The sequence below is a fragment of the Rhinopithecus roxellana genome, chromosome 5 (assembly GCF_007565055.1).
Source record: "Rhinopithecus roxellana isolate Shanxi Qingling chromosome 5, ASM756505v1, whole genome shotgun sequence".
Classification (NCBI taxonomy): domain Eukaryota; kingdom Metazoa; phylum Chordata; class Mammalia; order Primates; family Cercopithecidae; genus Rhinopithecus; species Rhinopithecus roxellana.
Genome location: NC_044553.1, coordinates 107,064,811 through 107,136,899, shown reverse-complemented (window position 1 = coordinate 107,136,899; position 72,089 = coordinate 107,064,811). Strand labels below are relative to the sequence as shown.

The window sequence follows — 72,089 nt, the reverse complement described above, 5'->3', positions numbered from 1 at the left end:
CCCTGTGATAAGCACTTTGTTGAGGTTTCAGTGCAGTAAGAGAATTACTTACTAATAACGGGTGGGGATGAGCTGGGAGGAAAATGTGACAGGACTCGTTCAGCCTTGTCCAGGCCACACCCAGTTTAGTCAACGACTTCTGAACCCTAAAGACATTAAAGGAACACAGTGGAGGTTGTACTTGGGACAAGTGGCAGGTAGTCAAGCGAGAGACTTAAAAATAAAAATATCACCCTGCTCCTGCAGAGGAATAAATGCAATCCTCTTTACCCAGTAAGAAACACCCCATGCTGCTGCAAAGATGGTCTGGAAAACAGAGCCATCCTGAAGAACAGTTGATGGTTTTGCTTAAAGAATAAGCAGCTGACCTGATCTACTTCCTTTCCTTTAAATGGAAGAATTTGTACAATAGCTTCAACAAGAGCCATGTCACAATAATCACTTCATCTTTTGCCAAGATGAAATTCAAACCTTCATAGGCATGTGCTGTGGTAGCATTCAAAAATATATTTTCTAGGTATCTGAAAAGAAATGTAAAAGCATGTAAAATAAGTACACAAAAGCCAATTAACAATAGCATCTGGGGGAAAGAGAATGGAATGTAGGGGAAATCCTTGGGAAGCACACAGCTGATAGCTTCAGCAGCACTTCCTGAGCTTTGGCTTTGACCTATTCTGAGAACCTTCCGGGGCCTCTCAGGCAATATTACCACAGACAGGGTTTGCAAACCAATGGCTCATGGGCCAAATCCAGCTCACAGCTGTGTTTCATTTGGCTGGAATAGTGAATTCATTTTTTTAAAAAAATGTTTTTAATTGATATATAATTGTTTTACATATTTTGGGGGTACATGTAGTGAATTCATTTTTTAAGTTGAAAATCTTTAAATAAGACATGTGCTTTCCAGTTTACCACAGTCTTCCCTGCTCCCAACTGTCTGACACTAACTCATTCACATGACCTGCCAGACCTCTGTGGGCATCTAGGACTGTGACCCCTCCATGCCCTAGACTCTGGTTCTCAAACTTGACTGCCCACTGGAATCATCCACAGGAGCTGTGGGAAATGCCCATGTTTGGGTCCCAACCCTGAGATCCTGATACAACTCACAAGGAGTACAGCCTGGGCAGTAGGAATTTTAAAAGCTCCCCAGGTGATTCTAATGTGCAGCAAAATATAAGAATCACGGCCCTTGAGAAATGAAACTAGCTGAAAATCTATGACCCCAGGTTGTGTTCCACAAGGCACACTTTTCTCCAAATCAGCTGTTTCCCTTTACCTGACACTAGGCCACATGGACACCTACCTCACGCAGATCCTTACATTCAACCTACCCTGATGAGCTCCAGGCCAAACTCCCCAAACTATCCCTGGTGATTTGGGAGATAATGATCCCTTTTGAAATGATGGGTTAGGGCGATTTTCTAGAGCTTTCGATAGTTGACAGGTGATTTGGCCACAAGCACAGAGTCAATCATCTTGTATTAGGCACGAAGTGCCTTTTCATTTGATTCATATTAGATTTATAATAATATCATGAAGAAGGTATTACTCTCCCATTTTATAGATGGGAAAATGGTGACACTTAGCTCTGGGGGCGATAAAAGCTTTCTTGTACACTCAGTAAGTCAGGCTATGGTTGAACTTACTTCAGTAAACATTTGGTGGCTGTTACGAAGCCTGTGGAGAGCTATATCCCAGAACAGCCCTGACAATTGTTTACAGCCAGCATGTGCTCTGACTGGTCAGTTCCTGTGTCACATTGGACAGTAAATACTTGAATTTGGAGTCATTGGACTTGTATTAGGCACCAGATAGTTTCTTCATATCATGTCTTTGACAACTAAAGTGATAAGATGTGGTCCCAGTGCTTCAAGGCTTAAGCATCGAAGGGGAAATAGACACTGAAAACCTTGCAATAGGATGTAATGCATCATAGAAAAAGATGGAAACTGATTGGGCACAGTGGCTTACGCCTGTAATCCCAGCACTTTGGGAGGCCAAGGCAGGCGGATCACCTGAGGTCAGAAGTTCTAGACCAGTCTGACCATCATGGAGAAACCTCGTCTCTACTAAAAATACAAAAAAAAGTAGCCAGGTGTGGTGGCGCATGCCTGTAATCCCAGCTACTGGGGAGGCTGAGGCAGGAGAATTGCTTGAATCCAGGAGGCAGAGGTTGTGGTGAGCCAAGATCGTGCCATTGCACTCCAGCCTGGGCAACAAGAGCGAAATTCCATCATAGAAAAAGAAGAAAGAGAAGAGAAGAGAAGAGAAGAGAAGAGAAGAGAAGAGAAGAGAAGAGAAGAGAAGAGATGTAAACTGAGTGTTATGAGAGCATCAAGCATCTATCTCTACCTCTGCAACACCAGAAGGCTCCACAGAGCAAGAGATATTTAGATCTACATCTTGAAGGATGAGTAGGAGTTTCTCAGGCAGAGAAGTGGGTAGGTGGGTGAAGGTACTTGCTGAGCAAAGGCATGGAGGTACACCAATGCATAGCATGTTAGGAAAACTTGGCTTGGAGTCAGGAAAAGAATTGGAGATTCCCTTGAAGGTTAGTTTATCCTGCTTATCTATAAACCTAATGGTTCTGAATGGCCTTAATTATTTTTTCAGTATTTGGACCGTCAGGTCTGTTGTAGATGAGTTTCCCAGCTGCAGAGACAGAACTCACTATTGTGGCAACATCCCTGGTCTTTTACAGAGCACTTTTCCCCTTTCAAATAGCATTCCAGAAACCTGAAGTGTCCCTTATCTCTAACAGAAAGTAATCTCTTTTTCTCTCCCACTACAGTCAAGAGTACAATGGCATTGCCAATTATCTTATATTAGCTGATGCCAATGGCAGCATTATTTTTTTAAAAAATCATAGGAAGAGATGGAAATCTCAGAAAAGGAACACACAATGTAACACTAATACTTTGGATATTTCTTTCTTTTTTTTTTTTTTGAGATGGAGTCTTGCTCTTTCACCCACTGGAATGCAGTGGCGCTATCTCGGCTCACTGCAAGCTCTGCGTCCCAGGTTCACGCCATTCTCCTGCCTGGGACTACAGGCGCCTGCCACCACACCTGGCTAATTTTTTTTGTATTCTTAGTAGAGATGGGGTTTCACCGTGTTAGCCAGGATGGTCTCGATCTCCTGATCTTGTGATCCACCCGCCTCAGCCTCCCAAAGTGCTGGGATTACAGGCGTGAGCCACCGCACCCGGCCTGGATATTTCTTTAAAATTGTCTTGAGATGACTACAATCTGTCATTCCACTAACATAGACACATTAGTGTCTGTAATTCCTCTTAGCATGTCTTTTAAACCCATCCTTTGTCCCTTACTGTGGACATCTTTTTTAATGCTATGGAATATAGAAATTGTGGATTTTTAATATTCAGACTTAGTGAGTTATCTAAGTGAGCTCACAAAAGGCTTTCATTTGATCTAATTATGGTTACACCTTCCAAAGTGAATGCATCATCAGAAGTAGCATTGTCCAAGATCAGCCAAGACGTCTGTGCATGAGCCTGCTCTCCCCTTTTCACGTGCATGTGTTTTAGCCTGGAGCGATGTACATGACTTTGATATTCTTCAATATTTTCAAGCGGGAAGGTCTGTACAAGATTAATTACAAACTTAGGGCCTAGTGTAACCCAGTCTCTCATTATCATTAATGACCTTTTCTTCTGTACTAAGAAGAGACCTCTAATTGGGTTTATTTCTTAGAGTAGATATAAAGGTATCCCTCAGAAGTTTACTGTGATGACCCATTATGTGAAGTCAACCTGCTAATCTATGCAAACTGGAGGATCCACTGAGAATAATAATTTTTTGTGACATTAGTCTGTTGGGGGAAGCCACAATGAAAATCTACTGCATCATAATATATACTTGGTTCATTAATCTGTAAGTAGAAGTTGGCCTTAAATTATTCATGATAATAGCCCTTAATATACTAGTTTACTGTGGCATATTTTGTATCAGTAATGGAGATCTCCATCCTTTAAGAATATATTACAATTCTCCACTATTAAATCTTCCCTGAGAGGTGGGGTAAGAGCCTGACCAGGACTTTCATGGGAATGTCATGTTTGCAGCATAATAATCAAGCTTTACTGTTCTGAAGAGACTTTCATCCTAAGGATCTCAAAGCACTTTATGAGGCTTCATTAGTGCCAGGAATACCCTGAAGGCACCAGGGTTTTACTATCTTCATTTTATAGGTGAAGAAACAAGACCGGCTGATGAAGTGACTTGCCCAAGGTCACATAACCTATCAAAAGGACATCTTGGAGGGCACAGGTAGGTTTAAGTGGTGGCTGTTTTTCTTCAGCCTTACAAGACACTATTCATGTGTCTTTTGAGCTAGAGAACCACGGCCATGACTTTCAATGTTTAGGTGACCTTCATCCATCCTCAATCCCCTTAATAGGCCCTCAGTGCCTGGTGAAGGGAGGAATAAACCATAGTCTTACTGGTGCTTCTGAGTCAAAAAAACTCCTTATTAGTTACTCAAACTCTTTTATTTGCAATTTCTCTCCCACTATGTATGGCTTGTGGAAGACTCTTGTGAAGTATGCTAAATACGCCACTGCTATCACTTTCACATTTGCACTCTCTAAGAAGAATGGAGTGTTTTGGAATGCTTATTCTTAAGAAAAGCGATTTCCATCTCCCATATTATTATAGGATTGTAATAAAGGACTTTTGCTTAACTTATATTCTGCTATTGTATTGGAAAGTTCCAAATAATTAAGTGGTAGTTTTCTCCTTATAAATCTGGCTCTTCTTTCTAAACCCTCAAGCTTCAAGAAAACTGAGGAGCTTTTTAAAAATTACTTTTTATTGCTGGTGACATCTATAATATGGGTCCTGCTTTGAGGTAGGGGAGGGGATCTTTTTTATTTGTTTTGCTTTAAATGTGTGTATTTGATCCCAGTTCAGCTTTACATTTAAACATTTTAAAAGTGCATGCACTCCCAATTGTGTGGAATGCCAGGAAACGAGTTCATTCTGCGAGGAATGAGCTTTCAGCTCTGTCCTTTGTGACAGATTCCAGAGCGTCTCTACCTTAAGGCAGGCGGGTCACCGGGCCGCTTCAGTGACCCCCCCCCCAACCTGTACCAGGCTGCCGGCAAGCACTCCTGTCAGCTCTGTTTACTCTGGCAAGACTGATGGCATCCAGGTGGATTTCCCAACCCCCGTGCCTCCTCATTCTCCACCCCCACTTCTTCTCTCCAGCCCACGACCACGGCTGCATTTGCCAATGGAATAGTTAGGCAGTGAGTTGCTGTGCAAAACTCCCATCTGTGAAAGCGGCTTTTCTCCTCAGTTAAATCACTTGCTTTGCATCTAATGTGTGTAGGGCCTCCACCTGATCCCCTCCTATCCCCATCCCCACACTGAAGTGTCCTCTGAGCTTTAGAAAAATGTGCCCTGGTGCTTGCTACTGCTCCTGCATTTCCCTAGATGAAGTCACTCGCCTGGGAGGGCTGTGCTGTTAGGCAGATAATCCTGTTAAGCATCTGGAGGGCCTGGTCAGGAGATGTTCAGCTCAAGAATGTCAGAAGTAGATAGAATGGTGCTGGAGGTGGGCTCCAGGGGCAGTGCTGAGGGTAAACAGGCTGCTTCCCTGCTGGACATCAGCCTCCGGTCTGCCAGCTCCCCACCGCCAGTGATAAGCTGCTGACCATAAGGAATCGTGATTAGTGGATGACTGTTACATGTTAAGCTAGCCCCTCGGATGTGGCACTAAGCCCTAGAGACTCAGACATGAGTAAGACACGGTACCCAGGTAATGTGTGTGGAGGTAGGGGAGGAGGTGGTGAAGTGAAAGGGCAAGGTAGCAAATGGGAAATGATGTGTTGCAGAATCCAGAAAGGGGATGATCCCGGAGGAGTGGAGGGGCTAACTGAAGGAACAAAAGTGACCAAGGCCTGGGGAGATTGGGGGTGTTCCTGACAGGAGAAATTACATAAGCAAAGGTGCTGAGGCTGGAACTAATATGCTGTGTTCAGGGAACAACGGAGGATATGGCTGGTGCAAGAGTTCACACGGGAGTAATGGAAGAGTAACTCTGGAGCCAGGGTAGGGCCAAGTGAAAGGGCCTCAAGTGCCAGGCAGAGAGGTTATTCAGCAAGGAAAAAAAAAAGGTTCTAGAAGAACTAGCCAGGAAGGTAGGGGGGTGACATGATCCAGGTGGTGTTCTAGAAAAATTAATCTTGCATTAGGTAGAGACTGAAAGCAGGAAGCTGACTGTGGTAACCCACATAGGACTTGATATGGGCTGGGCAGTGGCTGCTTAACTTATTCGTGGTCTGCCTTGCTGTCTAGCGTGTCCTTCAGCCCCTACCCTCTATACTCTTCTGTGGCTAACTTCATTCATCCCTTAGGTCTTGGCTGAAATGCCACTTCCTCAGGGGAGCCCTCTCTAACTGACCCCAGATATATTCCTACAGAAGCCCACTTGCTTTCTTATAATACCCATTGTACTGTTTTGTGTTTTAATTGTTTAAAAAATTCATAATCTAAAATTTACCATCTTAAACATTTCTAAGTGTAGTTCAGTAGTGTTAACTGTATTCACATTTTTGTGCAACCAATCTCCAGACCTCCTTCATCTACACCCATTAAAGCACAACTCCTCATTTCCCCCTCCCTCTAAGCCTCTGGCAGCCATCATTCTACTTTCTCTCCCTATGAATCTGATTACTCTAGGGACTCATATATTATTTGGTTTTTTCTGGGTGACTTATTTCACATAGTTCAATGTCCTCAAGGTTCATTCATCTTTAGCATATGACAGGATTTCCTTCCTTTTTAAGGCTGAATAATATTTCACAGTATATATATACCACATTTTGTTTATCCATTCATCTGTCAATGGACATTTACAGACTTTTTTTTTTTTTTTTTTGACAAAACAAACTGCTAGGATAGGACACAACAGAATTAAAATATCAGAGTACCTTCCTGTAATAGGGATAAATACTGAGAGGGAGAGTCACTTGTCAGAACTCCAATATAATAAGATTAGCAAAACAGGGAACAAATTTTATTTCATATATCCAGAATTTAGAGACACAAACCAATTCCTTTTTCTATCCTGTATATAGTGCAAGTGTCAAGGCAGGTATGGATGAACTTATACATCTAACTCTTCTTGCCTTAAACTGCCATAGTAGAAAATGAAAGTGAATTGAGGAGTGCAAAGTACTATTTCTCCCGGCCACATTTTCCCAGGCATTTTTCATTCTGTGATGGTTGCAGGCTGGCTAGGTAGGCCTAGTCCTCTTAACTGCACGACTCTAGAGGCTCTCTGAACCAGAATGCAGTTCTCTGTTACTCAGCTTCATTGAGCACTGAAGTCTGGGCTTAATTTCTTTTTTTTTTTTTTTTTTTTGAGATGAGTCTCGCTCTGTCCCCCAGGCTGGAGTGCAGTGGCAAGATCTCAGCCCACTGCAAGCTCTGCCTCCCAGGTTCATGCCATTCTCCTACCTCAGCCTCCTGAGTACTGGGACTACAGGCGCCTGCCACCATGCCCAGCTAATTTTTTGTATTTTTAGTAGAGACAGGGTTTCACCATGTTAGCCAGGATGGTCTTGATCTCCTGACCTCGTGATCCACCCATCTTGCCCACCCAAAGTGCTGGGATTACAGGCGTGAGCCACCGAGCCCGGCCTGGGCTTAATTTCTAATATGAGCCCCAAAGTTCTTTCTCTCCCAATGCCCTTCTGATCTGTGCCCCCAGCACCTTATGTTAAACCTCGGACTGGCATCCTCCCATTAGAGGAAGGGGTCTAAGACAACTCTCTGAAAAGTTTTTACCTTGCAGCTACAAGTATTTAATACATAAGCATGAGGGAGGACACACACATTCATACACACACACATAGAGGCAGACATGCATACAGCCTGGGGCCTGTGAAGCAAAGAGGAGACGTTGCAACTATTCCTTGGTGACTGTGGGAGGGAAAAGAGAAGATATGGGTGACCATCACCTCAAATGTTTCTTCTAGTCATCAGCAGAGACATCATTCTTCCCCATCCCACTCCTATACTACCACCTTGTTCTGGCTGTTACACAGATGTTATAGTGGACACAGAATAACACAAATGTGCATTGAGATCCAGAGCCTTTCTGGGTGCAGAGAAAGCCTCTGCTAACCTATTTCTAGCACATTTGAGTGGCCCTAGGCCCTGGTACTGCACTGGTCCAGGAGCAAAGTCATCAATAAACATCTCTGCCTGAGAGACTCAACCAAATCTGTATAAACAAGAAGAACCGTGAGCTTGAAATAACTTACACTGGTAGTTGTTTAATATAATGGTCACATCCCTGGACATACAGCCACAGTTCAAAGATTCATAAGGCATTTAAGTTTATATCTAAGCAGTGGTTGGGAGGATAATGTGTAATACGATTATGCTAATTTTCAATGCAGATAACAGGAAAGTCAAAATTAAAGAATTATATCTAATGCTTATTGTAAGTGAATGCTCAAATTGTTATTGGAAATCAGAATATCTGATTAAAAAGTAGAGACTGCAGATATGAAATTGATACTGAAATTTTAATACAAATTATGCATTTGGAAGCAGGCGTTAGTCAAAGCTGAGTTAAGTTTCTACTCTGAGCCCCTCTCCAACTCTAAACACATGACAGTGATAGATAAAATGTAAAAATAGAATACTAAAAATGTATAGCCATGCTCAAAAGGAAAATAAGCACCTCCATGAACTAGAAACTTATGAGAAATGTAAGCTTATAAGTGGTAAGCAGAGTTGGTAGGTTGAAAATTACTGCATGAGAGATGGAGAACTGAAGCCAGGATTATTGCAGAACTGCACAGATCCACACACTGAGCAATGAGATGACTTTTCTCAGGTCCTGGATATAAGGTGAACTTTTCCCCATCTCCGTAGGTATGTTACTTTTTAAGAAACCATAGGTTCCGGTGGCACACTTAGTATTTTTTTTTTCAGGCTTAATTAGTAAGAATGTCCCACCTTAATCTCAGTTTTATGTGGTGATCTTAGGTCTGGTCCCCACTCTTGCATGAAGTTCTAAATCAATAATCAGTAGATGAATTCATTCCAGTGAAATGACAATAATACAGCTCTCTAAAAATGACATTAAAATACCATTTTAAGGACTTCAAAAAAATAAGTGAAGAAATAACATTCATAAAAGGATAAAAAGTTATGAAACAAAACAGGCAGAAATTATATAACAGAAATATGAAAAACAATTTATAATAAATCTTAGAAGTAAAAAAATATTCCTTGATGTAAAAAACAATCAGATCTAATGGACATAAAAAGAAAAGTAGCAGATTGGGAGATAGTGCCAGAAATTTTTCCAGAATTGAGCAGAGAAAGATAAAAGATAAAAAATAACCAAGAGCAGGCCAGACACGGTGGCTCACGCCTGTAATCCCAGCACTTTGGGAGGCCGAGGCAGGCAGATCACGAGGTCAGGAGATTGAGACCATCCTGGCTAACATGGTGAAACCCTGTCTCTACTAAAAATACAAAAAAATTAGCCAGGCATGGTGGCGGGCGCCTGTAGTCCCAGCTACTTGGGAGGCTGAGGCAGGAGAATGGCGTGAACCTGGGAGGCAGAGCTTGCAGTGAGCCCAGATGGCACCACTGCACTTCAGCCTGGGCAAGACTCCTTCTCAAATAAATAAATAAATAAATAACCAGGAGCAGTTCAGAAACCCCTGTGATGGGTAGAGAAGTTCCAGTATATGTCAAGAATAGTCTGGAGTAAGAGGGTAGAGATAATAAGGGAGAGTAATAGTTAAAGAAGTTTTGGCTGAGGATTTTTCCTAATATCGTATAAGCACACCAAATGCCAATCAGAATAACTCAAAATAAACCATTCCTAAACATATCATTATAAAACTGCAGAAACCAAAGATATAGAGAAAAACAATAAACCTATGGAAGAAGCAAGACAGACTACTAGCAACAGAACAATGGTTAGACCAAGAGCAGAGCACTCATCAACAATATCAGACACTGGAAGAATTTTTTTTTTTTTTTTTTTGAGACAGAGTCTTACTCTGTCACCCAGGCTAGGGTGCAATGGCATGGTCTTGGCTCACCGTAACATCCACCTCCCAGGTTCAAGTGATTCTCCCACCTCAGCCTCCCAAGTAGCTGGGACTACAGGCATGTACCACCACGCCCGGCTAATTTTTGTATTTTTAGTAGAGATGGGGTTTCACCATGTTGGCCAGGGTGGTCTCGAACTCCTGACCTCATGACCCACCCACCTCAGCCTCCCAAATTGCTGGGATTACAGGCATAATCTACATCCAGCCTGGAAGAATTTTAATGGAAGAATTGTCTCCATCAGTGTGCTGAAGAAAAAACACCATCAGCCGGGTACGGTGGCTCACTCTTGTAATCCTAGCACTTTGGGAGGCCGAGGTGGGTGGATCATGAGGTCAGGAGATCAAGACCAGCCTGGCCAACACAGTGACACCCTGTCTCTACTAAAAATACAAAAGTTAGCCAGGCCTGGTGGCCTGCGCCTGTAGTCCCAGCTACTCGGGAGGCTGAGGCGGGAGAATTGCTTGAACCCAGGAAGTGGAGGTTGTGGTGAGCCAAGATCGTGCCACTGCATTCCAGCCTAGGCAACAGAGCAAGACTCTGTCTCAAAAAAAAAAAAGAAAAGAAAAAAGAAAGAAAGAAAAAACACCATCAGTTCAGAATTCTTCACACAGCTAAACTATCATTCATATGTGAGAACAAAATGAAAATCTACTCAAATTTATAAAGTTGAAGGGCATTTGTCATTCACAGATCCTCACTGAAAAGACTACTAAAGGATTTACTTCAGGAAGAAGAAAAGTAAGCCCAGGGCAATGGAATAGGATGCAAGGAAAGACAGGAAGCCCCAAATAAGAAAAAATATATTGATAGATTAACTATTGACTGTACATTTGGACTTAAAGTTACCTGAAGAACCATAAGATAAAAAGTTGAAACATGAGCCAAAACAAAGAAATAATTCATCAGCATTATTAAGAAAGAACTTGGTATGCTCTAGATTCTCTTTGATCAGCCACGCGGCAGAGAGATGAGTGACCTGCATCTATTGATTGATATACTCCAGTCTTATTCCCAGAAAGATTTAGGTTAGCTAACCTGCAACTATTCCTGGTCTATCCTTCATTTTCAGAACCAATTGCTTCCTAGGGGAGTCATTGGCAGCTTTTGATTGAACCTTTGGCACTAGTCCCAGGGAGAACTCTCCATGTTCAAATGAATCATGGGATGTGGGTTCATTTTTTTTTAAACAGTCCAGTCCCTCAAGTCTTCCAGACAAATACAGTAAAGACTTTTAGAAGAAAAAAAAAATATGCAAAGGAAAAGGGAGCATGGGATATATGAAAAAAATTTGCAGCATTAAAGAATATGTAAGACTTCCCCAAAGGAAAATTTTCCTCCTAAAGTAGGTTAACCTGAAGATAAACCTGCTTTATATTTCAGTGAGATACAGGAATTCATCACATCAATCAATGAACAGGTCAGCATAAAAGGAGAATGCAACAAAATTATATTCATAATAGCTGAAATTGGGTCTCCCTAAAAAGCAGAATGAAAACTACAGAAAATCTTTTCATCCAAATAAATGATAGTGTCAAGAATGTTATACCAAACACAAAATAAATCAATAAAATAGTTTAAAGGGAACAAAAGAAGACAGTAGATACGAAGAACAGGACACTGACCTGATAGCCAACCTGTGGATAAAACATTCCTGATAAAGAGAAAACAAATGGTTAAGACTTAATTATCAAAGTTTTCAGAATTAGGGGTCTGGAGGGGAAACCCTGATATTAGAAATCAAGAGGACTTACTTTATCCGAGATAAGAGCAATAAAAAGGGAACAATTTTTTTTTTTTTTTTTTTTTTTTTTTTTTTTTTTTTTTTTTTTTTGAGACGGAGTCTCACTGTCGCCCAGGCTGGAGTGCAGTGGCATGATTTCGGCTCACTGCAAGCTCCGCCTCCCGGGTTCACACCATTCTCCTGCCTCAGCCTCCTGAGTAGCTGGGACTACAGGCACATGCTGCCACGCCCGGCTAATCTTTTGTATTTTTAATAGAGATGAGGTTTCACCTTATTAGCCAGGATGGTCTCGATCTCCTGACCTTGTGATCCACCCGCCTCAGCCTCCCAAAGAGCTGGGATTACAGGAGTGAGCCACTATGCCTGGCCAAACAGGGAACAATATTAATATAAATTCTGGTGAATTATTAAACCCAAGAGATAAAAATACACCTGTAAGTTGATAAGAGTTTGGAGAGGGTGAACAAGGATTTAAGATCAGTCTTGCTGCCTTATATATCTCTTCTGAAACTGTCAATGTTAAACTATTAGTTGGGAAGTTATGATTGAAAAGAAATAGTGATTGTCACTGATATTAAGTTTCGGAAATAAGTATAAAATGCTACATAATGTTTTTACAAGTAACAGGGAAAGAGTATAATTGGTATCTAAAATAATACAGATATTGGAATAAAAGGAAAAAGACTTTGAAAGAATAGAGACAGGAAGTTTTTTACTGTTGTATACGGCATCTGAGATGGCTCCCAATGATTCCTTCCTCCTGATGTTCACCCTTTGTGAAATCTCCCCTGCAGGGTGGGCTGGACCTACACTCTCTTCTAACAAATAAAATACAGCAAAAGTGATGGGATGTCACTTCTGAGATGTGGTTACAAAAATATTCTGGTTTCCATCTTGCTCACCATCTCTTGCACTCTCTTGATTGCACTCTCACATGCTCTCTCTTTTTCCATCTCTTCCTGCTTTCTCTCTTGCTTGCTCTAAGCACTGCCATGTTGTGAGCTCCCCCATGGATAGACCCATGTAGCAAGAAGCTGATACCTCTGGCAAACAGCCAGCCAGAACCTGATGCCTTCCTGCCAATAGCCATGTGAGTGTGCTTGGAAGTGGATCTTCTGACGTTGCCAACAGCCATATGAGTGAGCTTGGAAGCAAATCCTTTTCTCATTGAGCCTTGAGATGACTGCAGCCCCCGCCAACACCTTGATTGCAGACTTACTAGCAACCCTGGACCAGAGGACCCAGCAAAGTCACATCCCAAGAGATAATAAATGTTTGTTGTTTTAAGCCACTCAGTTTTAGGATAATTTGTTACACAGCAACATACAACTAAAATACCTATTATCTGATTATATTTTAAATTTTAGAAAAATCTTAGTAAATCCCTCTAGCCATTGAGTGCAGGAGTTCAAATCCAGCCTGGGCAACTTAGCAAGACTCCATCTCTAAACAAACAAAAATGAATGTTGTTAAAAAAAATAAAATTCAGGAATTAATAAAGGTTGAAGGGGGTGGAGTGTTCTAAGCCAATTCTCAATGACTGCAGTGAATGATGGAAAGTAACCAGGAGTGACAGTGCTGCTGAAGGGCTGCTCATGAGTACAAGGACCGGGTCTGTCGTATCCTCAGGTGCAAGTACAGTGCACATAGAAGATGCTCAATATTAGGCCAGGAGAGGTGGCTCACGCCTGTAATCCCAGCACTTTGGGAGGCTGAGGTGGACGAATCTCTTGAGGTCAGGAGTTCGAGACCAGCCTAGCCAACATGGTGAAACCCCTTCTCTACTAAAAAATACAAAGAAATTAGCGTGGCATGGTGGAGCACACCTGTAGTTCCAGCTACACAAGAGGCTGAGGCAGGAGAATCGCTTGAACCCGGGAGGCAGAGGTTGCAGTGAGCCGAGATCGTGCCACCGCACTCCAGCCTGGGCGACAGAGGGAGACTGCATCTAAAAAAAATAAAAATAATAAAAATAAAAATACAAAAATTAACTGCCATGGTGGTGCGCACCTGTACTCCCTGCTTCTCGGGAGGCTGAGGCACGAGGATCACTTGAATCTGGGAGGTGGAGGCTACAGTGAGCCAAGACTACATCATTGCACTCCACCCAGGACAACAGAGGAAGACTACGTTTAAAAAAAAAAGGCCAGGCGCAGTGGCTCACGCCTGTAATCCCAGCACTCTGGGAGGCCAAGACTGGTGGATCACGAGGTCAGGAGATCGAGACCATCCTGGCTAACACAGTGAAACCCTGTCTCTACTAAAAATACAAAAAACTAGCCGGGCGCGGTGGCGGGCGCCTGTAGTCCCAGCTGCTCGGGAGGCTGAGGCAGGAGAACGGCGTAAACCTGGGAGGCGGAGCTTGCAGTGAGCTGAGATCCGGCCACTGCACTCCAGCCTGGGCAACAGAGCCAGACTCCATCTCAAAAAAAAAAAAAAAGTCCAGGAGTGGTGGCTCACGCCTGTTAATCCCAGTGCTTTGGGAGGCTGAGGCAAGTGGATCATAAGGTCAGGAGGGCGAGACCATCCTGGCTAACACAGTGAAACCCTATCTCTACTAAAAATACAAAAATTAACTGGGTGTGGTGGCGGGCACCTGTAGTCCCAGCTACTCGGGAGGCTGAGGCAGGAGAATGTTGTGAACCTGGTAGGTGGAGCTTGCAGTGGCGCGATCGAGCTTGCAGTGAGCCGAGATCGCGCCACTGCACTCCAGCCTGGGTGACAGAGCGAGACTTCCATCTCAAAAAAAAAAACCAAAAAGCTCAATATTAGTAATAACTTGTGGAATAAACAAATAACTTTAATTCATCTCCCTCATTTTACAGATGAGAAAACTGAGGCCCCCAGAAGGGTAAATGTATTGCTCAAAGTCACCAAAGCTAGTGTACACCTAGCCAAGGCTTCCTACTTCCTTACAAAACCATACTCAATGTGGAAGTCCTTCTCAGCATTCCCAGAGGCAGCTCATTATTTTATTATCTCACAACCATTTAAGTGGCATTTGTCATTGTTTGGTTGATGGGATGAAATATCTTTGAATGAATACAGTTGACTGAATAAAGGGAGTGGTTAAAATCTTCCTTGAGGCCTAGAGGGATTTACTTATTGGAAATACACCACATGTCTTTTCAAGGCACATCCAAGGAATCTGGTCCTGTAACGTTATTCTAGCCAGTTTGCCAACATCTCATTGTTCTCTCCTCTTCTGGTACTGTGGTCTCATTTTCTTTAAAACTCAGAAAATCAGGAAGAAACACAAACACACACACATATTAGTTATCTACCCATAGTCACTACGGATTTCCCTAGGAATAAAGAAATTAATGAACTTTCAACTGAATAGGACAGAGGCTTTTAAAACCTTACCTGACTACTATCCTTAAAGAAAAATGGAAACATCTCCCCCAAAGGTTATTGTCAGTTACGGAATTCAACCTAAGGAGGAAGGTGGTGACATGCTTCTCTTTCCCACTGGACCCAAATTTCAAAGCTTCAAATGTGTGGTAAATCTAACCAAGATAAAGATTTGCAGGTGTTTTTTGCATAAAAGCAAGAAGGGCAGATGTATCTGAAACGTGCTTCTAACCAAATACGACATCTGCAATCCATTAGGGGTGTCCTGATGAAGGAAAGTGAGAGGAGAGGTTCAGGCAGAAAGCCTGCTCTGCACAAACACCAGCCTGAGGATGTGTCCAACCCTCTGTCAGAATCTCAGGACACCAAGGTCCTAAGAAAGGTGACCTTTCCAGGGGAAACTTACATTTCTGCCAAATAACCCAGTTCCTCTTCTTTCTTGCCTTCTATCAAGTTATCTTTGAAATGTCAGTGCCTTCTCTTTACTCAAGTACGCCTACATGTTTTAGTATTTAAGACTTGGCAGCCACCTCAGATAAAGAGAACACTCCTGCTTTGAGTGTGCGGACCTTCCTTTCCCAACACTCACGGAGAGCGATCTGTGTCCTGATTCAGCTACTTACACTCCCACAGAACAAAGTAGAATTGTCACCACAAACATTACTTGCAGGTTACTCAGTGGTTGTTATACGCCTGTCCTAGACTCCCAAGAAAAACCACTAACTTTTATTAAAGTGTTTGTAGCAAAGTCTGTTGCAAAACATCCATGACTGTGAAAATGACTCCAAGGTATGTGATTCCTAGAACGGACATTCAGAAGGACACTCAATTTTGTTCATATATAGGATCCATGGTCAGGGCTTGCTTCAGACCTTCCTTTGCAAGTCTTACATTGAGCTTCAGCAACTGGGCTCAAATTAAACATAACGTGTAATTGGAGTGCTCCTTAAATGAATTCTCTCAATGAGCATACCAAGTCTGTTTCCTGTATAATGTCTCTTACTTGCTTACTGGCCTTTTGATAAACCATTAGAGCTGCAGCATTTTGTTAATTACTAAACACCTGGTGACAGACAAAACTGGCCTGTTAAAACTTGTGCTGTAATTTGAGGATTAAAAGCCACACCTCTGGAAAACATCAGTATCAAAACTGATTTGGTGTTGGAGACAAGGTGTAGAAGCCACAGTTTGACAAAGTAGATTTCCAAGCACAGTTAGCAATTACATTTTTAGAAGTCTTCTATTAACGCCATTTACAAGAAGGTACTTTTAAGGAGCTACAAGTCAGGAATATGTGTTTAAATTTCTTCATTTATACATGTATAGGTAAAGTCCACATTTAAGAAGCACCTACAGTGTACAGATGAGCACTGTGCTAGATACAGCAAAAATCAGCAGTCCTGGGCCGGGTGCAGTGGCTCATGCCTATAATCCCAGCACTTTGGGAGGCCGAAGCGAGCAGATCACCTGAGGCCAGGAGTTAAAGACCAGCCTGGGCAACATGGTGAAACCCCATCTCTACTAAAAACATAACAATTAGCTGAGTGTGGTGGCACACACCTGTAATCCCAGCTACGTGGGAGGCTGAGGCATGAGAATCTCTTAAACCCAGGAGGCAGAGGTTGCAGTGAGCCAAGATCATACCACTGCACTCCAGCCTGGGTGACAGAGCAAGACTCTGTCTCAAAAAAAAAAAAAAAAAAAAAAAAAAAGCCAGGAACAGTGGCTCATGCCTGTAATCCCAGCACCCAGCACTTTGGGAGGCTGAGGCAGGCAGATCATGACGTCAGGAGTTCAAGACCAGCCTGGCCAACATGGTGAAACACCATCTCTACTAAAAATATAAAAATTGGCCAGTTGTGGTGGTGGGCGTGCAAAATCTCAGTTACTCCAGAGGCTGAGGCAGAATTACTTGAATCTGGGAGGCGGAGGTTGCAGTCAGTCCAGATGGCACCACTGCACTCCAGCCTGGGTGACAGAGCAAGACTCTGTCTCGGAAAAGGAAAAAAAAAAACAACAACACAGTCCCTAACCTCCTAAATCTCATAATCCAATGAAGAAAATGTTATTTAAAAAATCAAAGTATGTGGTCAGTGCATTTCTGGAAAATATTTTACTTAATATTAAGGAAAAAAATAATGATTACAACATCAATGTACTTTGATTGGAAAAATCTCTTCACTTGACCCAGGGTTTGTGGATTGAAGGTCTATGTCAGGAGGTTCTCTCCTAATCCTCCATCACCAATGTCATCTAAAAGTGCAAATAATGAACAAAGACTGTTATGACAGAGAACAGTTGGTATTTCACTTGTCCTTCAGCCAGAATAATCTTCCAGTAAAACCGAATGTAAGTTTCTATATCAGTTGAGAAGCTTTCTCTCAAAAATAAGAAAAAACCCATCTCAAACTGGCTTAAATGACAAAAGTGATTTAATTTTTCACAGATCCATAAAGGCCAAAGGCTTCAGGCGTGAATCAGAGCTCCAGCTGAATTTCTCTACAATTCTTTCAGCTCTCATCTCCACATGTCAGGTCTATTCCCAGTCTGATTTCACTTTATTATTCACAAGATGCCAGGAACAACAGGGATTACATGTTTTCCTTCTTCACCCCTATGGGGAAAAAAAGAACTCGGCAATTCATGCCCATCAAACAAAAGTTCTGAGCTTTAAGCTGATTGGACCACCTGGAACAGATTCCTGTGCCCAGGAAAATACCTTGGTGCTGATTGGTTTAGGCATAGGTCACCTGAGCCAATCACCTATGGGACTGGGGTTGACTGCCCAGAGAACATGGCTGTTACACTGTGGAGAAGGAACGAAAGGAAGGGTGAAGAGGCCGTCACATATCATACCGCCTGCTATAATCTTTTTTCATGCACAGCTTAGATTGCTAATTAACTTTTTTATTCAATATCAGACATAAACTATATAAAGGGGAATCTGTTTTCTATAAAATTCCTAAGTCAGACATTTAAAGATGGTTTTACTTTTTCAAAAACATAACAAAATGGGTAACTCAAATTTTATTTTTTTACAGAGTTCTCTCTTCCCTTAAGAATATATAAAAATTATCCCCCTAAAAATGTTTTTACCATTTGGTATCAGTGAGTGAGAATGATTCAAAATTTGTCCTATAGCCCATCTTCCCTAACCCTTTCATTCTCAGTTTCCAAAAGCAATATGACCTAACCAAATATACTCTCCTTCACCTTGGATAATGGATCATTAAATCTGCAGAAGACACCATGCTCCAAGGCTTAATGAACTTTAAAAGTTTTCCGAGATATGTTCACCAGCCTCCCAAAACCCATCTAAGCAGGACCTGTCCTATCCTCATGAAACTCACCCCAAATTCACCAGCTCAATCTATAAAGTGCCTAGTTTAAGGGATTTTCAACAACTAAGTATTTCTTCCACATGTGTAGTACTAAACCAGGGATGTCCAATCTTTTGGCTTCCCTGGACCACACTGGAAGAACTGTCTTGAGTCACACATCAAATACACTAACTCTAATGATAGCTGATGAGCAAAAAAACAAAACAAAACAAAACAAAAAACTCATGTTTTAAGACAGTTTACGAATTTGTGTTGGGCTTCATTCAAAGCTGTCCTGGACCATATGTGGCCCACAGAACTTAGACTGGACAAGCTTGTTACTAAACAAAGTGTCCAGGGATAAGTTCACCTGCGGTATTTTCTTCCTACTGCCTTGGTGATGAAAGAATGAGTTGTCTGGAAGGCAAGCCACTGCCTTCTTGTGACTGTTGCTGACTGTTTAAAGGCCATGGACAACAGCCTAAATGAGAAGCTAAACTCACACACCCCAGACATACCAAAACAATGGTAGCCAAACTTGCAATACTTATTCCAAGCATTCCACTTGAAAAAAATCATTGTAAGCCTTCAACTTGTCTGTTTCAGAAATGAGAATTTTCTGGTTACAGAAGGTGCCACTGAGGCTCACAAGTTGCACCACTGGCAGCCACATTCAGGCAAGCAGTTAGAATCAGGCCCGCGTTTGTTTTCACTTAGGAATTTACCATTGTATTTATCACTTCCTCGCTGACACCAATTCCCACCACCCCCTTGAGATTTGGCAATCTTTGGCAAAACCCAAAATGCCAGGCACAGTGCATTCGACTCTGAGTAGCAGGACCTGCAGGGTATTTTGCTCCCTTCAACCCCAGGCCTTGTGTGAGAGATTGAGGAACAGGGACAATTTTTTGCCACCAAAACCCTGGGCCACATTTGGGATGGCCTCATCTCCTCTCCCTCAAAAGAGAGCAGCCCTGAAGAGGGGAAATTGTGACACCTGTGCCAGGTTTGTGGCAGGCCAGCCTGCCCCCAAGCAGACAGCTGCGTGGGGGGGCCAGTTTGGCCCAAGTGCTGCTTAGTCAGGCTTTAACACCGAGCCAAGTTGCAGATGTGCCCAGACCTGCCGCCACCAGGTGTCTGTCTCTGGGCCGGGAGGTGATGGCACAAATGTGACTCTTGCCTCCTGCTGTTTCCTGACACCTCAGAGGAATGTGGAGGACTCAGAAGAGGACACTGCAGAAGGCCACTGACAGGGCCACTGCTCTGTGCCCACCCTGCTATTTCAAAAGCCTTTACCTGCCCTGCCCCTTTGGCCCTCACCCTGTTTTTCTGCCAACAGCCCCAGGGCTGGCTCCTCCTCCAGGCCGCTGGTGGGCTCAAGTGAGAGGCGGCTACCTCCTCAGGCAGATTACCTGCTTGCCTGACCTGCTGTAGTATCAAGATGTTCCCATTGTTAGTGCCCAAACCTCCACAGCTAAAAGGTGTTTTTTTTTTTTTTTTCTAATATGATTTCCATGATTAAAAATATTCTTTAAAATTTTTTTCAAGCTCATCTGTCCCCACTGGGGAAAAACTTCTTGTGAGAATTAGTTTCCTAAGAAGAGGCTATTCTGTATTTAACAGAATTATTTAGCGACAACCGGAGGGGGTTTTCTATGGTGTAAATATTAGAAAGGTTTACCTGCCCATTTGCGGACTTCAGATCCAACACAAAAAGGTTGTGTCTAATCTCAGAGTGTTTTTCGAGAATTTCAATTAAAACTTAGGGAGGTTATAACCTGTTCTCCATCAGGAGTGATGTTCACGCTACAAATATTTATTGCACATCTATTATGTGCTACAATCCCAGGCCTCAAGAAGACATCACTATATAGCAGAGTGTGGAAATGAATAGCACATTGGCCAGATTCAGCTCGCAAACATTTTCTTTGACTCATACTGTATTTATCAAAAATTTGAATTAGTTGCCAACTTTTAAACATCAGAACATTTACAGCTTCTCTTGAAAACTCAAGAAATCGGGCAAAACTGAGCCCACATTCCTGGCTGATGACAAGTAGAGTAACTACTGCCCACTTCAGACAGGCACCGACTGTGGGTTCACATGGCCCCCACCTCTCTGCTTTCCCCTGACTCAGCCTGCCCAGCCCCTCAGCATTTGTCACTGATTCTCAGGATGGGGACTGACAACACATTCACCCTGGGAAATGTCTCAGTCAGAGACACTGCAACCCAGCCAAGCCCTGCATCTCAGAAGAGCTGATTCTTACCTCCTTATCATCAGGTCACAAAGATTTCATTATTTTGTATCTTCTCAATCTTCCAATTTTTAATAAAGTTTCTTTTAGTCCTTGATAATGTAAAGTTAGGGAAGACAATCTGTTTTTATCACTTGCCAAGACAAGGAACTTGCCACAAAAGAAAATGGCAAGGTTGAAACATAGAAGCAAAACGTGAGGACTTTGCAAGAGCAGGATGGGCTCTCAGAAATGCTCTCATTTGCCAGATGAAAAAGCTGAGCTCTACAGGAGGGAAAGGCCATGCTAGACCCCACTGGTAACCGGGAGGAAAATAGGAAGATGGTCTGGGTAGTCTTTACCCAGCCAGTACCACACTCCTGTCTACAGGCACAGGTGGTTTCTCTGTTCCTGTTTCTACTTACATTTCCAAGGAATGGCAGAGAAGCTCATCAGACCTGAGAAATAAATTTGAGGACTGATTTCAGAGGTCACATGGTACTATCAGGTACATGATTTAAAATGAACCTGCAAAAGATTAATTAGTAATTTTTATCTCAACCTACTGATTCCCTCTATGTGGGTCCAAATCATCATATTTGAAAAAAAGTGTATCTGTCCATCCCAACGATACATGTTGGAAGAGGCAGCTTGTTTTCATGTTTTCAAATTATGTACTGCCAAAATATTTCTTATGTTTGTAGCTAGGAACAGAGTTACACGGTTGATCCTGATATTTGTTGCTAGCAGAAAGTTTTACTAAAACACATATAATTGCAATAATAAAACACATATAATTTAGTTGCAATTAATACAAAGATAATGATCAAAACCTTCAACTGGACAGATTAAAGTTATTTAAGTGGGCCACCGCCTGGGACATAGACATTGTGGTGTGTTTATAATAAGCATAAGTGGCCTTCAGTAATATTGTAATCAAGGATCTCTCTTGGTTACAGTATTCCTGTAGGTAACAAATTTAAGTTAATCCAAAAATTGGTTTTAGATGCAGCAGAAAGGAAAGGGGGAGAGGGTTTGCAGAACAGAGACTATTTTATTTAGTCCTACCAATCTGGCCTGAGACAGGCTTTCATATCTGCTTTTATAGATGAGAAAAGCAGGGCCAAGAAAGCTGACTTCCTCAGCCAGTTTCCAGTTGCTAGGAATGAGCTATCCCCGGGTCACTCTGACTTCAAAACCAGAGGTTTGTCTGCTACCGTATCTCATAGCACAGAAGCCACTAAGATGAGTAATGACCAAAGGAGTTTGAGACAAGCACACAACACAACTAGGCTACAGAATGCAACAGGCACGATGAAAGAGGCAAAAAAAAAAAAAAAAGTGCTTGAGGGTCACAACAGGGCAAAAGCACATCGAGTGGAGGCTTGGTGGATCAGGGAAGGTTTTTGAGATGTGGTGACATTCCAGAAAGTCCTTGAAAGATGCACTATGTTACAACAAACAGAGAAGGAGGCGCTAGAAGAAAGGCATAAATACCAGGGCATGGAGGAATGAGAGGTAAGCAGCTTAGATGCGGAATCAATCAAGCAAAGCTGTATCATGAAGTCAGCTACATGAAAAAAACAAAACGGATCTCCCCCCCAGGGCAAGGTCCATCACGTGAGGCCAGGAGACTTCATGCCTGTTACAAGGAAAGGCGCCACACATCAGGCCCAGGACATTCGTCTGCGTGTCCACCCCGGGAGAGGCAGTAGGACCCGCTGGACCCCAGGACGCCCAGACACCCACACTTTCTTCGTCGTCCACCCTGTTCCCTCCTTTCCCTCCTCTTCCCCTCAGAAGCCTTCCACCTGCCTGTGCCTTCCATAGCCACAACCAGGCACACTCTGGGTGGCTGAGGGCAACTCACTTCATCTTCCTTTTCCTCTCAGAGAGGGAAAGAAGAGCTTTGTTTCCTTTTCAAGGATCCCCACCAGCAGCAAGGCACGTGGAAGAAACTGGGGGAAGAGGAAGCAGGACCCCAACCCCTTCCCAGTCTAGCCTTTAGAGACTCCTTTTAAGGAGCAGAAGAGGCTGGGAGAGCCTGCCCTGCCCTGGGGCAGCAGAAACCCGGGCGCCGCTGTAGCAGCTGTGGACGATCTCCGTCAGCTCCTGGGCTCCAGGATCCTGCGGCCTCAGCCCCTCCGCCTCTGCTCTCGGGGCCACCACCGCCAGTTGGCCTCTCCAGGGCACTTCATTTCATTCCGTCCCTAGCATCCAATAAGACGCAAAAAACTTAATCCCCATTTTACAACTGAAGCCACTGAGGCCCAGAGAGCAAAGCCATTTGTCCTGGGAAAGTGGTCAAGCTGGGACTTTTCTCTTTAGACCACCCAAGGGAAGGTGTGTGTGTGAGGGGCGGGGGGAGGGCTTGTTTGAGTTCTTAAGAAAACCTGGCGACCCCCTTTTTCCACATCCCGGGACGCTCGTCCCGCACTTTCTCGGGAATGAGGTTTCTGCAGGCGAGGGCGGCGCTGCCCTCTTCCTCGGCGGCAGTGAGACCCCGATGGCGCCCCAGGGTAGGAGGGGAGGCCGAATCATCTGAGAAGAGCGCCAGAGAACTTCAGAGCGTTTTGTCCTTCCCCGGGAGAGGCAAACACCGACACGTCTGTGTCTTTTACCAACAAGTGCCTTCAAGCCCGGCGGGGGCAGACACCTCCGCGCCGGCAGCCGGCTAGGTCTCCGCGGTCTGCGGGGGCCACGGCCTCGCCTCAGCTGCGCTGATTTAGGGCGTTATCCGGTCCCGGGGCGGGACGCGGCCTCCCGGGCGGCGCAGCAGCGCCCGCAGCGTGGGGCGACCGCGCGGTGGGCGGAGAGGGAGGGGCGGAGGGGCGTCCCCGGGGCGCAGGGGCGGGCGGGCGTGCGGGCACACGCGGCGGGGGCGGCCACCGTGCGGCGCAGCCTGGGCGCCGGGGAAGCCGCCCACTTCGCCGGGTCGGGCCCCGACGGCCGGAGCCTGGATGCGGCGTCGCCCGCCGAGCCGGGGCGGACGGGGGGCGGCCCGGGCCGGGGAGACGGGCCGGGAGCCCCAGCACGGCAGCGGTCGCAGGATGGCCGAGGTAAGCGCGGCGCCCTCCGCGGGCGTGGGGACTCTGCGCGCGGAGCAGGCGGTCCGGGACGCCGCTGGCTTCCGGCTCTCGTGGGTACCCGAGGGCCACCTCCAGAGGGCCGGCTGGCTACCTGCGCGGCAGCGCGGCGGGAGGGACTGTGGTCTCCGGCCCGGAGAGTGGGGGGTCGCTGGGACCCGTCCCCGCCCGACATCCCGGAGCCAGCGCCGGGGCAGCGGGTGCGTCGGAGGTGCAGACGGGCGAGCCTGTGGAAACTGGCGGCGGCACTCTGCGGGTACTCTACACGCCACTCCCGGCCGCCCGCACCCCGGGCTTCAGCCCAGGACGTTGGGACATGCTGTTTCCCCCTGTGGGGGTCGACCCCTTCTTTTTTTTTTTTTCTTTTACCTCAGAATTTGTGAAACAGCTGATATTTCACACTGGCCGTCTTTCTCCTCGGGGATTATTTCTCTGGCGAACGGGGCGCGCGGCAGCCTCCGGTCACTCTGAGGAGCATTGCGGAGACGCGCGGGTGGCCGTGAGAAGGTTCCCGTCCATTGCGGGACAAATCTTTTGTAGAGCAACAAGAACAACAAAAAAAACAAACTTCAAAAAACCCACAAAAACAAAAAACCCACGACTGAAAATCGCTCTTTAGACAGGTCCGGTCCGAAAGCTTCCGGGACGTGGACCGAGCGCTGACCGTGTGCGGGGCAGATTTGACCAGCTTCACGACAGACCCTGGAGTCCTTGCCGCGGCTCCGTGCGAGGTCGCCCGTCTTTCAGAAAGCGCTGGGACGGGGCTAAGGCGCTTGGGCTCCGGGGTGGAAGCCGGGCCGAGCCGTTCCGAGGTTTCCCTGGAGTGACAGGAAGTCGGCCTGGGCTGCGGAGCCCGCCGCCCTCGCCCGCTGCCTCCTTCAGGGGTTTGCCTGGAAAGCGCCGGGACGGGAAGCCCCCGGCCCCCAACTTGGAGGTCCCTTAACAGTCCGGCCCAGCCCGGCCTCGGGACCTGCGAGCGCCTCGCTCGCCCATCTCGGGAGCGCCCCGTCGGTTCCGTGCTGGGAGCCGGGCGGCGGCGGGGCTGGGGCTGCGGGCGGAGGAGGAGGCCGCTGCGGGGTCTCCCGCTGCTCCTTCGGAGCCCCAGCCCAGACCCGGAGCCCCGCCGCCGCTTGGCTTTGCCTGAACTCCTCAGGATTTGTCAGCCAGATGTGACAAGATTGTGGCGAGGCCAGTGAAGGAGATCTGATACTAATCAGCGCGTAGCTCCGAGCCAAACTTTCTCAAATGTGGTGTAGAAACATGTTCTTCTCATTTAAGGCATCTCTTTGTGGCTGCAGGGCTGCCACCGCTCCGAGTCTGACAGTTAAGTGGAATGCCATCTCCCAGCCTTAATTGTGTGAGTGAAGTTGCGTGCGTTTAGTGGGTGGGGGATCAGACGCTCGGGGGTTCGGTAAGGTCCCCTGGTTTTATGGCTGTGCTCGCCGCAGCCCTCTGAAGGCCAGGGCATTTAAATCGGCCCAGACGCCTGGTCTCAGCCAGGCCTCTGCTGTTAACACTTAAGGGGTCTAAAAGAGGCCCCACCGGTGTCCTGGGAATCCCTGTCAGAGAGAAAGAGAGAGAGAGTGCGCACGTGAGAGAGAACATGTATTGCTGCATAGGACCACAGGGCAGATGTAGCAGCAATTTTTTTAAAAATATATTCTTTTCATCAAAGCGACAAGATTTTGGCTTGACAGTAAGTGAATTGAAAAACAGCATTTGGCAGATTTTTTTTTTCGTTCGCTGTTTATTGTTTTTAATTTGCTATTCGATTTTATGGGATATCTTCATAAGATTCTAAGAGTCTTCGACCCTGAGTTTGCAAATACGTGTTTATGTATTGAAACTTTTGTTCAGTGATAGATACACTGACTCTCTTTTCAATGATCCCTTCCTAAATTCGTTGATACACATTATTAAAACCTTGTTAAAATAGTTTATGTCAAAATAAAATTTTGTACATTCTATAAAAGAACATTGCTTCAGATGTTACAAATTGTACTGGATTTGATTTGCTCTTTAAAGAGGTGTGAAAAGATAGCTTCCCCTTTTGTGATGATGAATTTTGAGAAATAACTATTCTTTTTGGCATGATCAGATGGTTAAAACGAGTAAGATACGAGTCATCACTTGATTTCTCATCTAATAAGTTTGCTAACTAATTTCACCAAGAAACTATTACTATTTCAAGTCAACTCTTGGTTGAACATGTTCCTGTTGTAGTTAAATGCTGAGATGAGGTGGTGAAATCTTCACCTAGCACACATGCTGCTCACACTTTGGGAACTCGTAATTATGTTCAGGCGTCTGCATAATTTAATTTAAATATCATCTGTACCTATAGTGTCCTTTCAGACTAGTAAGGATTTAGGGACCTTCTCCTCCTTCAGAAGGTGGTTAAAGTTGTTCTTTGGCCCTTGATATCTACCAAAATGTGAAACAGTGATCTTTTTGCTGTGGTTATAATTCACATTAGAAATATTGACTAACATGAAGTAGTTGCCTTGGAAGCGTGAGATTTACTAGAGGGCTATTCTAGTTTTTACTGCATCTCCCACATTTGCAGTTAGGCCTGCATCCCAGGCCCATGCCCACTTTCTGTACCTCAAGATCATCAGAGTGGAAAGGTGATCCAACCCGACAGATGAAAGAGAAAAGCCATACAGGTTTCCCTGTGGAACAAAATAATTGTCCCTAAGCACACATTTGTCATTTATGAATGCCTAGGGATAAGTATAAACAGGGGAACATTTTAAAAGTTCAGTTTGTCAGTAAAATTAAACTGCAGCTTAAGGAGTGGGGGGCAGAAGTGTCTTTTAGCTTCTGTATGTGGCTTTAGAAGTAATTTTGACATGGCCATTAAAAGGGATGCCCTGAAGGTTCCACAGGGTAGATTACTTACAGGAGTGTTCTTCACCCCAGGGTGAATTTTCTCTACAGATGTCATTTTAGAGTGGGTTACTTTTGTCAGAAATTGTCCTTTTTAGAAAGGGCTGAAAATACCCTAGCTAAGGTAAAATCTCAATGAGCCACCCATCTTTCTGGTATCTAAAATGAAGATTTATGGAGTTGGTACTTCTTTAAAAATTACCTAATTACAAGTATTCTGCAGAGTTTTTGTTTCTTTATTTTTGATGACTTCTCTGAGAGATGTTAAAGATAACTGGATTCTGCTCAAAAGAAGCATCTGGAAAGCGTTTCTTTTTCCTTTTAAACTGGTTTCCACCTGAAAACCTTATTTCTGCATATCTTGTCATTCTTTGAAGTGCTTTTCCTAATTCTGGAAATTCCAGGATTCCAATGTCGCACCATTTCTCTGCACAGACACATACCTATTTTAGCCAAAGAGAGTGGGTATAAACAGAGAACAGACTTGCTTCTCCAGGGTCCAATTTGAGGCTTTCTCAAACCTCACATAGTTAGTTATAGGCAAACAGACTGTCACTCTTGCCGTCCACACATGGACTCATTATTATAAACCAGCCTAACAAATCACAGGAGGACTCTGCCTTGGGGAAATGATAATTTCATTCGACTAATGTGAAACAAAAGAGAGATGGAGAAATAAAATTTGAGGGTCAGGTCCAAACAGCCCTGTCCATAGGGAAATAGTTGCCTTAGGTAAACTAATTCAGGGTTCTAACATTTTTTCATATAGTTAGATTAGTTTGGTTGTCTTCTCTTACAGATTATTTGTGTGATCCTACCAAATACTCAAACCTCAGTTTTTTTTCTAGCTGTACATCAGCTTCCAGAAGTGTTGTCCTTGTTCTGTAGTTCTCTTATTGTTTCTTGCATTATTCATTATGAAGGTACAATTTTTACACAGTCAGCTCTTAACATTTCATGATACTTAATGCTGAATTTGAAGAAAGTGATCGGGATGACATAATTAACTAAGTTTAATCTTTTCTTTTTAAAAACTTAGTTCCGAAAACCTAGTTCTTGTTAAGTCCCCAAAAGAAATGTTTTACAAATTTTTACTTAGAAATGTTCACAATTTCGTTTTTTTTTTTTTTTTTTTTTTTTTTTTTTTTTTTTTTGAGAGGGAGTCTCGCTCCGCAGTGGCCAGATCTCAGCTCACTGCAAGCTCCGCCTCCCGGGTTTACGCCATTCTCCTGCCTTAGCCTCCCGAGTAGCTGGGACTACAGGCGCCCGCCACCTCGCCCTGCTAGAGTTTTTTTTGTATTTTTTGGTAGAGACGGGGTTTCACCGTGTTAGCCGGAATGGTCTCGATCTCCTGACCTCGTGATCCGCCCGTCTCGGCCTCCCAAAGTGCTGGGATTACAGGCTTGAGCCACCGCGCCCGGCCCACAATTTCGTTTTTATTTTGTATCAGCAGCAGTAGTGAAGTTGCATTGTTCATGTAACTTAAGTAAAATTACACTAAAATGTAAGTGTTTCTGCTTTGTATTTTTTTTTCCCTCGGGCTGATTCAACTATGTTCGGAAAGTTCCCTTTACATGCAATTAATATCTTTTGGTTTTTTGTTACCAAGGGTTTCTAAAGATTACCTGTGAGGTTTCCCAAATTTAGGTTATAAAGGAAAAAATATATCCATATAATTTACACTTCTGTACAGTTCTTAAATTTTTTTAAAGAAGACTTTTGGCTTGGCTTTTAAGGTAATGTTTGCATGTTTTTCAGCTATTTTATATGTTTTCAGTTTTTAAAACTAATAATTTTAAGAAAAAAAGCTCAGACATTAAATTATTTTGGCACAGAGTTTATACTTTGATTCATAGACATCAAAAGAACCAGTATTTTCCCCATCACTGTCTTTGAACTAAGCAGCAAGAGAACACTACAGATGTGTCATGCATACTTTAAACTCACAGGTAGACTCAGCCCAGTATCTGTCACTTGAAGGAGCCCTACCTCCCACCTGCCCTTTCTCTGCCAGACCCTTCTCCATGCCCTCAGTCGTCTTTGGTCTGTTATTTCATCCTCATACTTGGAGTGAGAAGTCAGATTTTGTCCATTCTCCTTTAATGTTGTATTTATATTGCAAATGCTGTCAGGCTCCCCACATCCCTTTTCTTTTTTTTTTTTTTTTTTTTTTTTTTTTTTGCTGTATTTAAATGTTTATTCAAAATGTTTCCATTTACATAATTTGTTTCTCCTCCATGAAGGATGCCAAGGTCTTTTTTTTTTTTTTTTTTTTTTTTTTTTTTTTTTTTTTTTTTTTTTTATTATTATACTTTAAGTTCTAGGGTACATGTGCATAACGTGCAGGTTTGTTACATATGTATACCTATGCCATGTTGGTGTGCTGCACCCATCAACTCGTCAGCACCCATCAATTCATCATCTACATCATGTATAACTCCCCAATGCAATCCCTCCCTCCTCCCCCCTCCCCCCTCCCCACGATAGACCCCAGTGTGTGATGTTCCCCTTCCCGAGTCCAAGTGATCTCATTGTTCAGTTCCCACCTATGAGTGAGAACATGCGGTGTTTGGTTTTCTCTTCTTGTGATAGTTTGCTAAGAATGATGGTTTCCAGCTGCATCCATGTCCCTACAAAGGACGCAAACTCATCCTTTTTTATGGCTGCATAGTATTCCATGGTGTATATGTGCCACATTTTCTTAATCCAGTCTGTCACAGATGGACATTTGGGTTGATTCCAAGTCTTTGCTATTGTGAATAGTGCCGCAATAAACATACGTGTACATGTGTCTTTGTAGTAGAATAATTTATAATCCTTTGGGTATATACCCAGTAGTGGGATGGCTGGGTCATATGGTACATCTAGTTCTAGATCCTTGAGGAATTGCCATACTGTTTTCCATAATGGTTGAACTAGTTTACAATCCCACCAACAGTGTAAAAGTGTTCCTATTTCTCCACATCCTCTCCAACACCTGTTGTTTCCTGACTTCTTAATGATTGCCATTCTAACTGGTGTGAGATGGTATCTCATTGTGGTTTTGATTTGCATTTCTCTGATGGCCAGTGATGATGAGCATTTTTTCATGTGTCTGTTGGCTGTATGAATATCTTCTTTTGAGAAATGTCTGTTCATATCCTTTCCCCACTTTTTGATGGGGTTGTTTGTTTTTTTCTCGTATATTAGTTTGAGTTCTTTGTAGATTCTGGATATTAGCCCTTTGTCAGATGAGTAGGTTGCAAAAATTTTCTCCCATTCTGTAGGTTGCCTGTTCACTCTGATGGTAGTTTCTTTTGCTGTGCAAAAGCTCTTTAGTTTAATTAGATCCCATTTGTCAATTATGGCTTTTGCTGCCGTTGCTTTTGGTGTTTTAGACATGAAGTCCTTGCCCATGCCTATGTCCTGAATGGTACTACCTAGATTTTCTTCTAGGGTTTTTATGGTATTAGGTCTAACATTTAAGTCTCTAATCCATCTTGAATTAATCTTCGTATAAGGGGTAAGGAAAGGATCCAGTTTCAGCTTTCTACTTATGGCTAGCCAATTTTCCCAGCACCATTTATTAAATAGGGAATCCTTTCCCCATTTCTTGTTTCTCTCAGGTTTGTCAAAGATCAGATGGCTGTAGATGTGCGGTATTATTTCTGAGGACTCTGTTCTGTTCCATTGGTCTATATCTCTGTTTTGGTACCAGTACCATGCTGTTTTGGTTACTGTAGCCTTGTAGTATAGTTTGAAGTCAGGTAGCGTGACGCCTCCAGCTTTGTCCTTTTGACTTAGGATTGTCTTGGCAATGCGGGCTCTTTTTTGGTTCCATATGAACTTTAAAGCAGTTTTTTCCAATTCTGTGAAGAAAGTCATTGGTAGCTTGATGGGGATGGCATTGAATCTATAAATAACCTTGGGGAGTATGGCCATTTTCACGATATTGATTCTTCCTATCCGTGAGCATGGTATGTTCTTCCATTTGTTTGTGTCCTCTTTGATTTCACTGAGCAGTGGTTTGTAGTTCTCCTTGAAGAGGTCCTTTACATCCCTTGTAAGCTGGATTCCTAGGTATTTTATTCTCTTTGAAGCAATTGTGAATGGAAGTTCATTCCTGATTTGGCTCTCTGCTTGTCTGTTGCTGGTGTATAAGAATGCTTGTGATTTTTGCACATTAATTTTGTATCCTGAGACTTTGCTGAAGTTGCTTATCAGCTTAAGGAGATTTTGGGCTGAGACGATGGGGTTTTCTAAATATACAATCATGTCATCTGCAAACAGGGACAATTTGACTTCTTCTTTTCCTAACTGGATACCCTTGATTTCTTTCTCTTGCCTGATTGCCCTAGCCAGAACTTCCAACACTATGTTGAATAGGAGTGGTGAGAGAGGGCATCCCTGTCTTGTGCCAGTTTTCAAAGGGAATTTTTCCAGTTTTTGCCCATTCAGTATGATATTAGCTGTGGGTTTGTCATAAATAGCTCTTATTATTTTGAGGTACGTTCCATCAATACCGAATTTATTGAGCGTTTTTAGCATGAAGGGCTGTTGAATTTTGTCAAAAGCCTTTTCTGCATCTATTGAGACAATCATGTGGTTCTTGTCTTTGGTTCTGTTTATATGCTGGATTACGTTTATTGATTTGCGAATGTTGAACCAGCCTTGCATCCCAGGGATGAAGCCCACTTGATCATGGTGGATAAGCTTTTTGATGTGCTGCTGAATCCGGTTTGCCAGTATTTTATTGAGGATTTTTGCATCAATGTTCATCAGGGATATTGGTCTAAAATTCTCTTTTTTTGTTGTGTCTCTGCCAGGCTTTGGTATCAGGATGATGTTGGCCTCATAAAATGAGTTAGGGAGGATTCCCTCTTTTTCTATTGATTGGAATAGTTTCAGAAGGAATGGTACCAGCTCCTCCTTGTACCTCTGGTAGAATTCAGCTGTGAATCCATCTGGTCCTGGACTTTTTTTGGTGGGTAGGCTATTAATTGTTGCCTCAATTTCAGAGCCTGCTATTGGTCTATTCAGGGATTCAACTTCTTCCTGGTTTAGCCTTGGGAGAGTGTAAGTGTCCAGGAAATTATCCATTTCTTCTAGATTTTCTAGTTGATTTGCGTAGAGGCGTTTATAGTATTCTCTGATGGTAGTTTGTATTTCTGTGAGGTCAGTGGTGATATCCCCTTTATCATTTTTTATTGCATCTATTTGATTCCTCTCTCTTTTTTTCTTTATTAGCCTTGCTAGCGGTCTGTCAATTTTGTTGATCTTTTCAAAAAACCAACTCCTGGATTCATTGATTTTTTGGAGGGTTTTTTGTGTCTCTATCTCCTTCAGTTCTGCTCTGATCTTAGTTATTTCTTGCCTTCTGCTAGCTTTTGAATGTGATTGCTCTTGCCTCTCTAGTTCTTTTAATTGTGATGTTAGAGTGTCAATTTTAGATCTTTCCTGCTTTCTCTTGTGGGCATTTAGTGCTATAAATTTCCCTCTACACACTGCTTTAAATGTGTCCCAGAGATTCTGGTATGTTGTATCTTTGTTCTCATTGGTTTCAAAGAACATCTTTATTTCCGCTTTCATTTCGTTATGTACCCAGTAGTCATTCAGGAGCAGGTTGTTCAGTTTCCATGTAGTTGAGCGGTTTTGATTGAGTTTCTTAGTCCTGAGTTCTAGTTTGATTGCACTGTGGTCTGAGAGACAGTTTGTTATAATTTCTGCTCTTTTACATTTGCTGAGGAGTACTTTACTTCCAATTATGTGGTCAATTTTGGAATAAGTGCGATGTGGTGCTGAGAAGAATGTATATTCTGTTGATTTGGGGTGGAGAGTTCTATAGATGTCTATTAGGTCCGCTTGGTGCAGAGATGAGTTCAATTCCTGGATATCCTTGTTAACTTTCTGTCTCGTTGATCTGTCTAATGTTGACAGCGGAGTGTTGAAGTCCCCCATTATTATTGTATGGGAGTCTAAGTCTCTTTGTAAGTCTCTAAGGACTTGCTTTATGAATCTGGGTGCTCCTGTATTGGGTGCATATATATTTAGGAGAGTTAGCTCTTCCTGTTGAATTGATCCCTTTACCATTATGTAATGGCCTTCTTTGTCTCTTTTGATCTTTGATGGTTTAAAGTCTGTTTTATCAGAGACTAGGATTGCAACCCCTGCTTTTTTTTGTTCCCCATTTGCTTGGTAGATCTTCCTCCATCCCTTTATTTTGAGCCTATGTATGTCTCTGCATGTGAGATGGGTCTCCTGAATACAGCAGACTGATGGGTCTTGACTCTTTATCCAGTTTGCCAGTCTGTGTCTTTTAATTGGAGCATTTAGTCCATTAACATTTAAGGTTAATATTGTTATGTGTGAACTTGATCCTGCCATTATGATATTAACTGGTTATTTTGCTCGTTAGTTGATGCAGTTTCTTCCTAGCCTCGATGGTCTTTACATTTTGCCAAGTTTTTGCGATGGCTGGTACCGGTTGTTCCTTTCCATGTTTAGGGCTTCCTTCAGGGTCTCTTGTAAGGCAGGCCTGGTGGTGACAAAATCTCTAAGCATTTGCTTATCTGTAAAGGATTTTATTTCTCCTTCACTTATGAAACTTAGTTTGGCTGGATATGAAATTCTGGGTTGAAAATTCTTTTCTTTAAGAACGTTGAATATTGGCCCCCACTCTCTTCTGGCTTGTAGAGTTTCTGCCGAGAGATCTGCTGTTAGTCTGATGGGCTTCCCTTTGTGGGTGACCCGACCTTTCTCTCTGGCTGCCCTTAAGATTTTTTCCTTCATTTCAACTTTGGTGAATCTGGCAATTATGTGTCTTGGAGTTGCTCTTCTGGAGGAGTATCTTTGTGGCGTTCTCTGTATTTCCTGAATTTGAATGTTGGCCTGCCCTACTAGGTTGGGGAAGTTCTCCTGGATGATATCCTGAAGAGTGTTTTCCAGCTTGGTTCCATTTTCCCCCTCACTTTCAGGCACCCCAATCAGACGTAGATTTGGTCTTTTTACGTAATCCCATACTTCTTGCAGGCTTTGCTCATTTCTTTTTCTTCTTTTTTCTTTTGGTTTCTCTTCTCGCTTCATTTCATTCATTTGATCTTCAATCGCTGATACTCTTTCTTCCAGTTGATCGAGTCGGTTACTGAAGCTTGTGCATTTGTCACGTATTTCTCGTGTCATGGTTTTCATCTCTGTCATTTCGTTTATGATCTTCTCTGCATTAATGAGTCTAGCTGTCAATTCTTCCACTCTTTTTTCAAGATTTTTAGTTTCTTTGCGCTGGGTACGTAATTCCTCCTTTAGCTCTGATAAGTTTGATGGACTGAAGCCTTCTTCTCTCCTCTCGTCAAAGTCATTCTCTGACCAGCTTTGATCCGTTGCTGGTGATGGGCTGCGCTCCTTTGCAGGGGGAGATGCGCTCTTATTTTTTGAATTTCCAGCTTTTCTGCCCTGCTTCTTCCCCATCTTTGTGGTTTTATCTGTCTCTGGTCTTTGATGGTGGTGACGAACTGATGGGGTTTCGGTATAGGTGTCCTTCCTGTTTGATAGTTTTCCTTCTGACAGTCAGAAGGACTCTCTGTTGGTCTGTTGGAGATTGCTTGAGGTCCACTCCAGACCCTGTTTGCCTGGGTATCAGCAGCAGAGGTTGCCGAAGATAGAATATTGCTGAACAGCGAGTGTACCTGTCTGATTCTTCCTTTGGAAGTGTCCTCTCAGGGGTGTACTCCACCCTGTGAGGTGTGGGGTGTCAGACTGCCCCTAGTGGGGGATTTCTCCCAGCTAGGCTACTCAGGGGTCAGGGACACACCTGAGCAGGCAGTCTGTCCGTTCTCAAATCTCAACCTCCGCGTTGGGAGATCCGCGGCTCTCCCCAAAGCTGTCAGACAGAGTCGTTCGCGTCTGCACCGGCTCCCGCTACTTCCCCTGTTGGTCTTCAGCTGTGCGCTGTCCCCAGAGGTGGAGACTACAGAGACAGGCAGGCTTCCTTGAGCTGCTGTGAGCTCCACCCAGTTCGAGCTTCCCAGCGGCTTTGTTTACCTACTTAAGCCTCAGCAATGGCGGGCGCCCCTCCCCCAGCCTCGCTGCTGCCTTGCGGATAGATCGCGGCAGACTGCTGTGTTAGCAGTGAGGGAGGCTTCGTGGGCGTGGGACCCTCCCGGCCAGGTGTGGGATATATTCTCCTGGAATGCCTGTATGCTTACAGCGCAGTATTGGGGTGGGAGTTACCCGATTTTCCAGGTGTTGTGTGTCTCAGTTCCCCTGGCTAGGAAAACGGATCCCCTTCCCCCTTGCGCTTCCAGGTGAGGCGATGCCTCGCCCTGCTTCAGCTCTCGCTGGTCAGGCTGCAGCAGCTGACCAGCACCGATTGTCCGGCACTCCCTAGTGAGATGACCCCAGTACCTCAGTTGAAAATGCAGAAATCACCGGTCTTCTGTGTCGCTCGCGCTGGGAGTTGGAGACTGGAGTTGTTCCTATTCGGCCATCTTGCTCCGCCCCCCCCCCCACATCCCTTTTCAAACATGCTTGTGGTAAACAGTACCTCCCCATTGTTTAAAAAGCTAATGATCCTATGAACCCAATAAAGAGACTCCTGGCTGCCCATCTGGACAGCCCAGGCCCACCTTATGTTGTCTCAAGGTAGGTCTCACTGCCCATAACAGACCTGTGCTCTGTGGCCCAGGCTCCTTGGCCTGACACATAGGTACATGGTAAGCTTTACTTTGTACCTAGGCTTGTGGTATTTCCTACATGCACTCACTGATGAGAGCATGCCTTTTTCCTGGAGGAAGCCCTGTCTGGCCTCCCTGTACAACCTTGACTTCTCCATTTCTCCTGTCTCACTCAGACTATTTAATTTGGGGGAGAGTAGGAGTTTGACTTATTTTATTTTTTTCACTTTTTATTTTAGAATTATTTCAAACAATCAAAATTAGAATTGCTTAATGAAACTTGGTAATATGTGCTTGGGGATTCAACAGTTATCAACTTTGGGCCAGTCTCATTTCATCTATATTTCCTACCCATTCTCCCCATTGTAACCAACACTGGATTACTTTAAAGCAAATCCTAGGCATTGTATAATTGCATTCATATATATTGTAATATGAGGCTCTAAAATGCAAAGGCTCTTTTTTAAAAAACCAGAGCAATATGCCATAGAGCACCTAAAACATTAACAATAACTGTAATGTCATTTAATTTCCAATTAGTATTCAGATTTCCTTGATTACCTGATAAACTTTATATTACAGTTGGTTTCTTCAAATCAGGATTCAAGTAAGGTCCATACATTGTCTTTTTTAATATATAGGTTCATACTTTACTTTTCTCCTTGCAATTTATTTGTTGAAAAAGCTGGATCATTTGTCCTGTAGAGTGCCCCCTGGTCTGAATTTCAATTATTATTTCCTTGTAGTATCATTTAAACATTGCTCTATCTCCTGTATGTTCTTCGATTGGAGTTGAGTAAGAGGCTTGATCCAATTCAGGTTTGAACTTTTTTGTCGGCAACACCAGATGTGTGGTGGGATGTATCCTTCAGTCCAGAGGCAAATGGCCTGGTTGTCGTATTTTTCATTAGGAGTTGTGGAATGGTGATACTCTAGTTCTTCATTTATTTGATTCACATTCAGAGAGAAACTTTGTCTCATCAATGATTTTTTTATCCTGAAATACGGGTTATATAGCAAAGGATACATACTTGATTCTTTTCCTTTGTTTACCAGTTTTCAGAATAGTTAGTTGGTTTCCTAGCATTTTCTAAAGGTGGCCAATGAGTTTTGTTTGTTTTGTGTATATTTTGAATTTCTAGATTTTAACACAGTGAATGACTCATGCTAATTTTTGACAAATCATATTCTCTACTCTGCTGTTTTTGACCAACCCAGTTGTGTGATTTTTCTTGCAGTCATGAAAGTCTTCCTAGAGTCAGACACTGGGAGTTACTCATCTTTATATCTCCATGAAGCTCCCCATGGTTACCAAGTACATGCTAGATGCTTTTGAAACAAATAAAAACTTTGTTAAATAAATGATTATCATTTGGTGAAACTATTAATGTAAGATGATGGCATGATGTGTTGAGTGTCTGCCCCATGTGTGTTTCTCAAGGTCAGCTAAAGTCCGACACTGTCGTCTGCAGATAAGCTGCCTCACATTAAAGAACTTGATGGGTTTCACCTCTCTTCTTCCCGGTTGTTCTTATTACCTATTTGGCAAAGGGTGATACTATTTTTCAGAATCCTAGTTGTACCTCTATGGGTTTGCATATGTAAGAAAAACAATGGGAAACTTAAAAAGTGAAAGAAGTGAGTGAGAAGTGAGAGATGGGAAGGTAAGGAGAAAACAAAAAATCCAGTTCTAATAAGAAAAGTGAGAAGCGCAGAGGCAGAGCAGTTGCAAAGAGCAGTTGGTTAGAGAACTAACTCCCACCTTTGAATGATGCAGTTTCCTAAACCAGGAAGGCTAGCTCTGCAGCCACAGAAAGAGTAAGAATGACAATTTCATAACAGGCTAAGTGAAGCCAGGCTCTCCACCTAGACACCAAAAAGGTGGCCCGGCTGCTTTAAAAGATGTCTTGCTTCATGTGTCCTGATTGTCAGTTTTCGATATGCATGTTAGCAACAATTATCTATATTCAACATTTAAAAAGTACTACTTAGAAAAAACTGGCCAGGTGTGGTGGCTCACGCCTGTAATCCTAGCACTTTGGGAGGCCAGAGTGGGTGGATCATGAGATCAGGAGACAGAGACCATCTTGACTAACATGGTTGAAACCCCATCTCTACTGAAAATACAGAAAATTAGGCGGGTGTGGTGGCATGCACCTGTAGTCCCAGCTACTCAGGAGGCTGAGGCAGGAGAATTACTTGAACCCAGGAGGCAGAGGTTGTAGTGAGCCAAGATCGCACCACGGCACTCCAGCCTGGGCAACACAGCGAGACTCTGTCTCCAAAAAGAGATAAAAAAGAAGAAACGGAATCAGAAGTTCAAGACCAGCCTAAGGAACATAGTGAGACCCCCGTCTCTACGAAAAACATTTTTTTTTAAATTAGCTGGTTATGGTGACATGCGCCTATGTGGGGTTTGGGAGGGTGACTAAAGTGGGAGGATCCCTTGAGCCCGGGAAGTAGAGACTGCTGTGAACAGTGATCACTGTCCTCCAGCCTGGGTGACAAAACAAGACCCTGTCTCAAGAAAATCCTGAAGCATTTTAATTATAAAGCTTGGTGGCTTTTAAAAAGTGATTTATGGTTTGCCAGACTGGGTTGTTTAATTTCAAGTTGAAGAGTTACAATTTTTTCCACTGAGAATCTGGCATAGCCTTAGAATCTCACACATAAGAGAGGACCACAGACTCTAAACTTAACTTCGGTAATCTGTACTAGTGAGTCATTTTCCACATGGTTTTTACATGGCCCTCTCCACAGTCAACAGGAAGATCAGTGTGTAAACTAGGAACTGCATTCGGCTGCAAATTAAAAGAATTCCTAAATAATAGTTGCTACCCTTTCTTCTCAGGCATCCTTAGGGCATGACCTTGGTGTTGCCTCATAGTCACAAAATGCTATCTGAGCTCCTGCCATCAGATTCTTGTTCAAAGAAAGAGGAAGAGGGAAAGGCAGACAGGTCTTACAGTAGAGTCAGCTGCTATTTATGAGGAGTTTTCTATAATACTTCACCCAACAACTTGTATTGTATACCATTGGTCAGTACTTAAGTCACTTGACCACCAACTGAGACTTGGAAGTTAAAGTTCTTTTTACTAAGGCATATTGGGGAAAAAGGTGACTGGGGGAAAAAGATTAATAATCAGTAAGCATAGTACAGTTCTCTCATAGATTTATTCAATCATTCATTTACTTTCTCAAATAATATCAATGGAGGGCTTACCAAGTATCAGCCTCAGTGCTAGGTGTTGGTTTGGAGTTCTAGTTGTTTCATTGCCTCTTCCAGGAATGATTCATTGTGAAGCAGCTTTTATAGGGGCTTTTACCTAGATATTTTTGGTAGCTCTGTGCAGAGGCGGACCACCAGAGCCCAGAAGACCGAAGAACTTACTTGTTGTGGGTCTTCACTGTTTTGATCGATCACTTCAGCTCACGATCTGTGTATCCTCCTTAATATGGCTAACAGGCCTTTGAGGTAGGCATGAGCAGGTTTCCAGCCCATGTTATAGCCAAAGGCACCAAGGCATGGAGCTGAAGTTTTTACGTGGCTTAACTGGAAGTAAGACATAGGTTGAGGCCAATCCTAGGTTTTACTACCTCTCAGTGAAAGGTGCCCAGTGAGGTAAAGGGGAAGGAGCTCAGGGTCCTCAGCCCTGCAACCAGAGGTATTTTTTAACAGGGAGATTATATTCATTTCATACCTTAAAGAGGAAGGAGCTCAGACTCCCCAGCCCTGCAACCAGAGGTATCCTTTTAACAGGGAGATTATATTCATTTCATACCTTAAAAAAAAAAAAAAAAAAAGCTTACTGTTAAAATCCAGACTCCTTCACCTGCCCCACAAGGCCCTATGCAGAGTGGTCTCTGTCACCTCTCTTATTCCCATTTTTTGCTAATAGCCTCACCAACTTCACTCCAGCTACATTGGCCCCTTAACTGTTCCTTGAACACCCCAGTCTCTATTGCGCCTCAGAGCCTTTGCACTTGCTATGCCTTCTCCCTTAAATACTTTCTCTCTCTCCAGTCTGCACATGACCAACTTGGGACTCAGTTCACATGTTACCTCCTCAAAGATTCTTGGTGATGACTCAATCTTAAAGATTCTTACTCCTATCCCTATCCCTCCATGCCATCCAGTTAAATCACTAGCATAGCTTTCTTCTTAGTTCTTTTTTATTTTTTGAGATGGAGTCTCTGTCACCCAGACTGGAGTGCAGTGGCGCAATCTCGTCTCACTGCAACCTCCGCCTCCTGGGTTCAAGCGATTCTCCTGCCTCAGCCTCCCAAGTAGCTGAGATTACAGGCATGCGCCACCATGCCTGGCTAATTTTTGTGTTTTTAGTAGAGATGGGGTTTTACCATGTTGGCCAATCTGGTCCTGAACCCCTGACTTCAGTTGATCCACCTGCCTCAGCCTCCCAAAGTGCTGAGATTACAGGCGTGAGCCACCGCGCCCAGCGTCGTCTTAGTTCTTTCATAGCACTTGCCTTACTCTGAAATGATACTGTTTGTTGTTCATTTCCTGTCTCTTCCCTCTAGAATATAAGCTCCTTGAAGGTAGGGACCTTATCAGTTTTGTTCAACATTTTAGTCTCTAGAATTTAGAACAATGCCTGGCTCATAAATGCACAGTAAATACTTATTCAATGAATGAAATTTTACTGTGTGGAACTTTTAATGTCCTCATCTGCAGAATGTGTATAATAATACCTAACTCTGAAAGTGGTTGTAGGAATTAAATGAAACCATAAATATAACTGTAGTTAGCACCAAATAGTGATATTTCAAGTTGTAATCCTCCTCTGGTATCCAAATTTGAGACCATCCCAGTAGCCTATAAGTTCTTCACCTTCTTCATCTATAAAATGGGGATAGTAATACCTAACCTCCCTGGGTAGTTGTGAGAAAGAAATGAAATGATACAGGTACACTGATTAGTACAGTGTGTCTCACATGTAATTAATAAATGCTCAATAAGGCTACCAACTGTGTGACCCTGGGCATGTTACAAATCTTGCAAATTTAAGTTTCTGAGAATAATTCTGTCCTCACAGCACTGTAGTGAGGTTTAAAATAGATTACATGTTAAACATGAACTTTACCATGTCAAAAAAGCAGATGCTGGAAGGTTGGCTAACCATTGGACTCAGCTTTGTCCAATAGAGCTTTCTGTGATGATGGAAATGTTGTATATCTCCACTGTCCAATAGAGTAGCCACTACCTACACGTTGCTCCTCTGCACCTGAAATGTGGCTAGTGTGACCAAGGAACCGAATTTTACATTTTATTTATTTATTTATTTATTTTGAGACAGAGTCTCGCTCTGTTGCCCAGGCTGGAGTGCAGTTGCGCGATCTCAGCTCACTGCAAGCTCCGCCTCCTGGGTTCACGCCATTCTCCTGCCTCAGCCTTCCCAGTACTTGGGACTACAGGTGCCTGCCACCATGCCTGGCTAATTTTTTGGGGTTTCACCGTGTTAGCCAGGATGATCTCGATCTCCTGACCTTGTGGTCTGCCTGCCTTGGCCTCCCGAAGTGCTGGGGTTACAGACGTGAGCCACTGCGCCCAGCCATTTTATTTGATTTTAATTAACACAAATGATTCCCCTCAAAGGGCCAGTGCTGTGAATCTGGGAACCCCAAAATTCCCTCTTCCCCTTACCACTTACTCCCCCAGGAATATCTCCCTAGGTTTATCTTCAGTGAAATGAAAGTATATGCACATACTAGAGATGAAAACAGCCTTGAACTAAACAGTTTTTATTCTGAGCTCAATAATGCAAATCCCATGAGAGGCTACTCTGTCCAGCACTGAGTATCTGGGTATATACCCAACCATGCCTAGCCCGACTGCTTCCAGGAATTCAACTCAGCATCTCCTGACAAGAGGCCTGTGGTAGCATCTCCTCAAGCCGAAGGTAGAACAGCGTGTCTGAGAGACGAAATGGGTCCAGGAGCCTGCCTAAAAACTAGGTCATAACTTTCTATCCCAAGACTGCAAAACCCAATCTTCCGTCACATATTAGGTGTGTCAGTAGTTTTTAGATGAATGAGAAAATGATAGTTACAGAAAAGCAAGCCAGGATTTTGAATGTTGATTTGTAGCACAAAAGTGACTAATAACAATTCTGAAATAGTCTAATTAAGATGAGTGCGTTAAAAAGCAATAATCATGTCTTGATGAGTTCAGAATGTTGTAAACATCTGCTTTATGTTTCTGAAGAATGGAACTAGAATGGATTCCAAAGGATATACATTTTAAGAGTTTTCCGTTTTGATTTACATGAGTGCTTTTTGTCCTGTAATTAGAATATTTTCGTTTAATTTCATTTTAGAAGTTTTCATTTATCTTTAGATAATGGTGCTGTAATTTTACTATGTCATGGAGTTCTAAGATGGGTGGAAAAACCCAAGGGCCTTGATATTGGAAGTTTTCTTACACACTATAATTAGCTTTTTTAGTTCATAAATAATTCCTCTGAGATTTATTTCCATAGATGTTTAATGAGCTTTGTTAAGCCTTATTCAAATGGGTTCATGGAGAACCACAAGAATATTTCTCATAAAGCTGCATTCATTCATTGAATTATAGACAAAATTACTTAAAATGTCCTGAAATGAAAGCTAAAATTGTCCCCAAACTAAAACTATGGGCCCCAAATGCCCATGAGGGTGGTATAGGCCCCCCCCAAGGGCATTTGGCAGTGTCTGGAGACATTTTTGGTGGTCACAACTGGAGGGGAGGGTGTAACTGGCATATGGTTTGTAGCAGTCAGGGATGCTGACCAGACATCATACATTGCACAGAACAGCCCCCCCACCACAAGCATTATCCAGCCAAAATGTCAGTAGTGCCAAAGTTGAGAAAACCTGACCTAGGTGACAAGAGATGCAAAATATAAGTTTCAGTATTAATCTCTGAAATGTGCTTGGAATTGTTCCCTTTGTGGTTTTGCTGTGCTGAACCTGAGACAGTCACCTAGCTTCCTGGGTTGCATGAGCCTTTTGAGCAGAGTCTTCAGGGAGTAGAGGAAGCATGTGCTTAAGGACATCTCTACTTCTGGTTAAAGCAGGTTTTATTTTCCAAATAAGCAAAATGTGAATTTACTCATATAGTTCCAGCATCTTGTTTTTAGAGTGAATGGGGCCTGGTGCACTGGCTCACACCTATAATTCCAGCACTTTGGGAGGCCGAGGCAGGTGGATCATCTAAGGTCAGGAGTTAGAGACCAGGCTGGCCAACATGGCGAAACCTGTCTCTACTAAAAATACAAAAAAAAAAAAAAAGCCAGGTTGTGGTGGTGCTTGCCTGTAATACCAACTACTCAGGAGGCTGAGGCACAAGAATCACTTGAACGTGGGAGGCAGAGGTTGCAGTGAGTCGAGATTGTGCCACTTCACTCCGGCCTGGGCAATAGAGTGAGACTCCGTCTCAAAATAAATAAATAAATAAATAAATAAATAAATAAATAAATAAAAATTTTAACAAAAGGAATGGCATTTTGAGGGGTATAATCCAAAATAAGAACCTTTCTCCCTTTTAAAAATTTTCTGTAAAATGATATTTATAGAATCAAGATTGTGAAATATTTCACAGGTTTAATACTGGTGCTATTGGGAATGTAGCAATAATTGGTTCATCTGTGAGCTGATGTTCAGAGGGTTGCAGCCAAGTTTGAGATGCTGGACAACATTTTAGGTGTACTACAAACTAAGTTAATGGTGCCTTTTAGAATTTTGTTTTGACAATGTGTAATGTAAATTCAACCATCATTCACTTTTATCCTTTAACTTACATTCAAGGTAACTATATAATTATGTATATAGGTATACTTATATAGATGTAAACTGTTCATGTATTTAACACATTTGTATGTGTATATACAAGTAGAAACTCTGTAACCAAAAAGTGAAATAATTTCTGTCATTAGAACAGTGTTTCTTGATTTTTTTTCCATCAACCTCCACACCTAAGGAGATTTTAGATATTGTTTCCTAATTGTGCCTCTCCAATGAAATTTTAGTATCACACCATTGCGATACAGGTTTATGTATGTATGTACATCTGTATTTATACATAGAGTAATTCTTTCACCCCCCCCAAGACCAATTTTTATTCATTTGGGGATGATAGCATCACCCTTGAGAATGCATGCATTATTAAAGTGAGACAGTGTAATCACATGGAGTTCTTTTTATTATACTGTACAGTTTACAAGAGCAAAACCTTTTCTCCCACATCTCCTGTTTTTTGGTAGCCTCTTGAATGGATTAGGTAATGCTGTTGCTGTTTACTGTACACCTCAGTTATGAACAGCCCTATTCCACATCACCTGAAAATGCCTAGCTGCAGCTGTGTTCAAACCCGTTCTAGTCCAAAATAAATGGTAGAGGACAGTCAAATCATGAAAACTTTAACCTGCATTTAAGCAGGGTCACTCATTTTTTTGTTTTGTTTTTTTGAGGCAGAGTCTTGCTCTGTTTCCCAGGCTGCAACCCCTACCTCCCAGGTTCAAGTGATTCTCCTGCCTCAGCCTCCTGAGTAGCTGGGACTACAGGTGCATGCCAACACACCTGGCTAAATGTTGTATTTTTGGTAGAGACAGGGTTTCACGATGTTGGCCAGGCTGGTCTTGAATTCCTGACCTCAGGTGATCTGCCCACCTCGGCCTCCCAGAATGCTAGGATTATAGGCATGAGCCACTGCGCCCAGTCTGTGTTTTAATAACATTTTTATTGGGATGTGATTGACATACCATAAAATTAACTTATAGATTGTACAGTGGAGTGACTTTTAGTATATTCACAGAGTTGTGCAGCTATCAGTACTATCTAATTTTAGAACATTTTCATCACTTCAAAAAGAAACCGTGGTCAAAATTTGAAACTTCTGTGCTTCAAAGGATACCATCGAGAAAGCGAGATAACCCAAGGATGGGAGAAAGTGTATGCAAATCATGTATCTGGTAATGCACGTGTATCTAGAATATATAAGGGTCTTGTATAACTAAATACGAAAAAGACAAACAACCCAATTTAAAAATAGGCAAAAGATCTGAAGAGACATGTCTCCAGGGAAGTCATACAAATGGCCAATAAACACATGAAAAGATGCTGAGCACCATTCGCCATCAGGGGAATGCAAATCAAAACCATAATGAGATCCCACCCACAGTCACTAGGATGGCTCTAATCAAAAAGACAGACAATAACAAGTGTTGAGGATGTGGAGAAATTGGAACCCTCATATGCTGCTGGTGAGAATGTAAAATGATACAGCTGCTTTGGAAAAGTTTGGCAGTTTGTTAAAAAGTTAAACAAGAGTTACTGTGCAATCCAGTAGTTCTCTTCTTAGGACTATACCCAAGAGAAATGAAAACATGTGTCTACCATATTCTTGTACATGTTCCTTTTGGGGAAGATGAAGATGTTCCAAAATTAGATTGTGATGATGGTTGCATAACTCTGTGAATATGCTAAAAGTCGTTGAATTGTACACTTTTAACAGGTGAGTTATATATTTGTGAATCGTATCTCAATAAAGCTGTTTTTCTCAAAGATGGAAACAAACCAAACAAGAACACACTCTCTCCAACTACTACCCACTAGCAGTCACTTCTTATCCATACCCCACTCTCCACAGCCCCAGGTAACTACTAATCTGGTTTCTGCCTTTATCAATTGGACTGTTCTTGACATTTCATGTAAATGGAATCATACAATCCGTGACTTTGGTGCCTGACTTCTTTCACTTAGTACATATATTTTCAAAGATCATCCATGTTGCACCGTGTATTAGTATTTCATTACTTTTTATTGTTCAATAGTACCCAATTGAGTGGATATATCACATTTTGTTTATCTGTTCATCAGTTGATGGATGTTGGGGTTGTTTCTACTTTTTGGCTGTTGCGAATAATGCTGCTACGAGCATTCATATACAAGTTTTTGTGGACATATGTTTTTGGTTATTTTGGGTATATACCTAGGAGTGAATTTCTGGGTCATATAGTAACTCTATGTTTAACTTTCTGAGGAACTGCCAGAATGTTTTCCAAAGTGGCTGTACCATTTTACAATCCCACCAGCAACCAATTTTGAAGTGCAGACTGATCACATACTCCTTAAAATGAATTTCCCAAGTCTTCAGCTAGATTCTCCCTTCCTTCTCCCCAATGCAGGCCACATAGTCCCTTGATTGGCAGATTAGAGGTTTAAACCCTTAATTGTAAGGCTTTTTTATCCCTCCTCCAGATGCTCTTGCATGCGCATGCGCGCGCGCGCGCGCACACACGCACACACACACACTTCCCAGTTTCAAGACTCTCATGAATCATACAAATTCTACCCAGCAGCTCTTCCCAGAAACCTCACTGACAAAGCTGCTTTGAGGGCTTTTTCTGTTTAATAATAGATTATATTCTTCAGGACTGTATCTCCTTTGAGGAACTCATCTTAAAAATATATGTGAAGCTTTGTGGGTTTTGTTGTTGTTGTTGTTTTGAGAGGGAGTCTTGCTCTGTCTCCCAGGCCAGAGTGCAGTGGCATGATCTCGGCTCACTGCACCCTCGGCCTCCCGGGTTTAAGTGATGCTTCTGCCTCAGCCTCCTGAGTAGCTGGGACTACAGGCGTGCGCCAACACGCCTGGCTAAGTTTTGTATTTTTAGTAGAGACAGGGTTTCACCATATTGGCCAGGCTGGCCTTGAACTCCTGACCTCGTGATCCACCCGCCTTGGCCTCCCAAAGTGCTGGGATTACAGGCATGAACCACCACGCCCAGACAAAGCTTTGTTTTTAGTACTAGAACTTTGTTAGACATGTACCTCTCTATTTTCAATTTCAGCTACATTTTTGTACACTCTGTACCCCCACATAAAACATGACACCATAACATGCAAGGGGCGTTGATGCAAGCCTTGTTCAGCCTGTGTCTGTCTGACAGTCACGTAATTCAGTGAGTGATGTCAGGGAATCATCCTCAGTATAGTCAGCTATTACATGTTCTCAAATCTTATTTGTATTTTCAGCTTCTACCGTATCTGTGGGTGGGGGAAAATAAATTTTATATGTAGATTATTCTCAGTTCAGGTCATTCTCCCTTTTACTTGTTCAAGACAGCTTCTGTATACTTTCCAGAGTTGCTGCTTTGGTCAGCTTAGAAATTTGGTGAAAATATGTTTACCCTTTCTATGACCTTAATAACAGTGCAGGATAATTCATTCTAAACCATAATCTTTTCTTATAAAAAGTTCTGATGTTTAAGCTCATTCTTGAATGTGGAATATCTGTGTAATGTGTTCACGGTCTCCAAGTGCAGGGCTGGCTGCTCATCTTGCCAGAGTACAATGTACACCTCTAGGCCTGGGACATGGTGGGCACATATTGCTCAATAAATGCTGCCGAATGGAGGCATATGTTTTGTGTGAAATACGATGAATGTTTCACACATCACTTATATGCTCCACATACCTGTGTTCTTCTCTTTTTCAGGCTATCAGCTGTACTCTGAACTGTAGTTGCCAAAGTTTCAAACCCGGGAAAATAAACCACCGTCAGTGTGACCAATGCAAGCATGGATGGGTGGCCCACGGTAACTTTGTTTTTCACCCTCTCTTGGCCTGTAGTGTTACAGAGTTATTCAGGAAGTGATTTCGTATCTTAAGAATGACAACTAACTAGTAAACTAGTAAGTTACTAGCATGTCCCAGGTAACAGGCTAAGATTCAAAGAGTCTTGAATCTTAACTACTCTATATGGGAAGTGTCTTATTAACCTCAATCTAAAGATGTAGAAACTAATGCTTCAGTGCTATCCTTCTGTAATGACAGAAATGTTCTGTTCTATCTAATACAGCCTCTAGGCTAGGGTTGCCAGATAAAATACAGAATGCTCAGTTAAATTTAAATTTCAGATAAACAACGATCATATTTTAACCTAGGTATATTCCAATGAATATTTTTAGTATATGTATATTCTACCCATTCATTGTTTATCTCAAATTTACATTTGGATTTAACTGGGCATCTTTTTTTATTTGCCAAATCTGACAACTCTACAGTAGTCACTTGTGGCTACTGAGTACTTGAAATGGGAGTAGTGTAACTGAGGAATGGAGTTTTAAATTTTATTTAATTTTAATGTAATCTAAATGTAAATAGCCATATGTGAATGATGGCTATTACACTGGACAGCGTGGCCTTCAGGAGGTTAATTTGTCAAGCCCCACAACTGGAAAATATAAAGCCCCACAACTAATACTCAAACCCAGATCTCTCAGATTCCCAAAACCAGATTCTTTACCCCCAGACTCTATGCTTCCTGATTATCCATCCTCTTGATTATGCACCTGCCACCTCAGTTTTTACCCCTTTTCCTTATTCCTTTCTTGTTGGTGACTGTTTCTCTCCTTAGCGAGGCCACAAGAAAGGGAGAAAAGTCCCAGGCTAGTTCATTTATTTTAGAAGTTCCTGTAAATAATTTGAAGCTTCATAGCTATTAAGGTATTTAATCATTTGTATATTCATGTATTTTCTGTGGAACAAATAATCGAAAATTAGTCCTAACCTACTTTTTTGGCAGTGTTTCTCTTACAATTAGAACTTTTCTAAATGACATTTCCTCAATTTGATTTTTCAGCTCTAAGTAAGCTCAGGATCCCCTCCATGTATCCAACAAGCCAGGTGGAGATTGTCCAGTCCAATGTGGTGTTTGATATTAGCAGCCTCATGCTCTATGGGACTCAGGCCATCCCCGTTCGCCTAAAAATCCTACTGGACCGGCTCTTCAGTGTGTTGAAGCAAGATGAGGTTCTCCAGATCCTCCATGCCTTGGACTGGACACTTCAGGATTACATCCGTGGATACGTGCTGCAGGTACAGTAACCACGACCATTGTCCTCCTACGGTGTTTTCTGTGCCGATATAACTGACGTAACCCAGTTACCTCCCAATGCTACAGCCCTTGGTGACCATCTTTCCCTTTAATACTTTTCTAATGGCCTAAGCCCCTACCTCATGTTCTTGGGGGAAGTCCAAGGTATCTGTGAAGCTTTAGGAGCATTACATATTCTCTGATTTGGCGTTTACTAAACTACCTTTTCAACAATAAACCATTTGCCCCATTTCAGGTGCTGCCTCCATGTCTTTCATTAGTCCCAGACTACTTACTGACACAAGATGCTGTCTGTATCAGATTTTACTGAGAGTTTGGAATTGAGAAAGGGAACTTAAAGAATCACAAAGCAAACAACTTATAATTTCATAGCACACCTTCCTGTGCTTTAAAGCCTTCTGCCATCTCACTGATGTTCTTCCTTCCTAGGCTCTATTTTTTATGGTATTTCTGTGTTCATGTATGCATTTGCTCATTCTCAATCTCTCTCTCTCTATATATATATGTGTGTGTGTGTGTGTGTGTGTATATACACATCTCCCTCCCTCTTTCCTTCCCTCCCTCCCCACACCCCAGTTTTCTTTTGGCATCTTCATACATTCTCTTCTTTTCTCCAACATTCCAAGCCCTTCATCCTCTCTGTTCTCTTTATTTTACAGAGTAGTTTACCACTGTTCCCAGATCATGCTGTGTGTAGGCTTCATGTTTCATTTCCAAAGAGGCTGTCAAGGTGTTTTTAGAAGCAAAGAACATGTTTCCTGAGATGAAGCATCATTCCTTTAAGATATGAAACAGCTACAGCATTGTATTTTCTTGCCATTACACTAGAAAATGTTAAAGTTTGGTAAAGATTTCAATGAAATGGGAGGCGAACATATTTCCAAGACCAGCATAGATGTCAGTCTTACTAAGGTAGGCCATGTAATTAAAATGAACACTAAAAACAATTTTATAGACCTAGATCCTTTCCCAATAATCTTAAGCGTTAGGCATGTTATCCCCATTTTCCATTCGAAAAACCAGAGGCTCAGAGTGCCTCAAAATCGTGCTGAAAGTCATTTCACTAGTATGTGGCAGACCCAGAATTTGTACTCACTTCTTTTTAACTCAAATGACCATAATCTTTCCCTGTAAAAATGTTTGCTCACCTCTAGTGCAGGACCCCCAGCAGAGTAGAAACAGCCGTTTATGTAGAGTAGCATTATGATCTTACGTTATGACATAGATCAATATTTAATGATCCTAATAATCTTGCTTTCTAGTGTTAGGATTAAAAATATGGAATCAATTACCTTGAACCTCTAGTGCATGAAAAATTTATGATGTTACATTCTTTATCATCTTCAAAACTCTTATAAGCACTGTGAAAAATCTCAGTAGGCCATCAAATACATGTTCTGTGATAAAATATTTATTGTAGTTTTGGGGAAAGTTAGGCCTTGCTAGAGTTTGAAAGATCTCCAACACTCCCGTGTAATTACAGCTGTGCTTTGTGAACGTGCGCAATAGATCAATACAAGTTCATTTGTTCTCTGATGTTAGTTGCTTAGGAAGATTATTAAACTTGCAGCAAATGAATACTTGAGCTGTATCTCGGCTTGATTGTTCCATCTATCCTCTTTAGATAAAGAAGTTACTATTGTTCAAATGATACATATTTTAATTTTAGTAGGGAGAATTATTACATCTAATGCAAAACAAGCAATTGGTCTGAAATGAGGTGAAAAATAATCACTACATTTCCCTGACTTATGCTTGAGTAATGTGATTTTATTTGTCTCTTTTGCACCAATTGTAGGAGTACTGCTAATATTTGTGCAGCTTATGGTCTGCACAAAGCTTCTGATCTGGGAGAGTAGGGTAAGCAGGGACTAAATTCCCTAAAACCCTGCGTTCATCTTTTCCTTATATGCACAAAAGTATCCCATAGTCTAGTGGACTACATTTTTAGAGGAAAGCGTAAAGAGTTGTAAATTAATCACATTTCTAACATCTTGTTTGGGTTTAGGATGCATCAGGAAAGGTGTTGGATCACTGGAGCATCATGACCAGTGAGGAAGAAGTGGCCACCTTGCAGCAGTTCCTTCGTTTTGGAGAGACCAAATCTATAGTTGAACTCATGGCAATTCAAGAGAAAGAAGAGCAATCCATTATCATACCACCTTCCACAGCAAACGTAGATATCAGGGCTTTCATTGAGAGCTGCAGCCACAGGAATTCTAGCCTCCCCACTCCTGTGGACAAAGGAAACCCCAGCAGTATACACCCCTTTGAGAACCTCATAAGCAACATGACTTTCATGCTGCCTTTCCAGTTCTTCAACCCTCTGCCTCCTGCACTGATAGGGTCACTGCCCGAACAATATATGTTGGAGCAGGGTCATGACCAAAGTCAGGACCCCAGACAGGAAGTCCATGGGTCCTTCCCTAACAGCAGCTTCTTAACTTCCAGTTCCACACCATTTCAGGTTGAGAAAGATCAGTGTTTAAACTGTCCAGATGCTATTACTAAAAAAGAAGACAGCACCCATTTAAGTGACTCCAGGTCATATAACATTGTCACTAAGTTTGAAAGGACACAGTTATCCCCTGAGGCCAAAGTGAAGCCTGAGAGGAATAGCCTTGGTACAAAGAAGGGCCGAGTGTTCTGCACTGCATGTGAGAAGACCTTCTATGACAAAGGCACCCTCAAAATCCACTACAATGCTGTCCACCTGAAGATCAAGCATAAGTGCACCATCGAAGGGTGTAACATGGTGTTCAGCTCCCTAAGGAGCCGGAATCGCCATAGCGCCAACCCCAACCCTCGGCTGCACATGCCAATGAACAGAAATAACCGGGACAAAGACCTCAGGAACAGCCTGAACCTGGCCAGCTCTGAGAACTACAAGTGCCCAGGTTTCACAGTGACGTCCCCAGACTGTCGGCCTCCTCTCAGCTACCCTGGTTCAGGAGAGGATTCCAAAGGCCAGCCAGCCTTCCCAAACATTGGGCAAAATGGTGTGCTTTTTCCCAACCTAAAGACAGTCCAGCCAGTCCTTCCTTTCTACCACAGTCCAGCCACACCTGCCTGAGGTAGCAAACACACCTGGGATACTGCCTTCCCTCCCGCTGTTGTCCTCTTCAATCCCAGAACAGCTCGTTTCAAATGAAATGCCATTTGATGCCCTTCCCAAGAAGAAATCCAGGAAGTCCAGTATGCCTATCAAAATAGAGAAAGAAGCTGTGGAAATAGCTAATGAGAAAAGACATAACCTCAGCTCAGATGAAGACATGCCCCTACAGGTGGTCAGTGAAGATGAGCAGGAGGCCTGCAGTCCTCAGTCACACAGAGTATCTGAAGAGCAGCACACACAGTCAGGAAACTTAGGGAAGCCTCTCACTGAAGAAGAGAGGCCCTGCCATCGTGAATCAGTGATTGAGTCCAGTGGAGCCATCAGCCGAACCCCTGAGCAGGCCACACACAATTCAGAGAGGGAGACTGAGCAGACATCATCGTTGATCATGGTGCCAAGGGAGGTCGAGGATAGTGGCCATGAACACTACTTCACACCTGGGATGGAGCCCCAAGTTCCTTTTTCTGACTACATGGAACTGCAGCAGCGCCTGCTGACTGGGGGACTCTTCAGTGCTTTGTCCAACAGGGGAATGGCTTTTCCTTGTCTTGAAGATTCTAAAGAACTGGAGCACATGGGTCAACATGCATTAGCAAGGCAGATAGAAGAAAATCGCTTCCAGTGTGACATCTGCAAGAAGACCTTTAAAAATGCTTGCAGTGTGAAAATGCATCATAAGAATATGCATGTCAAAGAAATGCACACATGCACAGTAGAGGGCTGTAATGCTACCTTTCCCTCCCGCAGGAGCAGAGACAGGTAAGGCATCTGTAGGCAATCATTTTTTCTAAGGCAGTGGCTCTTAAAGTTTAACATACATCAGAATCACCTGGAGAATTGTTAAAACACAGAGTTATGGGCCCCACCCTAGAATTTCCATTTCATTAGGTCTAGGGTGAGGCCTGAGAGTTGGCATTTTTAACAAGTCCCCAGATGATGCTGATGTTACTATTCTGGGGGCCACAGTTTGAGAAACAGTGTTGTATGAATTTTCATATTTCAACATTCATGAATACAAGTTCCCAGATGATGCTGGTGTTACTCTTCTGGGGGCTACAGTTTGATAAACTGTTCTATGAATTTTCATATTTCAACATTCATGAATTTTTACTTCCAAAAACCTAACCTAATTTGGCTGCAAAACCTGACCTGAAGTGATGTGAGGTTATTTGTAATCTTCTTTAATCTCCTTTTGTGTGGATTTATAATATATATATAGTACAGATAGTAATGGATTTATTATAAGGCATTAACAGTGTTTCATTATATGCATCATTCTGCCTCTCTGAAGTCTGAGAAATTCTGAACTCAGAAACATATCCGGCCCCGAGGGTGTGGGATAAGAAATCATGAACTACGGCTGGGCGCGGTGGCTCATGCCTGTAATCCCAGCATTTTAGGAGGCCAAGGCAGGCAGATCACGAGGGCAAGAGATCAAGACCATCCTGGCCAACATGGTGAAACCCCGTCTCTACTAAAAAATATAAAAATTAGCTGGGCGTGGTGGTGTGTGCCTGTAGTCATGTTCCAGCCACTGGGGAGGCTGAGGCAGGAGAATCACTTGAACCCAAGAGGCGGAGATTGCAGTGAGCTGAGATTGCGCCACTGCACTCCAGCCTAGTGACAGAGCGAGATTCCATCTCAAACAAAAGAAAAAAAAGAAAAATATCATGAACTAGTTGTCACATTAGCAGGTTGAGTAAAGCGTAAATAACTATTTGAATAAGAGTGAGAAGGGAGCTTTTTAAATTACCACGATAACATCCCAAAACTTGACTCATTTTCATTTGATAATATGAAATCCATAGAATAAAATATTTTCCTTTATTTCTAGTTACCCAGCTACATTTGAAAGGAAGAATCACTGCTTGATTGAAGGTTTTTTAATTATTAAGATAAAAGAATAAAGGTGATTGGCAGGTTGTTTCAGGGACTATGATTTCTGGTTGAAAGATCCTGAGTTTTCATGACACTCATAGAGGCAAACTGTTTACAAAGACCCCCGCTATAGAGCGTATGTCATCATTGTGGGGATAGCACTGGTGTTACTGTCTTGCTTGTGCTTTTCTTCATGAACTTGAGTCACTTAAGGTGACCACTCTTCAGGTCACCTTCCTCCCCAGCCTATAAATTGGAAGAGCAAGCATACCAAAAGATGGCCCCAGGAGGCTTATGGAAAAGATCAGCTGCCTATCAATGAAATGGAATATGATAAATGCTAAATGGTACACTGAATATTAAAATGCTACATTTGCAGAAACAAGCTTGACTTGAAGCAGTTCAGCACCACCACTTGGTCCAAGTTGTAATGCCCAATTTGTTAAGAGGGTGAAAATGTACAGACTCCCACACACATTCCTGGACAGGGCTCATAAGAACATACTCATTGTCTTTAGCAAAGAGGATAGAGCACAGGAGATATTAGTTAAATGTTTATATTAAATCAGTATATCTACTGATAGGATGTTGAACCAAACCACCAAGGTACCCTAATTAGTGAACCAGTCCTTCTCCAGCCTCCAAGAGGAGGAGTGTTTGTTCGTGAACAAGCTGTTGTTATAAAGAGACAGTCATGTTGGTCATATTATCTTTGATATTTATGATACTGTTCTATCCTACCATATCTACTAAATTAGAAGGCATATTGGATTCAAGATACTTTTTAATTTGATACTTATTTTTTCATAGATTTAATATTTCCTTATGTTCTGACCTATTTGTACTAATAGATCCAAGCCTTCCCCACCACAACAGGAAAGCATCTTGCATTATAAATTAAAACCACGAATTAGTCTAGAGCTTGAAATGCATTTTACCTAGAATCTATGATTTAAGTTACAGTGTTTTAAATTTGACTTTGTGGGCACGTCCAGACCTAACACCATTTCTCTCCGTCAGAGATTGAGAACCACATTCCTGTAGGGACACCTGAGTTCTCTTTGAGCCACTGCTACTGCCAGCAACAGTTACCAAGACCCATCAGGAAGGGACTGGGACAGCACCCTGGATGCCTATTTACCCAGTGAATATTAAGAACTGTCTATGTTAGGTGTTGGGGACATAATCCCTGCCCACAGAGGCCTTCTGTAGTGGAGGAGAAGGCCTTCTGGTACAGGCCTACCTATACCAGAAACAGGTAATTACAGTTGAATGTGATTACTTCTGCAGTGAAGGAAATGTAGGCTATTGTGGGCACATGGGAGGGCACCTTGAGAAGTTAAGGAAAGCTTCCTGGAAGAAGGGATATGTCTACACCAGTAACTCTAAAACGTTTTGGTCTTATAACCCCTTTACAAATACTTAAAACCTAAGGTTACTCAAGAGCTTTTCTTTATTTGGGTTATATCTATCAAAATTTATCATTAGAAATTAAACATTTTTTAATTGTAAAACTTTATATATTAACATGTTTATGAAAAAAAAACTACATTTTCCAAAGCAAAAATTTAGTGAGATGAGTGACTTTGTTTTACATTTTTGTAAATCTCATTAATGTCTGACTTCATAGAAGACAGCTAGGTTCTCATCCTCTGCATATGTTGTGTTGCAAAATCATGTCACGTAGCCTCTGAAAAACTCCACTGTGCACTCATGAGACAAGGTGAAAAAGGCAAATAATATCTTAGTATTATGAAACTCTGACTTCAGGAACCCCCTGAAAGGACCTCAGGGATCACTAGGGGTGCTCAGAACATATTTTGAGAACCACTGGTCTGAACTAATCAAAATAGAAGCCAAGAGGAAGAGTTGGAGGAGAGATGTAGAGGTTGTAGGGTTGAAGGGAAGAGATGGAGACTTGGGCAGTGAGTACAGGATTAGCAGAGTCCTAGAAACCAAAGCCTTGGTACATGATCCAGAGGGTTTTTACAGTTGTTGTAGTTATTGGTCTCAGGGGACATGGCACCTCAGGAAATGTATCTAACCCACTAAGGCTTGAGAGGAGAGAGAGAGCCCACAAGTTGGCCATTAGTATGCATGGAATACTCAGGAGTTGAGTATGAGGCCCAGAGGTTTGCTTTGTTCCGGTAGGGACCTTTCTTTACAAGGTTCCAATAAAAGTGATTGTCTTTCTTTTTAACCACTTGTATTTACTGGAACCTGTATGTCAACCCAGTGTCTGGTTTTCTGCCGACACATACCAGCTTCTTCAACCCAGAATGCTGACATAATCACAGGGCAGAGTTGGAGTTAAGAAGGGCTGCTTGCAAAGTGGGTGATCTGGGAGTATAATTCTGATTATGTCTAGAAAATACGTGTAAGGGAATAGAAGATGGAAGTTGAACAGTAGATTTTGTACATTTTATAAAGCTTCCCACACACATCTTTGGGGATTTAGAAAGTTCAATTTTTAGTTATTTTGGTGAAGGTGTTTTCCCAACTTGACTCTGCCATAAATTCTGATATGTATTGGGGGAGTATTTTCTCTATTTGGAATAATTCTCTCATCACCTTTAAGATTGTAAGCCCCTTGGTAAGGACTGTTTTTGCTTATCAAAAGTTAGCAGAGGATTTCTGAGGAAGACCAACATTGATTTACAAGTTACTTCCAAATGATAATATGACTAAAAGGTGTGTGTCATAATGGATACTCATTATCTGTCCTTCGAGAGTAATCATTGGGTAGAAGATTGGTGGTATGCTTATTCTGCTGCATTTGCAAAACTTCTGTCTGGTATAGGATAGTGAAACATTACAAATATGAACTCAGCTACATACACAAACAATTACAGCCAATCGGATTCTCACCCACACTTGTAGAACTTTTGGGATGAAGTGTATGTCAATGCTCTAGACAAGTACTATCCAATAGAAATACGATGCGAGCCTCATATGAAATTTTAAATATTCTAATAGCCACTGTAAAAAAGAAACCAGATGCAATAAAATTTAATAACATTTAACTTTAGTCAAAATATCCTTTCAACATATGGTACTAGCCATTTTTCAGGTGTTCAGTATCCATATATGGCTAGTGGCTATCATTGGACAGTGCAGCCCCAGAAGGTAATATTTCCTGATTTCATTGAAATAAAGCCCTCTTCTTAGTTCCTTAGAGTTTGTGACCAGTTTTCTCCTGGGATCTCCTGGTTCCAGTGTCCCCGTTAAACTGATCTAGTTGATGTAGTCTAGCCATTCTGGGACACAGACCAGAAACAGGCAATTACAGTTGAATGTGATGACTTCTACAATGAGGGAAGTGCTGCTGTGGGCACATGGGAGGGCACCATGAGAAGTTAATGAAAGCTTCCTGGAAGAAGGGGTATGTCAAACCCGTAGCTCTGAAACAGTGAGCTCATGTAAAGAAAGTACATAAGGTACAGAAAGTACATCAAACAGATAGTGGAAATCAGGATTACATATTCTCAGTTTCCAGACTGTCGACTTTCTTGGTGAACACTAACTTCTGACAAGCAGTGAACAACAGTGGGCCTGTATCCACTAGACAGGTGCTACATCCCATGGGGGCCTACCCCCTTATCATCAGTGCTCCCATACCACATGTTTTTCCTGGTATCTACCAAGTCTCTCCACTCAGAATGATGGCTGTTTCTAAAACAACCCAACCCATTACTAACCATCTTTTCACTCTTGTAGACACAGCTCAAACCTAAACCTCCACCAAAAAGCATTGAGCCAAGAAGCATTGGAGAGCAGTGAAGATCATTTCCGTACAGCTTACCTTCTGAAAGATGTGGCTAAGGAAGCCTATCAGGATGTGGCTTTTACACAGCAAGCCTCCCAGACATCTGTCATCTTCAAAGGAGCAAGTCGAATGGGCAGTCTGGTTTACCCAATAACCCAAGTCCACAGTGCCAACCTGGAGAGCTACAACTCTGGCCCCTTGAGCGAGGGCACCATCCTGGATTTGAGCACTACCTCAAGCATGAAGTCAGAGAGTAGCAGCCATTCTTCCTGGGACTCTGACGGGGTGAGTGAGGAAGGCACTGTGCTTATGGAGGACAGTGATGGGAACTGTGAAGGGTCAAGCCTTGTCCCTGGGGAAGATGAGTACCCCATCTGTGTCCTGATGGAGAAGGCTGACCAGAGCCTTGCTAGCCTGCCTTCTGGGTTGCCCATAACCTGTCATCTCTGCCAAAAGACATACAGTAACAAAGGGACCTTTAGGGCCCACTACAAAACTGTGCACCTCCGGCAGCTCCACAAATGCAAAGTACCAGGCTGCAACACCATGTTTTCGTCTGTTCGCAGTCGAAACAGACACAGCCAGAATCCCAACCTGCACAAAAGCCTGGCCTCATCTCCAAGTCACCTCCAGTAACAAGATGGCAAACTAAGTATGCTCAGATAAGCTTTTTTCGTAATTCAGGAATAAGGTAGTCCATAGAAATGTTTCTGTTTAATATCATTTGGGGTCAGTCTGGCAAAATTATTTGATTTGACTTTATAGTTTTCCACAGCAGAATGAGCAAAAGACAAACCTTGTGGGAAGATGACACTGGGGCAGCCCTTCCTATCATTTTTCTTGGTCCAAGATGTCTTTCACTGATACAAGGAAAACTTGCAGAAATGCAGTTTTTCCCAGATTTGTTTACATGTTCCCTGGGACAGATCCAGGTCTGCAGATCGACACCAGTGGGCCCAGGACCTGGGGGTGGCTTTAAATGAGGCTTGCAGTGTTAAGGGTCTTGGATAAGAAGTGTCCTGGGGAAGAAGACTCACCAGTCCCAAAGATAGCATTTTCAGTTCCTTCTTCAATTAGTTTAAAATCCAGACCTGAGTTTGGAAGACTGACTTTTTGAGACCATCCCTGTATTTGGAGTGGATAATTGTCCCTCCCCTCAGCCCTGCGCCAAAGGTCTCATATGTTACCCCAGGGAGTTCTCAGAGGATTGGGTTGGCCTCTAACATGTTCCTTGTTAATTCTTGTTCTGTAACTCAAGAAGCTAAGGGGAAAATATCTCATGCACTCAAATAATGGTCTTCAATTTAATTTAAAAATATTTTGATAATATTTAATTTGTGCTTATGTGGTGTTTGGTGTGAGTGCAGATATTGCACTGTGTCACCTCTGGATCTCTGCTCAGAAGCAGAACAAGTGATGACCTAAATGTCAAAATCACCGCTCATTTTCATTTGGTGAACTTCAAAGTCTGTTATTTTTGGTCACCTGTGGAATGAATGCAAGCATGATTTTGGCAGGAACATTTGTACATATTCTGCCATAGATAATGTGGTTCTGATGGTTGTTGTGTATTTTCTGTATCACTGGATCCCTCAGTCTTCACCCTTTTATAAATGTTTAAGATTAAGATGAACTTTTGAATTTACTTGGTAGGAAAAAAAGTAGGACATTATTGCCATATTGTATGTCTTAATATTTAACTTATTCTGAAATATATTCCACACTGTTATATACATTTTCCATTGTAGAAAGGAAGTTTAATCAGTCCTGTGGAATGAAACCATCTCCTGAAATTCAGCATTTACAGTATTCTAAAAGCCTGTGTAGTTACAAGGATGTTGATTTTGTATTCAGAATTCAAGTTAACTATCTTTTAAATTCGTGGTTGATGTAAGTAATAAAAAACATTCTTAAAGTTGAGGGTTATAAGACATATTATTTCTGTGGTCTAAAGGTTTAAAAAAAGTCAACAACCTGTTACCAATTATTTCAACATTTTTTGTTTTAATAAATGTGACAACTTAAAACTTGTTTCTATTTAAAGTGAGATGTATCTTTCAACTGTTTTGTTACCCAGCTGTTTAATATTCCAGTTTTCCCAAAGTGAAAAAATTTGTATACAAATGTTTCTATGATTTAATAAAAATATATGACACACCTTTTGTTTTAAAAGGCAAACATTTGTAAAAATGGTTTTGTCATATGGGCTGCGTTTTGTACAAGTGTATATCCTTATGCACACACACAGAGATGCATTATGAATTTGACAGAGCTGAAAACCCTGGAGGGTGGAGGAGAGTCTGGTGGACAGAGAAGAGTGTCAGTAACTACTGACGCATCAAACAAAAATTGCAGAAATTAATGAGTTCAAAAAGAAACAAAGTGGTTACTTCATTGGGAGGAGGATTTGGGTGTGCTGATCTTTTATCAAGAAAAATATAGCCTGGGCCCGGTGGCTCACGCCCATAATCCCAGCACTTCGGGAGGCCAAGGTGAGCAGATTACCTGAGGTCAGGAGTTCGAGACCAGCCTGGCCAACATGCCGAAACCCTATCTCTACTAAATATACAAAAAATTAGCCAGGCATAATGGTGCATTCCTGTAATCCCAGCTACTCGGGAGGCTGAGGCATGAAAATCACTTGAACCTGGGAGGCAGAGGTTGCAGTGAGCTGAGTTCATGCCACTGCACTTCAGTCTGGTGACAGAGCAAGACTCCATCTCAAAAAAAAAATGATAAAAAATGCAGTAAAAAGTCTCCAAATGCTCCAAATAGAATGCAGTGAAAAAATTTAAGCCTCTTCTTAAAAATGCAGGCTTTTTTAAAAAACAAATTTTTGTAACTATTAATTTTTTTACCTTTTTTCCTACACTTCCAATATATAAATAAGAGCATGATCATATCTACCCATCCAGCCACTCTCTCAGTTGATGTTCTTGCTTCATATTTCACTGGGAGAAAAGTTTACCAGAGGGAAACTTAACACATCTACCATCATCTGTACTGTTCTCACCCTACTCTAAGCCCCGTCTCCTTTCTGGATGATTGCAGTTGCCTCTTACCTGATCTGTTGTTTCCATTCATACATTGTACAATGGCCAAAATGGTCCTTCTAAGATGTACATCAGATGATGTACATGTGCCTCATCTCAAAACCATCTGGTGGTTTCCCTTAACAGTATAAAATCCAGTCTCCCAAGGCCTACAGCTTTGTCATTTGGAAGCTTCCCACCCCTACTACTTTGCCATCTCCTTTTCCCACTAGTCTTATATTTTAGCTGTTACCAGCTTTATCTTCCTTCTCCCACTGTTCTTCTGAAACCACTTTGCAGGATCCCACCCCACCGACTCTCCATATTCACAGTAGCTGGCTTCACTTCCTACTCTTGGATAATTGGGAGAGACCTCCTCCCCCATTGCCCACCACCTCCTTTTCAGTTTGTGTATAATCACACCTATCTTCATATGGTCACATCTGCCTCAACTTTCTGAAAATCCACCTCATGCCCGGTGGGCTGTCACAGTAAGCTGCAAACATCTCTATAAAAGAAAGTTACCAGGATCCCACCACCACCCATTTTGCTGTCACATTCAGACCCATCATGATCTCCCTGGGCTCAACATTGAGAGATGTGAAATTCCCTGGCTCAGCCTTTCTGGTTTTATCCACTTGCGCCTATAGGGGGCTGTGTTTGGGTCCTCCATGATGCCCACGCCAACAGGGCTAAAGATGTGCATGGATTTTATTAGATAAATTACTTTGAGATAAAATAGCCAGGCTGGGCGCAGTGGCTCACACCTGTAATCCCAGCACTTTGGGAGGCCAAGGCAGGTGAATCACGAAGTCAGGAGATGAGACCATCCTGACTAACATGGTGAAACCGCATCTCTACTAAAAATACAAAAAATCAACAGGATGTGGTGGTGGGTGCCTGTAGTCCCAGCTACCTGGGAGGCTGAGGCAGGAGAATGGCATGAACCCAGGAGGCAGACACAGAGTTGAGAATCTGTCCAAATATATATGTGTGTGTGTATATATAATTACATAATATATAATTATATAATTTAATATATATTTAATATACATATAATTTATATATGATATATATAATGTATAGAGAGAGAGCCAAGCAAAGCTGGGAGAGCCAGCCTGTGCAACACAGGTTTGGCTCTCGGTGAAGGGGAGAGGGAGGGAAGGTCAGGTGAAAGTATCCAAAGCTGACACAGTCTGAGGGAAGTTCAGGAAGGCAATAATGAGCCCTTGAGCCAAAGTCAACAATCAGAGCAGTCCTGCGTCTCTGGGGAATGGGTTCCCTGCAGTTATATTCCTGCCATGATCAGTCATTGGCTTTGAGCAGCCCATGGGAAGGGTGCTGCAGAGCAAATGTTAACAATGGATTTCAGAGTATAGTAGGGGGAGCCCTTGGGCAAATCTTAACCTTTCTAAAGCCCCTATGTGCTGTTCAAGGTGCATTCAAACCTATACTTAACTTTTCTCTGGACTCAAAAGAAGTCCCTATTCTTTCTGAAGCCTGATGCCCTCACTTCACCCCTTTAGCTGCCTCAAGGGTGTGGTGCCAGCCCTTCTTTCCCATTCATTATCAAACTCATCCTTTCCAGTGGCTCCATCTCTCTAGCTTATGACATTTGCAGATCTTGCTCATCTTAATGTATTAAAAGAAAGAAAAAGACAGCCTTCTGGACCCTGATCACAGATCCCTTCCAGTGATATTATCTCCTCCTTCTATAGCCGAGGACCTTAGAATAGCAGATTTTGCCTCTCCCCTAATCACTGCACTCTTGTTTCTTCCCCTTACCTTTTAGGGCTCCTTACCATTTAGGAAACTAAGGTTCCCAGTGACTTCCTGATGGCCATATCCAAAAGGACACATTTGCTTCTTCGGTGTCCCCTAGTCTTGTTCTTGACCTTTTCCTCTCCTCACTCTCATGCTTTCTCCTAGCTTGTCTCATTCATTCCCATGACTGTAGGCTGGTGCCTCCTAAGTCTACCCCTCCAACAGAGTCCTTCCAGAGCTGCACTCCTGACTAGCAAATACCTACTGGGTATCACAGAATAATCCACAGCATCTCCAGCCTGACTTGTCCCAAACTCAGTTTGTCATTTTACCACCAATCAACAATTTTCCTCCTCCTGTTTCCTTGAAGAATGGTGCCACCATCTACCAGCCAACCCAAAGTAAAAACCCAGGGTCAATACCAGGTACAGTTAAGAGCATGGCTCTTCAGGTCCAACCCTCCCCAACGCTGGGGTCAAACTTTGGCTACTCCACATACTAAATGAGTGACCTTATCCAAGTCACAGCTTTTTGAGTTTCAGTTTCTTCGTCTGTATAATAGGGAAAAAAAACAACACCTGTAATCCCAGCACTTTGGGATGTGGAGGCAGGTGGAACGTTTGAGGCCAGGAGTTCAAGACCAGCCTGGCCAACATAGTGAAACCCTGTCTCTACCGAAAATACAAAAATTAGCCGGGTGTGGTGGTGCACGCCTGTAGTCCCAGCTACTCAGGAGGCTGAGGCACAAGAATCGCTTGAACCCCAGAGGCGGAGGCTGCAGTGAGTCGAGGTCACACTGCTGCACTCCAGCCTGGACAACAGTGTGAGATTCTGTCTCAAAAAACAAAGAAACAAACAAAAACAGTCTCACCCCTCTCCCAAAAATGAAAAGGTATTGATCAGAATTAAAACACCCATACAACAATAACAAAATAGTCTGTACTTTAGTGGTTCATGATGAGGCTCAAATGACAAGGTGTATATGAAGCACTTAATGCCTGGAACATAAGCACTCAACAGATGTTAACTACAAGCATCTTCATCATCATCATCATCATCATTATCATCATCATCATCACTATCCTAGGCTTCTTTTATTTCATTTCCAATAGCCAGCAGTTGCCAAATCCCAACAAGTCTACCTACCAAAAACACTAAAATTTTACCCCTTTTCATGTGCGTAATCAACATTAGTTCAACAAGACGATCCTCTCCTTTCTCTTCCTTCTCTAAGACTATCTCAGCAGCCTTTTGACTTACTCTCAAATCCATCCTTCGGATGACATCCCCAGGGAGTTCTACAGTAACACAGACCAGGCTATGTCTCCGCTCCTCCAGTTGCTTCTCACTGCCGTCAGGGTAGAACTGCCAACAAGGCCAGGCCTGTCCTTCATGACCGTGCCTGGCCTCGGCAGGCTGACCCCAGCCCTTGCTCAACAGTCCCAGAGCTGGTCAGCTGCCTATGGCCATGCGTGTATTGCTGGTTCTGTGGGAGCTGCCTTTCCAGTCCCTGACCCACTAACCCTTGAGCCTCCCCTTGAGCCTTCGCTCAGGTATCATTTCCAGGAAGGCTCTTTTCACTCCTTCCTCCACAGTGCTGGGCCAGCCTATGGCACCGTGTGGTCGAGGTTTGCTTACAGACTTGCTTTACCACCGCCCCCCAACCTCATTTGCAGTCCTACTGTCAGCACTCCCCCGTCAACAAAAGGCTTTACCCGTGGCCTCCAATTTTCAATCAACAGATCTATTGAGAACCCACCTACTATGTGCCTAGCACTGTTGAATCTATGGTGGTAAGTATAATATACACTGTCCCTGCCCTTGTCCACAGGGCTCTGAAAATGTATTTACATCCTACCCTAGCAAGGGTCCAAGAATATATGGGCACAGATATGGCAGATTGTCTATTTTAGGTTATCTTTTTCCTGAGTGACCTAATTCACTCACATCCTGATTTTGCCTGATTTCTTAAAATCTTTCTCTATTAGGAAAGTTTATAAACCATTGATTCTTTTCTTCCTTTATGATAAAATTTGCATAACATAAAATTTACCATTTTAACCATTTTAAAGTGTACAGTTCAGTGGCATTTAGTCCATTCACAATGTTGTGCAACCATCACCTCTATCTAGTTAAAAAATATTCCATCACCCCAAAATAAAACCCTGTACCCATTAAGCAGTTTTCCCTTCACAGCAGCCCCTAGCAACCACTAATCTACTTTCTGCTTCTATGGATTTGCTTATTCTTGATATTTCCTGTAAGTGGAATCATACAATAGCCTTTTGCAACTGGCTTCTTTTACTTAGTATAATGTTTTCAAGCTTCATTTCAGTTGTAAATATATCATTCCTTCTTATTGCTAAATAGTATTTCATCATGTGGATATGACATATCCATTTTAATTTGTTTATCCATTCATCAGCCAGTGGACAGCGAATTGTTTCCATTTTTTGGCTATTATGAATAATGCTGCTATGAACATTCATGTATAAGTTTTTGTGGGGACATATGTTTTCAATTCACTTGGGTATATACCTAGGTGTGGAATTGCTGGATCATATGGTAACTGTGTATTTAACTTTTTGAGAAACTGCCAGAATGTTTTCCTAAGGTCACTGATTCTTAAACATAGCTATACATTGGAATCACCTGGACAACTTTTAGAACGTGCTGTTTCTTAGGTCCCACCCTCGGAGGTAATGTGCTGTTTCTTAGGTCCCACCCACGGAGGTTCTGATGTAATTGGTCTACTCTGTGGCCTGGGCAGGGGGAGTTTCAAAGTTCCCCAGGTGATTCTCCCCAGCCTGGGTTGAGAATTTCTGATACAGACGAAAGGGACTCAGAGGTGTTGTATTCATCGTAACTCTTGAATCTGCCCTTTGAAGTCAGTGTTTTTAGATCTGTTCGATTGTGAGTATTTTCTGGGACACTTAATAAAAATACATTTTCTGGGCAGGTGCAGTGGCTCATGCATGTAATCCCAGCACTTTGGGAGGCCAAGGCTGGAGGATTGCTTGAGCCCAGGAGTCTGAGACCACCCCGGGCAACATAGCAAGACCTCATCTCTACAAATAATAAACAAAATTAGCTGGGCATGGTGGCACATGCCCGTAGTCCCAGCCACTCAGGAGGCTGAGGTAGAAGAATCACTTGAGCCTGGGAGGTTAAGGCTGCAGTGAGCCATGATCACACCACTGCACTCCAGCCTGGGCAACAGAGTGAGACCCTGACTCGGAAAAAAAAAAAAAAAATCCTAGGCCCATCTTCTGGAAATGTCCTATCTAGAGGGTCTCAGAAGGGGACTGGGAAACTGAAGGTTCAACATACACTTCAGGTGTATTTTATGATCTGGCAAATTTCGAAGCAGTATCTTAGATCCTTCCTGTTTCTTAAAATGTGGGCCCTGAACACTCCTTCAATTGAACAGTATCATCAGTATCACCTGGAGCTTGTAACCAATGCAGATTCTAACAACGACTAAATCAGAACCTACATTTTAACAATTCTGCAGTGACTGTAAGCACATTAATAACTTAGAAGTACAGCCTCAAGCAGTATAGTCCCCAAACAAGCGGTTGCCATACTTGAGCGTGCCTTAGATTCTCCGAAAGGCTCACTAAAACACAAGTTGCTCCCAGAGCTTCTGATTAAGAAGGTCTGAGGTGGGGCCCAAGAATTTCCATCTGTAATAAGTCCCTGGTGGTGATGATGTGCCATACTGGGGACTACACTTTGAGAATTTCTGGTCCCTGGTCTGAACCACAGTTTCTCAGATTTGGCACTATTGACATTTTGGATCAGATCGTTCTTTCTTCTAGGGAATTGTCCTGTGTTTTGTAAGATGTCCAGCTGTTTCCCTGGTCACTCGCTACCCACTAAATGTCATAGCACCCCCAAAATTATGACAACCAAAAATGTCTCCACGCATTGTCAAATATTCCTTGATGGGAGTGGGTGACAAAATAGTCCCCAGTTGAGAATTACTGGTCTAGACTATTCTTAAAAGGGAAAAGTCCTGCTACTCATTCTGTTATGGGGAGAAAAGACTCAGTCCCTGACTTAGGCAGCCTCTCTCAGCCTCTCCTCCCACCTCCTCAGATGCTGGGGCATCTACAGAGGAGCTTGAGACCCCTGAGGGAAAACCCCTTTGGACCAGAATTTCCACATCTGGGGAAATGAGAGCCTGTTCTTAGCTCCCTGGCAATCGTGGGGCTAGAAGAGAAGTGTCTGACTGAGTCTCTGGACACCAGCTGTGCATTCCTGAGCAGGTAGCCCAGCCTGTCACCCCCTTCTCACCCACAACTCTTTTTTTTTTCTTTATTTGTTGGTTCACAATGCCTCCACATTTATCTGTTGAAATATGTGGGTTGGTTCACTGTCCCTAAGCTTCTATCTACTTATTGAAATGTATGCATGTTGGTTCACAGTGTCTCAAAATCTGCATATTTATTGAAATGTGTGGTTGGCTCAGTGTGCTTCAACGTCTTTTGCTCTTTCTTCTGCAAGATATGCTCTGGCTGATCATTAAAGCCAGATTAGTCAAGAAACTTTAAAAACAGCCACAGGCAAACTGTTTAAAGAACAGAATGCCTATTGGTCACCTGATTCTTTTAAAACTACACCCTAGAAATCTGTGTGATTGGGAATTTTAATTCGTCTGAATTGCCCTACTTATGTTCTTTGCAGAGAACTAAGACTACTGAAAAAAAAATTTTTTTTTTTTTAAGGAGCTTCCTAGCCTTACAATCTTAATGCTGGTTAGCATTTCAGATTGTTGGGAAGTGGTACCCTCTGCTGGAATTACTTGGTTATTGCAATAGGCATTGTGCGCTACTTCTGAGTCCTATTAGACCTCCAAAATGTATTATATTTGTAAAGTCCCCTGGTGACAAAGTCCCCATGTACGTCTTCCAGTTCCAAGGCTAACTGAAAAGAGGACATATTTTCTGAATGGTCTTAATCCTGCTTCCAGGAATTGAGTGCCTCAGCCTAGGACATTGGTTTGGAGTAGGTTTCCCACGGGCTTCCACAGCAACTCTCGAGTTTGGCATTTGCCTTCCCGGAAAAGAAGCTGAATTCAGAGACCCCTCGGGTCACCAGCCACCCTACACGTGGAGGACTGATGTGGTGGAAAGAACACGTTTGGGGACTCCAAGGTCCTGGTTTCAGCTTCCACCTCTGCACATCCCCAGCTGTGGGGCCTTAAACATCTCTAATGCTGGAGCCCTCATTTCTCCATCTGTAAAATTGCCATTTCAGACTCTACTTTGAGGGGTTCTAGGGAACCTCACAGGTGCCTCACAGGCCCTTCTGGAGAGAGAGCTAAAGAGGAGATAAGAAGTAGCTGAGTGGACAATTCCCAAGCACCACACGAGCTCATTCCACTTGTATCTGATTTCATGTACTTTTAATATTTTGTTTTGTGTTCTGCTGCTAAAAAAGACAGACTTTTCTTCTGAAAACCATGCAGTAGGTGACCTGTAAAATTCTTCCAGCACTTTTCTCTGATTCCTACCCTGAGTGTTTCTGTGAGGAGGTGTGTCTGCGTGTTAATTTGCTCTAACGTGCACCACCCTGCCCTGCTTTTTGAGCCAAATTAAGGAGAATGGTAAGGGCTGAGGGTGTTCTCTGTCTTCTTCTTTCTGAAGAGCATCCAGCCCAAAGTAAATGTTCAGTGAGTGTGATAAAAATGGCTATTTCAAATTTATAGCCCTAAATGCCCACAGCAAAAAGTTAAAAAAATCTCAAATTAACAACCTGACATCACAACTGAAAGAACTAGAGAAGCAAGAGCAAACCAACCTCAGAGCTAGCAGAAGACAAGAAATAACCAAAATCAGAGCTGAACTGAAGGAGATTGAGACATGAAAAACCATTCAAAAGTTCAACGAATCCAGGAGCTAGTTTTTTGAAAAAATTAATATGGTAGACTGTTAACTAGACTAAGAAAGAAGAAAAGAAAGAAGAACCAAGTAAACTTTGTCATTTACAGAAATACAAATAACCATCAGAGACTACTATGAACACCTCAATGCAAACAAACTAGAAAAATCTAGAAGTAATGGATAAATTCCTGGACATATACACCCTCCATAGCTGAACCAGGAAGAAATTGAATCCCTGAATAGACCAATAACAAGCTCCAAAATTGAATCAGTAACAGGTAGCCTGCCAACCAAAAAAACCCCAGGGCTAGACAGATTCACAGCTGTATTCTACCAGATGCACAAAAAAGAGCTGGTGCCATTCTTGCTGAAACTATTCCAAAAAGTTGAGGAAGAGGGACTCCTCCCTAATTCATTCTGTGAGGCCAGAATCATCCTGATACCCAAACCTTGTAGACACAACAAAAAAGAAAACTTCAGGCCAATATCCTTGATGAACATTGATGCAAAAATCATCAACAAAATACTAGCAAACCAAATCCGGCAGCACATCAAAAAGCTTATCCACCACAATCAAGTAGGTTTTATCCCTGGGATGCAAGTTTGGTTCAAAATGTGCAAATCAATAAATATGATTCATCACGTAAACAGAACTAAAGACAAAAACCACATGATTGTCTCAATAAATGCAGAAAAGCCTCAATAAAATTCAACATCCCTTCATGTTAAACACTCTCAACAAACTAGATATTGAAGAAACATACCTCAAAATAATAAGAGTCATCTATGACAAACCCACAGCCAACATCACACTGAATGGACAAAAGCTGGAAGCATTCATCTTGAAAACTGGCTCAAGACAAGGATGCCTTCTCTTTGCACTCCTATTCAACATAATATTGAAAGTCCTGGCCAGAGCAATCAGGCAAGAGAAAGAAATAAAGGGCATCCAGATAGCAAGAGATGAAGTCAAACTATCCCTGTTTGTGGACAACATGATTCTATATCTAGAAAACCCCACTCGGCCCAAAAGCTCCTTGAGCTGATAAACAACTTCAGCAAAGTCTCAGAATACAAAATCAATGTGCAAAAGTCACCAGCATTCCTATACACCAATAATAGTCAAGCTGAGAGCCAAATCGGAAACACAATCCCATTCACAATTGCCACTAAAAGAACAAAATACCTAGGAATACAGCTAACCAGGGAGGTAAAAGATCTCTACAAAGGGAATTCTAAAACATCGCTCAAAGAAATCAGAGATGACACAAACAAATGGAAAAAATTCCATGCTTGTGGACAGGAAGAATCAATATAATTAAAATGGCTATACTGCCCAAGGCAATTTACAGATTCAGTGCTATCCCTATCAAACTACCAATGATATTCTTCACACAACTAGAAAAAACTATTTTAAAATTCATGTGGAACCAAAACAGACCCTAAGCAAAAAGAACAAAGCTGTAGGCATCACACTACCCAACTTCAAACTACATTACAGGGCTATAGTAACCAAAACAGCATGGTATTGGCACAAAACAAGACACGTAAGACCAATGCAATAGAATAGAGAGCTCATAAATAAGACCACACACCTACAACCATCTGATTCTCAACAAAATTGATAAAAACAAGCAATGAGGAAGATTCCTTATTCAACAAATGGTGCTGGGAGAACTGCTAGCCATAAGCAGAAGATTGAAACTGGACCCCTTTCTTATACCATATACAAAATCAATATAAGATTGATTAAAGACTTAAATGTAAAACCTAAAACTATCAAAACCCTAGAAGACAACCTAGGCAATACTATTCTGGACATAGAAACCGGCAAATATTTCATAACAAACATGCTAAAACAAACTGCAATAAAAGCAAAAATTGACAAATGGGATCTAATTAAGCTAAAGAGTTTCTTCAGAGCAAAAGAAACTGTCAACAGAGTAAGCAGACAACCTACAGAATGGGAGAACGTATTTGCAAACTATGCCTCTGACAAAGGTCTAATATCCAGCTCTATAAGGAGCTTAAACAAATTTACAAGAAAAAAACAATCCCATTAAAAAGTGGACAAAGGACACAAACAGGCACTTCTCAAAAGAAGACATACATGTGGCTGACAAGCATATGACAAAAAGCTCAACATCACTGATCATTAGAGAAATACAAATCAAAACCACAATGAGATACCATCTCATGCCAGTCAGAATGGCTATTTTTAAAAAGTCAAAAAATAACAGATGCTGGCAAGATTGCAGAGAAAAGAGAATGCTTATACACTGTTGGTGAGAGTATAAATTAGTTCAATCATTGTGGAAAGCAGTGCAGCAATTCCTCAAAGAGCTAAAACAGAACTACCATTTGACACAGCAATTCTATTACTGGGTATATACTCAGAGGAATATAAATCGTTCTATCATAAAGACACATGCACGCATATGTTCATTGTAGCACTAGTCACCATAGCAAAGACATGGAATCAACCTAAATGCCTATCAATGGTAGACTGGATAAAGAAAATATGGTACCTATACACCATGGAATACTATGCAGCCATAAAAAATAAGGAGATCATGTCCTTTGCAGCAACATGGATGGAGCTAGAGGCCATTATCCTTAGCAAACCAACACAGAAACAGAAAACCAAATACCACATGTTCTCACTCATAAGTGGAAGCTGAATGATGAGAACATGTGGCCACAAAGAGGGGAAAAACAACAGACATGGGTCCTATCTGAGGGTGGAGGTTGGGAGGAGGAAGAGAATCAGAAAAAAATAACTATTGAGTACTAGGCTTAATACCTCTAGCTAACTTTATTAGAAGAATACAATGTCTAATACATGTAACATACAAAATATGTGTTTATCAACTGTTTGTTATCTCTAAGTCCTCTGGTCAATTGTAGGCCATTAGTAGTTAAGTTCTGGGGAAGTCAGAAGTTACACGTGAATTTTCCATGGTGTGGAAAGGGTCAGTGCCCCTAACCCCTCTGTTGTTTAAGGGTCAACTCTACTTCTTGTTGCTTAATCTTCCATTCCAGACATTATCTTTTTCTTCCTACTTTAATGAGGATTTAAGTCTGCTGGGTTTATAAACAATAACTTTTTAGAAAGTTATCACTATGCCTATTGAAATTTTTTTTTTTTTTGAGAGGGAGTCTGGCTCAGTTGCCCAGGCTGGAGGGCAGTGGCGTGATCTCAGCTCACTGCAAGCTCCGCCTCCCGGGTTCACGCCATTCTCCTGCCTCAGCCTCCTGAGTAGCTGGGACTACAGGCGCCCGCCACCTCGCCCGGCTAGATTTTTGTATTTTTTTTTAGTAGAGATGGGGTTTCACTGTGGTCTCGATCTCCTGACCTCATGATCCACCCGCCTCAACTCCCAAAGTGCTGGGATTACAGGCGTGAGCGACTGCGCCTGGCCTGAAATTCTTTAATTAAATCAATAGTAGCTGCTGGGAAAAATCCAATTGTCTTAGTTACGAAAGACCCAAACCTCAATGTTAAATACCTGAGAGGCTTCCAAGCAAAAAGTTCAGGGATAAACTGAGCCAACCCCACTGTTTCATTATTAATAATAAACTATATCGATTAATAAGTCCTTGTAGTCTTGAAAAGCACCCTATGGTTTATATACAGTTCACTTAATGTAGTTAATTTTCACATCAGCCCTGCAAGGGCAGCTCCATTTTACACGTCAGGAAGGAACATACACTGGGAGAGTTTCCAGGCTTAGTGTTTCTCCCGGTATACCACATGACCTCTGGGCTCAGAAAAAAAGGACACACAGGAAATGAGAACCCTCAGCTGTCTGCTCTCTCAGCTTTCAGAACCAGTCCCTACTGTCCTTTCCTCCTTCACTCTCCACTCTCCCTCTTCCTGAGCTGGGTCAATGAACCAAAACGTGGAGGCTTGTCTGAGTTTCTGGGTGAGCAGTTCTCCTTGGCTGGTTGGTCATGGGTATTCAACCCAGCCAGGTGCTCTAACTCAGATTCTTTTTCATTGCCTACAGCTCAGACCCCACTCAGTTCTTCCAAAGCTAGTCAGTTGAGGACTCTGCTGTCCACTGACAGGGACAGCCTGAGGTCAGGATGTGCAGTAGGGTGTAGCCTGAACAGCTTCCTGAAGGACAGGGAGAAAAAGCTATTGCACAATGCTTGGATAAAAAAATAAAAATGTAGGATAGTATGACTTTTGTTAATGAAGGAAGGAGCTTCTCTGACCCAATATCCAAGCCACTGAAGTACAAATCTAAGGATATGAAGAAGCGTTAGCTTTTCCTAAATATTGGGAATTTTTTCCTGAATGCAAAAGTAATACAAACTAATCGGAGGTACAGAGGGGGGATGTGCATGGAAACAGTAA

At 42.5% G+C, this 72,089-nt stretch overlaps 1 protein-coding gene across 1 annotated transcript; it reads left to right on the top strand.

The window, feature by feature from the left end:
* Positions 1-23,658: 23,658 nt before the first annotated feature.
* BNC1 (basonuclin 1) lies at positions 23,659-59,201 on the top strand. Its single transcript, XM_010369626.2, is given in 6 exon segments — positions 23,659-23,827; positions 46,883-46,982; positions 48,029-48,264; positions 50,292-51,353; positions 51,355-52,157; positions 56,994-59,201. Coding segments are annotated over 6 exon segments (2,985 nt in total). The 5' UTR covers positions 23,659-23,728; the 3' UTR covers positions 57,679-59,201.
* Positions 59,202-72,089: the final 12,888 nt, after the last annotated feature.